Below are 72089 nucleotides of genomic sequence, written 5' to 3'. Positions count from 1 at the left end.
TTCTCAACTATTGAACATCCCTGACCACTCTCTAATCATTAATTTGCATTATTATATAAAGTACTTTTGCAGTATTTAAAACAGATTAGTGGTTTGACTTCAGTCATTGTTTTGGTGGATTTTTTTTGTTTGTTCTGTTTTGGTTTGGGAGGGTGTCACCCTGCAATGCGCAGAGATTATTCCCAGCTCTGCATTCTGGAATTACTCCTAGCAGTTCTCAGGGAACCATATGGGATGTGGGTATGGAATCTGGCCTTTGTCCAGGTTTATGCACTTAAATAATGCTACATTATCATTGCCAATATTATTGTTTTACTGGTCTTCTGTCAGATATATAGTCATATATTATAATGTCATTTTTAATAATTATTTGTTAACCCTTATTATTTGTTCATGTAAACTTGTTATAAAATAATAATTCTTTGTAAAATAATGAACAAACAAAACCATAAACTCTCTGGGTCATTGGAAATGCAAGAAAAATATGTACAAATACGACTGGAATGGAAAGGAATGGGAGTGAAGATAGACGTTGGCAACTACACCAGCTCCGCTTCGCTGATGACATCATTCTGATAACACCAAACATTAGCCAAGCAGCACAAATGCTGGCAAACTTTGACTGTGAGTGTGGAAAGGTTGGGCTACAGCTGAATCTCATGAAGACAATGTTTATGAGAAATGGTCTTGTTTCTGACATTCCATTTGCTCTGAACAGAACGAACATCTTAGAATGCAACAGTTATGTGTACCTAGGTCACATGGCAAATGACCTGGCACCTGAGTTGCACAGGAGGAAGAAAGTGGCTTGGAACACCTTTAAGAGTGTTGAAGAAATAGCTGAGAGGATGAAGATCCTTTGGTTCTGGGCACATTTCTTCGACTCCACAGTTCTTCTTGCACTAACATATGACTCAGAGACCTGGGCCTTATGAAAACAGGATGAGAATGCTATTCGGCCTCCCAAAGAGTAATTGAAAGAGCTATGCTTGGAGTATCACACTTCACTCAAGTGAGAGAAAGAATCCAGTTTGACCTCCGTCGACATTGAGAATCAGGGACACTGTCTCATTTGCCAAGACATCGAAAATCATATGGGCTGGACACGTAATGTGATTTGGAGATGACTGCTGGATTAGAGTTGTTACCGACTGGATTGCACCGGATGTCAAAAGATCATGTGGCCACCCATCTACGAGATGGTCAGACTTCTTTGTCAAGATCCTGAATGATCGATTTGAGGTTCTTTGTGTTCCTGGAGCGAGCAGATGCCATTGAGCTACACTAGCATGCAACAGGGATGAATGGAGATGTTATTGGCACCCTCTCAAGCAAATCATGAGTAACAGGATGTCAAGTGATCAAGTGATCAAGCATTATTCTCTTCTTCAGAGCAAGCAAATCTAGACAAACATCACATGTCCTTTACTTTTCCACTTCTGGCTCTAAATCAGTTTCATAAAGTCTTAATGTTCAAGAAAACATAATTTCTTACAGTGTATTAACTTATTTATTGAAGTACCATGGTGGGGAGTGTCATTTGTATTTAATTTATAAGCCAAAAGTCACTTAAAAATAAGCATTCTCTTAATTCTCAGACACCCAACATCAGTCCTAAAACAAATAATCTAAATATCATTTAAAAGGAACTAAAAATTTTGATCAATTATTCCAGTAAACAAGTAAAAATTACCAGAGAGACCATAGACTTCTCTAATGGTGAAAACATTTATCTTTTTAATGTTCTGCAGTTTATTATTGATTTCATAAATGCAGCATTTTTATCAGAAATATTTATTATTAGTGTCTTGCTTCAAACTTACTTTTCTGTCATACTGATATGAAAAATAGCATTATGCATTAACCTAGGAATTTAAGCTAGGTCTCAAAAGAATGACAGTTTATTATAGAACATTCTCATTTATACAAATGACTGGAAAAATATAAACACATTAAAGATAGAATTGAATATTTAAAGCAGTCAGAACAATCTAAGAGCGTGTGTGAAGCTTTGTAAACACAGCTATATGGTAATAAAAAGTGATTCCGACAGATGTGTAATATGCTATTTGGCCTACAAAAGATATTTGTGGTCATTTCAAAAAACTATTAGCATCAGAGAGAATTGCAGTATTATAAAAGATATGACTCTTAAAGTAACTAATAACCTTTTTTTCCTCCTAAGTATTAAGCAAAATACACTTTTTAATATATTTTTCTTTCTTTTTTTCTTTTTTTGGGTCATACCCAGTGATACTCAAGGTTACTTCTGGCTCTGTACTCAGGAATTACTCCTGGTAGATCTCATAGATCAAATGGGATGTCAGGAATCAAACTCAGGTCAGCCTCGTGTAAGGAAAATGCCCTACCCGTTGTACTATCACTCCAGTCCCATTAAATAAAAATTTTGGTTTTGAGCCACACACGGTGATGCACAGGGTTATTCTGGACTTTGTGCTCAGAGTAACTTTGGGTTTACTTTGTGTTTACTTCTGGCTGTGTCCAGGAGACCATATGTAGTAGAGGGGATCAAACCTGTATCTACCTGTTAAGTGTAAGACAAGCACTTCACCAATAGAAAATCTCTCTAGCCATCCTTAACTTTTAGTTGCAATAATTAATTAGGGCTGGAGCGAGAGCATAGCAGGTAGGGCATTTGCCTTGCATGCAGCCGGCGCAGGTTCTATTCCTCTGCCCCTCTTCGAGAGTCTGGCAAGCTACCGAGAGTATCTCGCTCACACAGCAAAGCCTGACAAGCTACCTGTGACATATTTGATATGCCAAAAACAGTAACAACAAGTCTCAAATTTGTTGTGAGACATTACTGGTCCCCACTAGAGCAAATCTATGAACAACAGGACAGTGAAAGTGCAGTGCAATGATCAATTAACACTGGATTTTACCAGGTATTAGCCGGTTAGAACACATTGATAAAGTGTTAAATAACCGCTATTTTTGTCCTTGGATGGGACAGTGGTAGGTGTGATAGTGAAGTATCTTACAGAGAGAACAGATTTTTCTGAGTCAACATGGAATTATTTAAGTATTATAATTGTGTCAATATGTGACAGCTAAAAATTAGTCCTGTTATTATTATAGGTATCAACAAACTATAATATACATCTACACATCAATATATTTCTTTTTTGTATGCCCCAATATGAATGCTGACAATTTTTACTATATTGAATTGATCTCTTAAAAAACTACTTTCTGAAATATTTTTAATTGAATATAAAGGAGACTAAAGTTCAATTTATTTTGGTCCTTAATTATTATATATGCATGTACACATATAGGTATATTTATAATTATGTGTACTACTAATCCACATAAACACACAAACATACACTTTACGTATAAAATTTATAATTCACACATTTCCTTTACTGGAGCTATCTAACTTTTAGAAATAAAATACTTAGGTCTTCATTTTATTTCCTATTTTCATTTCAATAATTTCTCATCTAAAACCAGTCAGAACTTGTTGGGATAAAAAATAAATAAGAATGCATTTATTAGCATGTTTTATATAGAAGATGTACAGTGAGAACTATTTTTAAAGTATCAAATATAAAACATGCCAATGTAATTTTATCAGTGATAGAATAATACTGTGAAAACATAAGAGAAAAAGATAAGGTTTTGACTAAGCAAGCAAAGGCAAGATAAACCAAAATTGTTATTTGCTTAACAACATTCTTAGTAATTTAGGTACCAAGACAAGAGAAAACTTCTGAGAAAAAAATGTTATTTTCTTATGTAGAACAAAATTATGTATTATCCCAATGTTTTTTTTTTATTTTGGAACAAATACAAATGAAAAAGACTATGTAATGTTCTACAGGGTATTTTATATGGCTCACATTATGTTATGTTTTGGGCTGGAGTGATAGCACAGTGGTAGGGTGTTTGCCTTGCATGGGGTCGACCTGGCCAACCCAGGTTCGATTCCTCCTCCCTCTTGGAGAGCCCAGAAAGCTACCAGGAGTATCTCGCCCACACGGCAAAGCCTGGCAAGCTACCCGTGATGTATTTGATATGCCAAACACAGTAACAAGTCTCACAATGGAGACGTTAGTGGGCCCAATTGAGCAAATTGATGAACAAGGAAAGGACGGTGACAGTGACAGTGAGAGTGACATTATGTTTTAGTCCTAACTCTCATAAACTAAAATTAATTCATCCTACATATCAACAATCTATGGATGTGCAGTAAGTTTTTTTTCCTGTCATGTCTTTTTATTATTTTTAATTAGAGATTTTTAATCATTTGATGCTGGCCTTTTCCCAAAAGTTGATAAAATCAGTGTTTTCATCATCCAACATGTACAATGTGACTAAATGCAATGCAATTATGCCTCTATTTATCCCCTCTTCAAATTTTATCCAGTGGTGATAATCATTCCTCAATCTAAAATAGAAAGTAGAAATAATAAATTTTATACCACTTTCAGTTAATGAAAATGTTAGACAACTTTCATTCCTGTTTATACTAGATACTAATTTATGATTCACCTTTTATTCAAAGTTAAGTTTGCTTGTTTTAAACCCTCTCCCCTTTGCTGTGCAGAGAGCTGTAGCTACAATCATAGTGAGCTTCTGCTATTTTTCCTGTAGTGGTTTTCCCCACAAAGGGAGATATTTGAGATTCCATCACAGTCAAATCAGGGGAAAGAAAAAAGAATATAGATCAACTGTTCCAACTTGGGTAAAGAATATAAATTTTCTAGGATTGAACATAGTTGACTTTGATTCTATGGTGCTGGGTTTGTTTTTTTTTTTTGCTTTTGCTTTTCTTTTTTTAGGATTCCATTCCTGAAGTCTTTCAACAACCATTTCATATCACAGATAAAATGTTGGTTTTTAAACTTGATCATATCCAATTTTGCTTTATACTCGGTTCAGTGGTTGCATCATACAATAATAAAGACCATGCATTCTGTTCTTAAATAAAACTTTAAATCATGATTTTATTACTTGCCAACTAGAACACTTAAATTAATTTACTGAGTTTAGTTTTTACTCCCATCTCTTCTCTATCTGTCTCTCTGTCTCTGTCTCTGTTTCTCCCTCTCCCTCCCTACTTCTCTATCATTCTTATAGTTTTAATACTAATTACATTATTTTTCCCACAAAATTTTAACATCACAATTGTCTCTAACTGGTGTCCTTTTACGACTCTCTATGAGCTTAGACTCTAAGAGCTCAAATGATCACATTTTCTAGTCTTTTCCACCTTGAGACAGAATGGCCACTGCATTTATCATGGTACAGAATATGAAGGATAATGAAAAATGGTTTAGACTGTCATCTAAAAATTCAGATCTGAGTTGTTTTTACCTCTTCTATTTCAATAACATGACTACATGACAACAGTTTAGGTATTAATTTTTATTTTTAATATATGGATCAAATAATTATATCACAGTTTCATATACTAACCAATCACTTTATTTTCCTTGCCTATTAATTTTTAAAAAACTGATATAAGAAACCGTCTATTTTTATTGAGTCCACTAAATGACTTGTAAGACTCTTAACGTTTATTTCATGTATAAAAATATAGACACTATACTGTATTTACAATATCTTTATAGCATCTCAACCACTCAGAACAGTGACATAATTTTTTTAAATCTCAACATTTTCTCTATTTTATGTTTTATCACCCTCCCTCCCTCCCTTCCTCCCTCCCTCCCTCCCTCCCTCTCTTCCTTCCTTCCTTCCTTCCTTCCTTCCTTCCTTCCTTCCTTCCTTCTTTCCTTTCTTCCTTCCACTGTATACTAGTTTTTCCATTTTTTAAAGAAATCCATTCTCTTAGACAGTATGGATCATCAAACTATTCATCTCTCCCCTCTTCATATTCCCAGAGCCTCAGATTACCCTGTAATTCACTCTACTATGTATAAAGCCATAATTTTATCAGTCTAGTTGACCAAAAAATGACCTTGGTTATGTTTACCAAACAGAACATTAAACATGGCTTCAAAAAAGAAAGTATATTATTTCCCTAATGGGTTTAGATGCATTCAATCACACATGAGCAACCAGTATTTTGCTTGGTTAGGGATATTATATCCAGAGCAACCTGAAAGGGCAAAATATTTCTCATGCCAAATTTTATAGGACACAACTGACCAATTAAAAAAACAAAAGAGTCAGCATATGTGTGTCCCTTCAGGAGGCATCATGTCAGCAATTTATTCTTCATTGCAGTTTTAACACACCATTAGGTAGCATTTGTAGCCAAACTGATGTTGCTATGACTTTACTTTGCTGCTTCCTGCACTTTGAACCCTAGATCAACAAAAGAACACCTAATGCCCCTGCAATCATAGAAAGCCACAAAGTTCATTTGGAAGATCAGTGGACAGGGAATTAGATTACATATTTGGTTTTTCAGAATTAGCAATCAAATACCTTATAAAATCTGTTGGGAAAATTCCAATTCAAAAACATGTAAACAACAATAATAACTCAAAAAAAATCGAAGTTACAGACAAGTAACTACAAGTAAATGCCAGAAAGTATTACAAGATAGTTTAAATAAATGTTAGAGGCATTTCTAGACCTCTCTTGACCTGATTCTTACAGAACGTTTTCTGTTAATTTAACTGTATTTTTCTCTAGATCAGAACTGCTACATATCAGTTAAATAAAGAACCTGTTTATGTTTGCACATATTTATTTGGTAGTTGGACCACACTTAGAGGTCATCAGGGCTTGTTCCTAGTTCAGTGCTCTGAGATCATTCCTAATTTTGCGTGGGGCACAAAGTGGTGCCATAGATGAAATTAGGCTTGGCTGCATGCAAAATAAGAACTTTAAGCTTTGAACTGTCTCTCTAGACCTGTGTCAGTTCATATCATCCAACACAAAACTAAACTTTTGCCATTATGTATGGAACATTTATCTTCATATTATAGTACTACTGTGAAAAATTCTGTTATAACAATTCTCAGGGTCCAAATATAAGTTAATGTAATTGTTACCTGGACCTATTTTCTAAGCAGATTATGTATACACACATGTACATAAATCGATGTATTTATATATATGTGTATAGTTATTCTAAATCGATGTATTTATATATATGTGTGTAGTTATTCTAAAGGCAATATTTTGACATGGACTGTGATTAACCACATTTTATATTTATTTCAACTCAAATAACATGTTTTCAAATATTCCATACATGACTCAAAAGACAAGCAAGTTTTTTTAATTACTGATAAACTTACCACATATTAATCACTATGAAGTTAAGTAAAAGTGCAATATAAAAATAGAAGAGTACACAAAAGAAATTACCTATAGTTTCAAAATAAATGAGGAACCAGTGTATGTGTTTTCGGGTATGTTACCACTGATAAAAAGTGTATCATGACACATCTGTGAAATGTAGAAAGTCAAAATAGAACATAGGAAATACTGATAAATGATAAATTTGACATTGAGATATAGAACCAGTTACCAAAAAGATGGACTGGGGGGGGGGGTAGGGGGAAAAGATCATACTAGTAGAAACTTAAGGATAGTGACTGGGAGAACTTTGGTGTTAGTGGAGAAAGAGAGGAGATGGTTTACTTCTATGTTAGTGCCATGCATTTTTACATTATTGTAAACTCCTAAATGACATAAACAAAATAAATATAAAACAAATAAAATGCTAGTATTTACTTTTAATGTTTGTTAATGTCCACAAAATAGTGATCATATATTCCTTTCTTTTTCTTTTTTTTTTTTGTTTTGCTTTTTGGGTCACATTCAGTGATGCACAGGAGTTACTCCTGGTTCTGCAGTCAGGAGTTACTCCTGGAAGTGCTCAGGGGACCATATGGATGCTGGAAATCGAACCCAGGTCAGCCACATGCAAGGCAAACGCCCTAACCACTGTGCTATCTCTCTAGCCCCTATATTTCTAGGGGTATTATCACTATCACTATCATTATCCTCCCGTTGTTCATCAAGTTGCTTGAGCAGGCACAGTAACATTGACAATTGTTACTGTGTTTGGCATATCGAATACATCATGGGTAGCTTGTCAGGCTCTGCCCTGCAGGCAAGATACTCTTGGTAGTTGTCGGGCTCTACGAGAGGGGCAGAGGAATCGAACTTGGGTCGGCCATGTTGGCTGCATGCAAGGCATACGCCCTACCCGTTGTGCTATCGCTTCAGCCCAGGGGTATTAGAACATTTATAAAATTGTAATATTAGGTGAAGTAAGCTAAATTTTTTTAAAAATTTGTTTAAATCATAGATACACAGAACATATATATGCTATACACACACACACACACACACACACACACACAAAACAAAAAATACCTAAGAACTAAGGTTTATAAAGCACTCACAAGACTCAACAGCAGTTAAACAGATCTCATTCAAAAATGAGTAGAAGAGCCAGACAGATCCTCAATTAAAACATGTAGTTAGTAGATATATGAAAAAGTGTTCGGCCTCCTAGGTTAGTAAAAATTGAAACAATGAGATATCACTGCACATCAGTAAGGATAGTCCATATGAAAAAAAATTTAAAAAGTACTGTAAGGATACATTGAAAAAGGAATCCATATTCACTACTAATAGACCAGGTTTTCATCTGTTAAACCTCAGTGGAAAACAAAAAATTAAAAATAGAACTACTACTGGACTCAATGACTCAACTCCTTTTTGTCTATTCAAGAACACTAAAACATAATCCAAAAATGTATAAGAAAATGTATATTCCTTACCACCATAATCTCCCAGATTTGGAACAACAGATATGCCAAACAACTAATAAGTGAATAAAGAAATTGTGACATATATATGTAATGAAATACTACTCAGTTACAAGAAAGGATGGAATCTTGCCTTTGCTACAACTTGTGTGGAACCATAATGTGCTAAGTTAAATAAAATAAGTTACACAAATTTTGAATGACTTCATATATCATTTGTGGCATCACTTAATCACGTAATCACTTCCTGTTAGTCGTCGATTTGCTCCAGCAGGCACCAGTAACGTCTCCATTTGTCCCTGTCGCGTGCTAGTGTAGCCCAATGGCATCTGTTCGCTCCGGGAACATGAAGGGCCTTAAACTGATCGTTCATGATCTTGACGAAGAAGTCTGACCATCTGGTAGGTGGGCAGCCATGCGGTCTTTTGACATCCCATGGAATCCAGTCAGTAACAGCTCTAGTCCAGCGGTAGTCTTTAAATCTCATTACGTGACTAGCCCATCTGATTTTCGACACCTTGGCAAATGAGACAGCGTCCCTGATTCTTGATCGTCGACGGATGTCAGAACTCCGGATTCTTTCTCTCATTTGAGTGAAACGTGATATTCCAAGCATAGCTCTTTCTATTCTTCTTTGGGAGACCTGAATAGCGTTCTCATCTTGTTTGCGTAGGGCCCAGGTCTCTGAGGCATATGTTAATGCAGGAAGAACAGTAGAATCAAAGAGATGTGCCCGGAGCCGGAGGTTCTTCGTCCACTTAGCTATTTCTTCGATGTTCTTGAAGGTGTTCCAAGCCGCTCTCTTCCTCCTACGCAGCTCGGGTGCCAGGTCATTTGTCATGTTGACTTCTCGACCTAGGTACACATAGCTGTTGCATTCGAAGATGGTCGTTCCATTGAGAGCGAATGGGGCATCAGGAACGAGGCTGTTTCTCATGAACATTGTCTTCGTAAGATTCAGCTGTAGTCCTGCCTTTCCACACTCACGGTCAAAGTCGGACAGCATTTGTGCCGCTTGGCTGATGTTTGGTGTTATTAAAACAATGTCATCAGCAAAGTGGAGGTGGTGTAGTTGCCGACCATCTATCTTCACTCCCATTCCTTCCCATTCTAGTCCTCGCATGATGTTCTCGAGGGTGGAACTGAAGAGTTTCAGTGAAATGGTATCATCCTGCCGCACTCCTCTCTTGACATCAACGATCACTTCTTTGTAGAATGGTGAGATCCTGGTAGTGAATCCACAATACAGCTCACGGAGGATCCTGATGTATTGGGCTTGAATGCCCTGATTGGCTAGGGCTTCAATGACCGCTTCCGTCTCAACAGAATCAAAGGCCTTCTTTAAATCAATGAACATTAAACAGAGCAGCATCTTGAACTCCTGAGAAACCTCAATGAGCTTGGTTATCGTGTGGATATGGTGGATGGTGCTGAATCCTTTGCGGAACCTGGCTTGCTCGCATGGTTGTCCTTCATCTAGTGTTCTGCCAATCCTATTTAGGATGACTCGAGTGAACAACTTGTAGATGACAGACAATAGGCAGATTGGGCGATAGTTGCCAGTGTCATGGATGTCTCCCTTCTTGAACAGTAGTACTGTCCTGCTGGTTTTCCATTGGGACGGATCCTTGCATTCAGACAGGTAGGGAGTGAAGTGCCGAGCCAGTGTATTGATGAGTACTGACGGCAGGTTCTTCAGGTATTCAGGTCTGACCTTGTCTGGGCCAGGTGCTGTTTGTTTCTTTACCGACAAAATGGCGTGTCGGGTTTCGGAAGGGAGAACGTTGGGAACGACATATCAATCCTGTGGAATTTGGTATGTCGGCAAGTGGACATGGCTATCAAAGAGATTTGAGTAGAAGTCATGGATAATCTTCTCCATTGCCGTTCTGGAGGATGTGATGGATCCATCAGGACGTCGGAGGGCAGTCATCTTGGTCTTGTAGTTGGCGAAGGACAGGCAGGTGTTACAAATACTTTTCCCGGCTTCTGCCGCATCTACCAGTACTTCTGCTCTTCTCTCTTTGAGGTCTTCCTTGATCGCATCTCTGCACTGCTTTGCGAGCTCGGACATTAGCTTGCAGTTGCCTGAGGCATGCGCCAAACCATGCTGGCGAATTAGCTCAAGAGTTTTCGAAGATAGGCGACTTTTTGTGGCTATCTCTCTCTTGGCGTTCCTCGCACGTTCATGGAGGTGCTGAACCAGTCGATTGTATTCCTCGTCAATGTTGTCAACAATGGCATCTTCCCATGTTGCTGCAATAGTACCAAAGAGTTCCCAGTTGGTGGTCATTCTGGGAGTTCTCGTTTTGAACTTTGCAGCCCTTTCTCCCCGCTCTGTGAAGTAGAATTTTGCACGAAGAAGACGGTGGTCCGATCCCATTTGAAATTTTGGGACAGCAGCGACATTAGTCAGGCAAAACCGTCGATTGAATATGATGTGGTCTATTTCGTTGTGGAATCGTCCACAGGGAAACTCCCATGTTCATCGTTTAGATTCTGCCTTCTGGAACTGTGAGTTACCATGAATGGTCTTGGTCGACATGATGAACTCAGATAGTCTCTCACCCTGTTCGTTCCATTCTAGGCCATGGGTCCCGATGTGAAGTTCTTCAGCTGATCTTCTCGGTCCTGTCTTGGCATTAAAATCACTCACAATGATCTTGTAGAAGGTGTGGTCTTCTTTATAGAAGACCATTTGTGGCATATGAAAAAAAAAATGGCAAAGGAATGGAGTGTCCAAGGCAAACAAATCTTTACACAGTGACAATAAAACTGAGGTTACAAAATGTGTATGACTGAGGGAACCAGACTAGAATCAGTACTGAAGGTTTTTGCTGCTATGGTGGTGGAGCAGTACCTTCTACATTGAATTACATACATGAACAGTTTTTCAAACCAAACATCAACAATACTTTTAAAAACAATCACTGTGACTGTCACTCTCCTCCTGTTGTTCATCATTTGCTCAAGCGAGCCCAGTAACGTCTCTATTGTGATACTTGTCACTGTGTTTGGCATATCGAATACATCACGGGTAGTTTGCCAGACTTTGCTGTTTGGGCGAGATACTCTCAATAGCTTGCTGGGCTTTCTGAGAAGGGTGGAGCAATCGAACCTGTGTGGGCTGGGTCAGCCATGTGCAAGGCAAATGTCCTACCTGCTGTGCTAATGCTCCAGTCCTTAAAAACAATATCAAGCAATAATACAAAAAAAAATCATAAATACAGAAAAAATATCTCTTCAATAATGTTCTTTAAAATACCATTACTTTGGGGCTGGAGAAATAATACAATAGGTGGGGTACTTGCTTTTCACATGGCTGACCTGGGTTTGACCTCCGTCACCCTATAGGGTCCCCTGAGTATGAGGAGTGATCCCTGAGTTTGAAACCAGGGGTAAGTCCTAAGCAGAACTGAATATGGTTCAAAAATAAATAACAAACAAATTAATAAATTAATTAAAATATAATAGGTGACAATTGTTGAAGTTTTCTGCACTATATATATATATATTATTTGAAATAAATATTTCAAATTATATCTTAAAAACTTAGAAACAAGTGTTTTCAACCAAATGTGAGCCTGGAAGGGATGATGCATGTGAAATTTTATAACAATAAAAGTTTAAAAATTTATCTTTTCACTTCACTATTACGAAGTTCCCAATAAAATGCTCCTTACACAAAAATCTTTTATCGATTTAAGTTCTACACAACTAGTGTGATTACTACTGAGATTTAATGACTATTGAGATTTAGATGTCTAAATTTTGTAAAGTCATTCATTCTTCAATGAGCACTTCTATGTCAAGGTAATTTTGCAGGCCTCCAGTGACATAGCTATCCTCCAATTCATGTGAACTTATCTGTATGTTATTTTTCAGAGAATATCTATCTAATTATTTAAAATCATTGATTCCACTCAGCTGTAAGTAGTATGTCCACTTCTTGTGACAACTATTCCTATATTTTCTTGCTGTATTAGACATTTTTTAAATGTAGCACATTGCTTGTAATTAAATTTCAGTTTTATCATTTTTTGTGTCTTTTGGAAATTGCTGGTTCATTGGCTAGGTTTCATTTTGAAATCACTTCTTGATCTGAAAACAATCATTATTTCACTGTGTGTTCACAAGACCTTCTATCATATCATGATTTTCTTTTTGGGTCACACCTGACGATGCACAGCGGTTACTACTGGCTCTGTACTCAGGAATTACTCCTGGCAGTGCTCAGGGGACCATATGGGATGCTGGGAATCGAACCTGGGTCGGCTGTGTCCAAGGAAAATGCCCTACCTGCTGTGTTATCACTACAACCCCCTATCACATCATGATTGTCATGAAATATCCATCTCATCAATGTATCTATCCTTAATTAACTTCAAAAGCCTCAATTTAAAATTCCGTGCACTGAAGGTTGAGGCTTCAACATGAAATTGTTGGGAGTTTGGTAAGGGCGGAGATGCTGTGTGGGAGCTGGGGGGTGGGGACACACACACACACACATACACACACACACAATCATTCAGTCCTTAACACAAAACAATTGAGGAGAAACAGATTTATAAGAACTTAGAGTCGGAAGGGTATTTTCACTTTAACATAATGAATTAATATATTAACAATTAATTTTTTCACAGATCATTGCTGATTAAAGAGAATGTTGCACAACTTTTTCTCAGCCTAACAGTTTTCTTTACTGATTTCTGTCCTGCATTGCTTTTTCAGCCCTGTTGTCTGAGGAAATTGTATTATCTGGGGAAAAGTGAAATGCTTAGTCATTATATTGAGGCTGAAAGACTCGCATTAGAAAATGACACAGCACATAACATATTCTCTTACAAGTCGTCAAGAGATTTTATTTTTCAAGCCTGAGGGCTTTGACAAAAGAGGATTAAATCACTAATGTTTTTCTCATCGTCGGTTGAATAGTAAATCATGTAGCAAAGTCATGAAGACTTCAAGGATAGCCTACATCAAAAGATGTTTGTGACATGTGTAAACATTAATAAAAATATTTTGAGCACCTGTCATATGATGATGTTTAAATTTAATATAGGAATCAGAGCATTGAACAAAGATGGCATTTCTTGACAACACTTTTGCATGACTAATTTTGAAAGTTCTAAACTTTCTGAAACCAAACACAGCTGATCACGGAAAAGGCCCAAAGGCTTTTGAATCAAATGAAATTAAGCCTCAACACTGCTGGGAAGTAGATGCATCTTAATCTTTTAGATTAGAAAAGAGTAAAACGGAGACTGAAACATGCTAAATGAATTGCTCAAGGCCACTCATTAAAAGCATCACTGGCCTTTCTGAAGTATTTTATCAGATGAAAGCCACACTAATTCCATGATTTTATTATACCCATTGTGCTTAGTTGGTTAGTAGATACTTTCCTTTATCTAGAAAAATTACAGATTTATTACTCTTTTGTTTGTAATTTTGAGGGGATGGACAGTGACTAAGAGGCATAAGCTTTTGCCCTAGAGTGTTTAGATTTTCTGGAAAACAGATCTTGTCTGATTCACAACCTCTCCTCCATACCAATATCATGCTTTCCAAATTAAAGTATCTATGTTTATTGAAAATAAAATGTTACTATATAAATAAAAAAATTGTTGTTCATCCCTTCTTTACTTCTAAAAGAAGTTAGCTCTTTTCTATAAGTCAGAGGATCTTGACTATAATATATTAAAGAAAATAAGGTTAAAAATCCACATTTCTACTTAAGAGTAGTATGTCTAAAAATCACACTAGAAGACTTCATTCTAATAGGGCATACTTTATGGTTTAGCAGATATGTAATATTGAACTTCCTTTATTTCTATTTATTGCAAAACAAACTTGAGTGACACACACTACATAGCATCCTAGGATAAAACATTCGTACTTCAGCACAAAGTCATGGAGCAATAGAGCACGTTAGCAAACAATCTCACAGTAAGTCTTAAAATATGTCTCTTTTTGACCAATTTATTGATTATTTCATGCAACAAAATTCCTTTTAATTCTTTTGTGATGGACAGAAAGTTATCTTGCAGGAGTATAATGTTTTGTGTTGTTTCGTTTTTAAAATAGAGCCAACTGCAGCAGAGGTCAGGAGCTCCAAGATCACCGTGAACAATGTGAGCCCATTAGGTGTCAGGCCCTAGTCCAGCAGTGCAAGTCTAAACAGTGCTCAAGGATTGCCAGATGTGATTGACAGATGATACCTGGTAGCCCAGGTGGTGACAGCATTGACTCAGGGTTTCATACAGGGCTCTCTCTTTGAGGCATCCTTCCTTATCTCCTTAAGAACTCTTCATGTTAAAATGTTAGTCCAAGTGCTAAGCCATATTTTAAGAATGATTGATGTCAAATTTATAGATTTGCTGCTTTATAGAATGAAGAGAAATAACTTATCTTTTGCCATTCTCCCATACGTCATATTTAGGTTTTACAATGAAATACCATTACTTGCTACAATTTTGATCTATAAAGTTATAGCACATATTGAATTAACAAATGAGGGAATCATTGTCCATAAAGGACAGAAAGGGATTGGTTCCTGTGAGTCTCTAGTCACAATCTTTCTTCAACTGGAAAACTCACATATGTATATATGTTTAATAACATTTAGCATTTTAATATGACCAAATATTTTTCATGCATGAGGTTTGAATTGTGGCCAATAATATTAAAACTCATATCATATCTTTTTTTTTTTTTGCTTTTTGGGTAACAACTGGCGATGCACAGGAGTTACTCCTGGTTCATGCACTCAGGAATTACTTCTGGCTGTGCTCAGGAGACCATATGGGATGCTGTGGAAAGAAAAAACAGGAAAAAGGTAAAAAAAAAAAAAAGATAAAATGAAGACTATGAGAGAGGCAACTCAAATATTATAGGACTAGGTTAGGAAAAGAAAAACAAAGATCATGGAAACATTTCCACAGACAAGGTAGCTGAACTCTTATAATTAGAAGGACAATGGGAGACAGTAAAATTAGATAAATAAAAGGTGTTCACACCTAGTCTAGACAAAAATTTTTTAAAAAATGAAAATAGAGAAAACTGAAATGCCAGAGATAAAATGGATTAAGATGACAAAGATTTGAGGTTCTTGCATTAGTAAAATTCTTGAATAAAATAATGGAGAGAGAGCTCTATTTTACCATAGTTGAGACACAATGAGTATGGTAGTTCTTAAAAGTGACTGGGGGTGGGGTGGGGGAACTAGAGAGATAGTACGAGTATGGGGCTTTCCTTAATTACGAAAAATGTGTTCAATCCCTGGCACTTCATATGTGCACAGTCCCCCTCCCCTCCCACTACACACACACACACACACACACACACACACACACACACACACACACACACAAAGTGGCTTGAAGACTGGGGATTTAGCTCACTGGTAGAATACATGCTTTGAATGTTTGCAGCTCTGGATTCAATCTGTCACACTCAGCCAAAAGAAAAAATAGTGACCTCAAATTTTTTGACACAAGAAAGAACTATGTTGTTGTGTAAAGGTTCTATGCCTGCAAGATTAATAATAATAATAATAATTCAGCAGAAACAAGGCCATGCCAGTTTATAGGACTGCACTTTTCCTGACAGAAGCTACCTTCTGCTCTGTTTTTCATTTTGCCTTCAGTTCTATTTGTTTGCTTGTTTGTTTAATCGTGATGAACTACTCCTAGGTTGTTGCTCAGGAACCACTCCTGTGATACCTGTGGACCATGCAGTACTGGGGATTGAACCCAGGACTTCTATGTGCAAAGAATAAGTTACAGTCCATTGAGTTGTCTCTCCATCCTGCAATGAATATTTCTTATCTCTGGGGACAGACGCTCTTATAAAAGAGTCACCATATTGAAGAAATTCCAGTCTGCCCAGGAATTTAGGAAAACTGAGATAGAGAGCAACTAAAATCCCTGATCTTAAACTAAAGAATCGGCTTGCCAACATATGACTGAGCCATGTTAGGAATCATTCCATAGCCTTTGAGTCCTCGAACTAAAATTGGTTGGAGCCCAGGTGGAGGTTTCTCTCCAAACCCTGACTGAATTTACTTATTTATAAGTAAATTATTGATTTTAAACCCTACATATCTGAGGTGGCTTGTGATACGGCAATGAACAACTTGAACAATAAGGCTTGTTTTTATAAAGCATCCCATCTGGTTCCTAGAGCACCACCAGGAGTGATGTTCAGTGCAGAGCCAGAAGCAACCCCTATGAATGTCAGATATGCCCCTCCCCACCCCCTACCCCCTCAAAAAATGCAAGCAAAATAGTAATTCATCAGAGTAGAAAGTATACTAATATCTTTTTCTATAGCTAAGAAGACAATTGAGAAGTCTGATATCTTATGGTCTTTTTCAAAAATTAAAAAAAAAGCAGATCTTTTTTTCTCATCTTACCTTTTTTAAGTTCTGGAGGCAACTCCTAACAGTGCTCTGAACTTACTTTTTGCTCTGAGTATAGGAATAACTCCTTTTGGGGCTCTGGGGATAAGATGTGCATTGAGGATATGATCAGCTATGTGCAAAGCACTGATCTTTCCAGCTATACTGCTTTTGTGGACCCCAAGGTTTCTTCTTAAGAAACATTCTACTCCAGAGTATGCTAGGAACTTCTAAATACTACATAGTCGGGGCTGGAGCGATAGCACCGTGGGTAGGGCATTTGCCTTGCATGCGGCCAACCGGGGTTCGATTCCCAGCATCCCATATGGTCTCTTGAGCACCACCAGGAGTAATTCTTGAGTGCATGAGCCAGAAATAACCCCTGTGAATTGCCGGGTGTGACCCAAAGAGCAAAAAATTAAATTAATTAAAAAAATACTACATAGTCTATCTGTTTATAATTAGGGCTTAGTCAAGTTCTTACTGTAAATCATCTACCATTCAAAAGAAGGATTGTGCATGAAGGTTGACCAGTCACTAACTGCTTCATTTAGAGCAGGTGAGGTCAGAACTATGAGGCCTGATGGTTACAGGGTGAAGCTGCATATCCAGTGGAAAACATTCAACATGAAGCCACTACTCTTAACATAAATGATCGACTTTTTAAATAGCAAAACATTTAAGAATGACATGGAGAATCAATTCTTAACTAATTGGGAAATTAATTAGTATCTGTCATTTTCACCCCGAGGTTCAGCTACAACAAGAAACCACGTTGTAAATTCCACAAAATGGTTGCCTGAAATATTCACAAGAGAAGATATCATTATTTATAGTCTTAAAATTATAGTAATAACCTAAAGTCCATCAATTTATTCCTGTCCATCAATGATATGCAGATCAGTAAATCTCATCATGATTAATATATCTTTTTCATTGCAGGATTTATAAATGTCACAAATATAGCAATTTTTATTAGAACATGATAGAACCTCAAAAATGGTACTTTCTTATAGTAGTAAAATGTACTTATGTTTACTCTTTCCCCAAGGCAAAATGTTGACTACTTAAAAATTTGAATATGTGACGAAAATTGTAACACAGGAAAATAAGCACAAAAGGTAATAACAAATTGCATAGTGGTCAATGCATCTGCTTGGTAGTGCTATTCTATTAATAACTATGAAAGTAAGAACTAGAATCAGTTTTATCAGAGAAATATTGTTAACAGTCATGAGCATCTACTAATGGCACCCTGGGCATTAACTTCCTATATGCCTAATCTTAAAAATATCTTTATACAGTGAATATTGTTTTTTAGCAATGTACTCTGGAAATAGAACAAATTAGGTTATACATATATGGAAAAAGTAACGTAAATTTTTTGTTCATCCATTATCTATTAGGTAGACTATTATTGAGACTTTACAATTATTATGAAAATATATTAATATGAGAATAATTTAATATAAAGTAAAATTTGCACTGTCATCATAATCATAAAATTACAGAGAAAGGGGGAAAATATTTTTTAAAATAAACAAAAGTTCCAATGCAGTTTATGTGACCATGTTTCTTTTAACTATGGTATGGTTTATAAAGACAATGCTAAAAGAAAGAATTCCTTAAGTACCCACATTTGTTAGCAAATAAAGGTATGAAATAATCATTAGGTCTAAATATGTTCCTTAAAAATTAATAATACAATATTGATTCTTTTGGAGAGTATGTGTATTTGATATCAGAATTAGTAATTTCCTAATGAACCAGAGAGGTAGTATAGAAGTTAAGAAGCTTACTGTGTGTGGCTGACCCAGTTTGATACCCGCTCTGCCAGGAATAATCACTGAGCACAGAGCCAAAAGTCTACTCTGAGAACCGAACTATGTTTGGCTTCAAAACAAGAAAAAGAGAATCATTTTTTTCTTGTGATAAACTCTAGCATGATTGTTCTAGAAGAAATGTTTCTACCAATTAGATCTTCTTTTATCACAAATTTTCTAGTATATATGGTCATGTATTTTGCATATTATACTATTGTTATTATTCCCAAAATTATAAAATATAAACCTTATGCTTTTTATTTCTAAAGTGAGATCAATGTGAACATTATTTCATAAAATTAAATTGAATATTAATACTGAAGGTTAAATAATAATTCCTTTCTTCTGATTTTTATTTTTTGATAATTTCCTTCAATAAACACATGCCTTTATTATGTTTATGTAAATACAATTTTTATCTGTTGTATATATTGATCAAAACGAAGCATGTAATAAACATGTAACTATAAGTTTGTGAAATTCCAAGAGTGTGTTTAGTGAAGAATGGACAAGAGATTGTATAAGATTAGTGAAATAGTAAATATCCATAATATAAAAAATAGCTAATAATAGTAACTTAGAAACAAAATCAAACTGATTTTCACTTCCAATATTATGGTAACACAATAGTACCAGAGAGATATTGCACAGAACTGATCCTGGTTCAGACCCCAGCACCTTATTTGATTCCCCTCTAGCAAAGGCAGGAGCGACCCTTGAGTACAGATCTAGGAATAATGTATGATTACAGCTGCTGTGCTCTCAAAATCAAAATACACAAAATAAAAAAACATGTAAATAAACAAAATCAAATAACTAGGTAAAGTGTTTCCCACCTTGTTATTATCTGCTATGAACCTCTATGTTGCTTTAGAATGGACATAAGGTAAAATATCTGTTTAAACATAAAAAATCAATGCTTCAAATATTTTTAATGATATTCAAGAAATGGGCAAATGTTAACGACAGAAGGCAACAGCTAGAGTGGCCCTCATGGGCGCCACAAGGCCCAGGCAGCAACTCGTGCTCCGGATCTCACAGGGAAAGTTCACTGAGATCTCTCAGTGCTTCTTAGGCTCCTTTCCTCCCCCACTCTCATGCACGGAGGAAAAAAGAAAGAAAAGAAATTATATCTTCTATCATACTTATTGAAATTTTCAGATGAGTTAATTTTCTTCTTAAAGTCTACAGCAGTTCTCTGATTTAAAAATCCTACCATGTTTCTTCCACCTTAACACCTTTGTATGCTAGGATGAGGAGGATTTCGTAGAGAAATATTGTAGGTAATCTAGGCTTAAACGAGACTGTAGGGGAACTAGGGAAAGATGATATTATTTGGCATGTGTTGGGCTTGAAGCAATTTCACGGTGGAAAGCAGAAGGAAATCTAGCACTTCCTGAGAGAGCGAAGGAGAAATATTTCTGTAGATTTTTATATCTTCACATAACTTTGAATTTTCCTATTTTGTACAATTTACAAGACTCTCAAATTTATACAAGATTGTCTTTTTACGGCTTCTGTGGCAGCCTAAGGTAGTGCTCATTGTTAACTCAGTACATAACATCCTTGATAATTCTTTAAAGAGGCATTGACGCAGTAGGAATCAGTTAGCATTGGACACTAATAAGCACGTAGCAGTCTGAAGCAGAAGAACATTAACACTGCAGCTTAGAAAATGTAAGGCAGTCGTGATTCATAATGTATCTGATTCAAGCTATTGATGCATAATGTGCCTGAAATGAAATCTGTGCCCTTGTCTATTAAGAAAAGACCCTGACAAACCATTTCCAAACAGCCAATAGATGTGGAACAAAAGCAAGCTTTGCTTTTCCTGTGTTTGTGTGTGTGTTTGTATGTATGTGTGTGCATGTGCGTGTTGTGTGTGTGTGGTGTGCATGTGAAGATTCAGAAACGATAACTAAGAGGATAAAGGAAAGTAATTCCTGGAAATTTTAAGTTACTATGGGAGGTGAAGGAGTTGTTTTAGTTGATACAATAAACATTGGCAACATAAATAAACAACACAATGGTGCTATGAAATCATTGCCTCCTTAACCATTATGTTCCATGTTAGGCATTAAGTATTGTTCTTGGCACAAATAGTTAATAAATTATTACTACCATTGTTATTGTTGTTGCTGCTGCTATTGTTATGAGCTCAGTGAACTTTTCACAGGAGAGTATAAAACTTTCTTCAACAGGACAGAACAAGTACAAAAAATTCACCTTGTAACAGAGATTAAGTTAGACTTCTATCTTTATCATTCACTAGTTGTTTTAATCTTAGAAAAATCAAATAACATTTGCAAACTCCTTTTGCTCTCAAAATAAAGTTTTAATGATATTTCACAAAATTACAAGGATACCATCATGCTATAGGTGATATATAAATGTTCCAAGTCATTAACGTTCTGCTTAGAATGACACAGATCTTGCTTTTTTATCTTATACTGGGATTCTTTGATATGATGATTACTAAATTGCATGCTGATTATAAGTCACAAGTGTTTTTGTCTAGTATTATGCAATGCTTACTACACAAAGATTGGAAAAGCATTTCATTGGCAACATAAATTTGTACTGATTATTGCTTAGTCATCATGCAGGGATGCAATAGTAATGTTAGCTCTCCTTAAAAACCTTCTCCTTCCAAAGAATATACTAATTAATTTACATGGAAGTAGACACGATAGGGAACACAGTGTAGCAAACATCATCATTCTCCTATTTGCCAATCTATTCTGTTTGTAAGTCATTTTGCCTTGCACTCTTGAACTGAACAATTCTATCTGGCAGTCTCTAGCTCTCCCTCACCCTCTCTTCCTTCTCTCTCTCTCTCTCTCTCTCTCTCTCTCTCTCTCTCTCTGTAGTGTAGTAGCATTGCAAGTACACCATACACCGTGATAATATAGAGACTCCTGAAACATTTTACCTCTATAAAAGTAGAAAAATTCTAAGTATAAATGCAAAACCTAAAGCGTAACATTGAAAAACCTGAATGTTTCTATTGTGTCAGTATTATATTTGACTACTTTCTTAAAAACTACCACCATCAAAACTTAATTTGATTAAATATATAAAATCAAAATACTTTTCCTACCTCTGAGATAATATACAATCTATAAGAGACCATACAATGATAAGTGGTATTTGCTTTCCTGATGCGACTTCTTCCATGTTTTTATCCTGAGAACAGTTATATCTTCAGTCAGTAAAGTACACAGGTAATATATTCATGGATGTCTAAGTGACTCTCTATAAATACATTTTAAATATGTGACCTTATAACTAGAATCGTCTTACTTTTAAAAGCTATTTATCTATGACTTTTTAAAATGGTTTTTATGTACTATTGCAGTTTTGTTCTTCGTAAAACACTCTAGAGATTTGTCACAATGTTCTAATATTTTGAATGGGATTGATTATCTATTAAATATTATTTACTTACTATTACCCAAAGAGTCAAATCTGCATTCCCCTTCTACTACCCAACTTTATTATTTTTATGTACCAGCATGATTTTTTTATTTCTCCTAGTGAATCTTTATCTTTTAAGTGCAAAACTCATAGCTCACCCTTTCCACAATTCTTTATTATTTACTGACCTTTAGATCACAACTTACATTCAGTGATGCTTTTGTCAATAATCTATATCATTTCTATCACAACTCCTCCTATATAACTTCAAAATCTAAATAGAGTATGCATGCATCCAACAACCTACTCTAGTATTTACTGGACTACTTTTACCTAAATAATTGGATATCATTTCCTCTCCAACTACATCTTTTCCTGATTGTCATCTCCAGAAATGTCATCACTGTCATGTTATTTTTTTGAAGAATATACAAAAGTTTCATGCTGAAAAAAATTCCATTCCATATGTATAATGACTCTCATAAACTTTTCTTTTATTGTACCTCTCCAGAATGCCAATTAGCAATAAATCTCTTCTTTGGCCAGTGAAGATCTCCAGTCCTTTGATCTAGTCCCTCCTAAGACCCTCTGGGATTCAAGTAATACCAACTTAAACTAGCTCAAGGATAAAAGGAAATTTTAATATAATATTCAGTCATATCTTTCAGAATCAAATGAATGGTAGAAATAGATAGACCTAAGCTTCAAAAGGTATTAAAATCAAAAATTCTAAAGGCATTAGAGTCCCAAGCAGTATTTTCTTTGTGTGTTCATCTGTTTTCTCTGTGTGAGTCTTTGCTTTCTGGACAGAAACTTTCTCTGGTTTGCCAAGCAGTAGTAGCAGAATCCTACTACAAAGCCTCCTGTATTTGCATCACTTCCATGCCAACCTGACCCAGTTTTACTGTATGCTCCTGAATTCCAATTTGTGAAAGGAAAAAAGAATTCCCCATCAATTCTGTGCTGACTTAAGAACAGTGAAAATTCTTAAATGCTGACCCCCTAGGCAAAGGAAGTATTTATCTGTCAATACTGTACAAAGATATACAGGCCTCATATATTTTCCAGATTAGTAGCATTCTTGTAGATTACTTTTTCTTATTTTACCCTAAAGTATCCAATCTCTATTCAATGACACTGTAGAATGATCTATTATATCCACGTCCTATATTCACTGATAATATTTAACCCTGGGTCATTTATCTACTTTACTTTTACATTTAGATTTATTAAAAATATAATCCTATTTTCACAAAAGTATGCATTATTATTTGAAGGTATGTTTTTAATTAAATCTTGTTTATTCAATAAACTTCAATAACTTTTCACTGATCAATAATAAATTATCCCTAAAGTTATGTTTCATTATTCTAAATTTATGACAACTCTTAAACTTTTAGAGTCTACTTTATGACCCTTTGCATCCTCCCATTCTTCACATATTTTTGAAATATCTGACATTATCTGCAGATTTTCTTTTTTAAACTTATTTTCATAAAGTTGTTCACAATTTATTACATTTAATATTCCAACACCAATCCCATAACCATTACACCTTCCCAACACCATATTTCAAAAGCTTCCACCCCTACCACCAAACCCTGCCTACAAAGCAGGACATAAATAATTTACTTTGTACTGTTTGTTTTGAATAGTCCCCGAAACATGACCCAAAAAAGTTTCCTTACAGGAAATTGTGTGAAGATTGTTGTTTTTCACCCTGGAGTCATAAAGCCCTTATATAAGAGGATTTCTAACATATTGTTAAAGGTTAAAGATTGAGTATTGTGTGCATATATATATATGTAGATATAGATATATATTTTCTTTTCTTCCTGAGATTTGTAGCCTTGTACTTTACACACCACAAAATGTGGTGTGCTACTCTTGGTACACCAGTGGTGTAGAGGATGAGATGTCACAAGGCCACCAATGCACCCACATGCTACAGGAATTCTAAAATTTTAAATAAAGTTGAGGATAATTTAATTTATTTTAACTGGATGGTGACTTTGAGATCTGGAGGCATCACTGCTGGGTGTCACTTTCCTGTTACTCTTTTTTGAGAGGTTTATTTGTGAGTCTATGGATTTTGGCCATTTACAAGATTCTGTGGTGCCAGAGGCAGTTAGTGGCCCTAACTGCCAGACTACTGGAAGCATAGGGAGTTGGGGGAGGTCGTCCATTCCTGAATCCATGGGAGCCTGGATATTTATTTTAGTCCAAGTCCTGCATACCTGTTTTTTATTTAGCAAATTCACTCATGGATGAGGCTTGTGTGAGCCTGGTGGAGATTGACCATGAGCATGGTGACAATTGAGTTATGGGGGTTTTTGGCTACCAGTGTTCTTTTGGGACAGGGAGAGGATCTCACCCACCCCATTCCAGGTTTCTCTGAATAAGACAGTCTGTCACAGAATCTGGAGGCGTGCTGACTGAAGATTTTTACTGCAAATAAGGGTCATGACACAGCAATGCCCCAGTTTCCCCAGTTTTCCATCTCATCTAAGATTTGATCCACATTCTAGACCTTGATCATTTGATCACATGACTTCTAGTTTATCGTCGATTTGCTCAAGCAGGTGCCAGTAACATCTCCATTTCTCCCTGTCACGTGCTAGTGTAGCCCAATGGCGTCTGTTTTCTCTAGGAAGACGGAGAGCCTCAAACCAATTGTTCATGATCTAGATGAAGAAGTCTGACCATCTGGTAGGTGAGTGGCCACGTGGTCTTTTGACATCCGGTCGAATCCAGTCGGTAATGGCTCTAGTCCAGCGGTAGTCTCTAAATGTAATTATGTGACCAGCCCATCTGATTTTTGACGCCTTGGCAAACAAGACAGCGTCCCTGATTCTTGATCATCAATGGAGGTCAGAACTCCGGATTCTTTCTCTCATTTGAGTGAAACGTGATTCTCCAATCATAGCTCTTTCAATTCCTATTTGGGAGAATCGAATAGCATTCTAATCCTGTAGGGTCCTGGTCTCTGAGGCATATGTTAATGCAGGAAGAACAGTGGAATCAAAGAGATGTGCCTGAAGCCGCAGGTTCTTTGTCATCGTAGCTATTTTTTCGATGCTCTTGAAGGCATTCCAAGCCACTCTCTTCCCCCTGCGCAGCTCGGGTGCCAGGTCATTTGTCATGTTGACTTCTCGACCTAGGTAGACATAACTGTTGCATTCGGAGATGGTCTATCCGTTAAGAGCAAATGGAGCATCAGGGACGAGGCTGTTTCTCATAAATATTGTCTCGTAAGATTCAGCTATAGTCCAACCTTTCCACACTCACGGTCGAAGTTGGCCAGCATTTGTGCCGCTTGGCTGATGTTTGGTGTTATTAGAACAATGTCATCAGCAAAGCGGAGGTGGTGTAGTTGCCAACCATCTATCTTCACTCCCATTCCTTCCCATTCCAGTTGTCGCATGATATTCTTAAGGGTGGCACTGAAGAGTTTTGGTAAAATGGTACACATCTCAATAGGTAAAGTAAACACAGACTCAGAGTCAAAGGCTGGAAATCAATCCTATAGGCAAACAGCTCCCATAAAAAAAAGCTGGGGTAGCCATCCTAATATGAGACCACATCGATTTCAGAGTGAAGAAGGTCATAAGAGACAGTGAAGGCCATTTCTTATTGATCAAAGGATCTGTACAACAGGAAGAACTTACAATAATAAATGTGTATGCACCTAATGAGAGACCAGCAAAGTACTTAAAACAACTACTCATAGAATTGGAAAAAGATATCAATAGCAACATAATACTAGTGGGAGACTTCAACACTGCTTTGTCACCTCTTGATAGATCAACCAGACTTAAACTTAGCAAGAATATACTTCATCTGAGGGAAACAATGGAAGAAAGGGACCTAGTAGATATATACAGGACACTTCATCCTCAAAAAGCTGAATACACATTCTTCTCATGCGTACATGGAACATTCTCCAAGATAGACCACATGCTGAGCCACAAAACATACCTCCATAAAATTAAGAAGATAGAGATTGTATCAACAATCTTCTCAGACCACAATGTGCTTAAATGAGAAGTAAATCACACACAAAAGCAGAAAACCAAATCAAATACCTGGAAATTAAACAGTGTGCTATTGAACAATGAGTGGCTTAGAAAGGAAATCAAAGAGGAAATCAAAAGATTCCTAGAAACGAATGACAATGAGGACACGAGTTACCAAAAGTTATGGGACACAGCAAAAGCTGTCTTAAGAGGAATTTATAGCTCTACAAGCATTCCTCAGAAAGGAGGAGCGAGCACAGATAAATAAACTAACCTCACAGCTTAAGAGCTTGGAGAAGGAACAACAAAAGGTGCACAACCAAACAGGAGGAAGGAAATAATAAAACTCAGAGCAGAGATTAACGAGATGGAAACCCAAAAAACTATCCGAAAGATCAATGAAACCAAGAGCTGGTTCTTCGAGAAAATTAACAAGATTGATAAGCCTCTAGCAAAACTCACAAAGAAAGGCAGAGAGAAAACCCTAATAAACTGAATCAGAAATGAAAAGGGGGTCATTACAACAGAAACTACAGAAATTCAAAGGATCCTCAGGGAGTACTTTGAGAAACTGTATGCCACGGAACATCAAAACCTGGAGGAAATGGATAAATTCCTAGACTCCTACACACTCCCAAAGCTGAACCAAGAAGACCTGGAATACCTGAACAGACCTATCACCACCAAGGAAATCGAAATGGTAATAAAAAGTCTCCCCAAACACAAAAGTCCTGGCCCGGATGGATTCATTAGTGAATTCTTCCAAATCTTTAAAGAGGACTTACAATCCTCTTTAAGCTCTTCTATGAAATTGAAATATCAAAAACACTTCCAAACAGTTTCTACGAAGCAAATATCACACTGATACCAAAAGCAGACAGAGATACCACAAAGAAAGAGAATTACAGGCCGATATCCCTGATGAACACAGATGCAAAGATTCTCAACAAAGTACTAGCAAATAGAATCCAACTACACATCAAAAAGATCATACACCATGACCAAGTAGGATTCATCCCGGGGATGAAAGGATGGTTTAACATTCGGAAATCAATCAACATAACCCATCATATCAACAAAAGAAAAGATAAAAAGCATATGATAATATCAATAGATGCAGAGAAAGCATTTGACAAGATCCAGCACCCCTTTATCATGAAAACCCTAGCCAAAATGGGTATAGAGGGGACTTTCCTCAACATAGTTAAAGCCATCTACCACAAGTCTACAGCAAGCATCATCCTCCATAGGGAAAAATTCAGAGCCTTCCCTCTAAGATCAGGGACGAGACAAGGATGCCCACTCTCTCCACTACTGTTTAATATAGACCTGGAAGTACTTGCAATAGCAATTAGGTAAGAAAAAGATATTAAGGGCATTCAGGTAGGAAAGGAAGAAATCAAGCTCTCACTATTCGCAGATGATATGATTCTATACTTAGAGAACCCAATACCCCCCACCAAAAAACTCCTAGAAACAATAGACTTGTATAGTAAAGTTGCAGGCTATAAAATCAATACCCAAAAGTCCATGGCTTTCCTATACGCAAACAGTGAGAGAGAGGAAAGCAACATGAAAAAAACAATCCCGGTCACAATTGTGCCCCAGAAAATCAAGTACCTTGGAATCAGCTTAACTAAGGAAGTAAAGGACCTGTACAAAGAAAACTACAAAACGCTACTTCAGGAAATAAAAGAGGACATGAAGAAATGGAAAGATATCCCCTGCTCATGGGTCGGGAGAATTAACATTGTCAAAATGGCAATACTCCCGAAAGCATTGTATAAATTCAATGCAATCCCTATAAGGATACCCATGAAATTCTTCAAAGAAATGGAGCAAACACTCCTGAAATTTATATGGAACAATAAGCCCCCACGAATAACTAAAGCAATTCTTGGGAAAACAAAATGGGAGGAATCAACCTCCCTAACTTCAAACTCTAATACAAAGCAGTAATAATTAAATCAGCATTGTACTGGAACAAAGGCAGAACTGTAGACCAATGGAACAGGGTTGAATACACTGACATGTCCCCTCAATCATATGATCATCTAATATTTGATATAGGTTCAAGAAATGTGAAGTGGAGTAAGGAAAGCCTCTTTAACAAATTGTGCTGCCATCACTGGATGGCCACATGCAAAAAAATGGGCTCAGAAATCTGCCTAACACTATGTACAAAAGTAAGATAAAAATGGATTAAAGACCTCCACATCAGACCAGAAACCATAAGCTACATTGAAGACAAAGTTGGCAAAACCCTCCATGACATTGAGGCTAAAGGTATTTTCAAAGATGCCACCCCACTGGCCGAACAAGTGAAAACAGAGATAGATAAATGGGACTATCTTAAACTAAGAAACTTCTGCACCTCTAAAGAAACAGTGAGCAAAATACAAAGACAGCCTACAGAATGGGAAAGGATATTCACCGAATACAAATCTGACAAGGGGTTGATATCGAGGATATACAAAATACTGGTTGAAATTCACAAGAAGAAAAACATCCAATGCCATCAAAAATGGGGCAATGAAATGAACAGAAACTTAATCAAAGAAGAAATTTGAATGGCAAAAAAGCACATTGGAAAATGCTCTACATCATTAATCATCAGGGAGATGCAGATCAAAACCACAATAAGATACCATCTCACACCTCAGAGACTGGCCCACATTCAAAAGAACAAAAGCAACCAATGCTGGTGCGGATGTGGCGAGAAAGGGACACTCCTTCACTGTTGCTGGGAATGTCGACTGGTTCAGCCCTTCTGGAAAACAGTATGGACGATTCTCAAAAAAATAGAAATTGAGCTCCCATTTGACCCAGCAATACCACTCCTGGGAATATATCCAGAGAGGCAAAATGGTATAGTCGAAGTGACATGTGCACTTGTTTGTTCATTGCAGCACTCTTTACAAAAGCCAGAATCTCGATAAAACCTGAGTGCCCTAGAACAGATGACTAGTTAAAGAAACTTTCGTACATCTACACAATGGAGTACTATGTAGCTCTTAGAAGAGATGAAGTCATGAAATTTACATACAAGTGGTACAATATGGAAAGTATCATGCTAAGCGAAATGAGTCAGAAAGAGAGGGATAGACATAGAAAGATTGCATTCATCTGGGGGATATAAAATAACAAAATATGAGATTAATACCCAAGAACAGCTATGATCAACACCAGGAGGATTACTCCATAGCTTAGAGGCCAGCCAGGTATTCTAGGGAAAAGGGCAATTCAGATAGAAAAGGGAGCACCAAATAAAGGGTTTCTGGAGTATACTCCCAGGAGGGGAGATGCATGTTGAAAGCAGACTATGGACTGAACATGTTTTCCACTCAATGACTCTTTTGCAGACCACAACACCCAAAACGAGAGAGAGAACAAAAGGGAATTCCCTGCCACAGAGGCAGGATGGGATGGGGGGATGTGGGGAGAGGGATGTTATCCATGGGGGTGGAAAATGGGCACTGGTGGAGGGATGGGTATTTGATCATTGTATAACCGAAACCCAAGCACAAATATTTGTAAATCTACAACTGTACCTCAGGGTATTTCACTAATAAAAAAAAAAAACTTTGCAGCCCTTTCTCCCCGCTCTATGAAGTAGAATTTTGCACGAAGGAGATGGTGGTCCGATTCCCGTTTGTAATTTTGGTACAACAGTGACATCGGTTATGCAAAACAATCAATTGAATATGAGGTGGTCTATTTCATTGTGGGACCATCCAACGGGAGACTCCCATGTCCAACGTTTAGATTTGGCCTTCTTGAACCTTGAGTTACCATGAATAGTCTTGGTCAACATGATGAACTCAGTCTCTCACCCTGTTTGTTCCATTCTAGGCCATGGGTCACAATGTGGAGTTCATCGGCTGATCTTCTCGGTCCTATCTTGGCATTAAAATCACCCACAATGTTCTTGTAAAAGGTGTGGTCTTCTTTTTAGAACTTCTCCAGCTCCATGTACAACTTCTCAATTTCTCCTTCATCATAATTGGGTGTTGGTGCGTAGACAACGAAGATAGAAACTGCTGGCAGTGAGCCACATCTATTCAAATGTAAACGTCCAATTTGGGTTGTTAGGCAATCGAATGAATCAATGCTCATGGCCAAGTTCTAGTGCTAGTTTAATATTTTTAATTTTTTTTGTTTGGAGGAAAACACCCTGCAGTGCTTCCGGTCGGTTCCAAGGTCCATATGGGGTAACAAGGATCCACCTCAGGTCATCTTCATGAAAAGCAACTTCTCTACAAGCTATACTATTGTTCTGCCTACTTAGGCTAGACTTTAATGAGCACCATCAGGCTAACTTGGATTATTCACACATTCTTGGGGTGGGGAGACCCATCTCATGTGTTCAGTGCTTATTCCTGGCTCTGTTCACAGGCATATTCCTGGCTCTGTTCAATTCCTGGTGTTGTTCAAGGGACAAAATGAGGTTCTGGGGATCAAATTTTGGGCAAGCATATGCAAGGAAAGAACCCACTCCTGTGCTATCTTTTTGGCCCCTTAACCCCATAAGCTTTCTTCTGTATCCTGAATTTAGAACTAGAAATAATTACTTTCCCTTTATCCTTCTATTATAATCTACCCAGGAACTCAAAGCTATCAATCACACCTATATTTTACTTCCCCTGTTTAGCTTATCAATCTTATCAATTATCTCCCATCCTCTTCCATAAAGAGATGTTAATTAATTTTCCCCATCATAAACTGCTTCCATCTAGATTTCATACCACAGTAACATTAAGAAAGAAATTTCTACATCTACCTCACTATGTATTCCCTATCATACTAAATTTGTGCTCCTAATAGCAAATCTCACTAAAATTTCTAGAGTGGAAATCAGCAGTGACCTCCTCCTTAAAAATAATGATCATCACCTAATTTTCCCCTACTTCAATATAAACCACATCATTTTTTCAATTCCTGTCAACACTCATGTCTAAATTTTACTCAACAGTTGTAAGACACCATTGGTTGCTAATTAAACAGTCACTTTTCTATCCCCTTTCCCTCACTTTTAGTGGGATGAAAAACCCTGATACCAACCACAAAGACCAAAAATAAATTTGTATCCATCTCCCAAACTCCATTGAAATTTTCTGCATCCAAATTGTTAGTTCTCTTCAATGTGACATTGCAAATTTCTTCTAAAGATCTCAGAAGACTTGCCTCATCAATTAAGAAAGAGATAAAAGAAAAAAGATCATATCCTTCTTTGTTTTCTTTGATATGTAGACCAGATTTATAAGTGAATGATACTTGCAGATTTTGAATATAATTTTTGATAACAAAGGCTTATATTAAAGATGAATAATGGGAAGATACTTGGTACTTGATGACAATTAAAACAATCTGGAATTGCTGATCTTATTTAGTTTTCTGTGGGAATATACTTTTTCTTGAGCTACATTTCATTGCATACTAGTATTTGCTTTTCACCCATTTAATTGGTAAACATGGTCAGCTTCAGTTACACAGTAATATACTACATATCACATAGCAGTGCATATAGCAATATGTGTTGTACTAGGTAAGCCCTCCCTCTAGGCAATTCTTGGTCAGTGACCCCCTTCTTAAAAATAATGACCATCACCAAATTTTCCCCATATCTCAATAGGAACCTCAACATTTTTTTTTCAATTCCTGTCAACACTCAAGTATAAATTTTACTCAACAGGTGTCAAATACCATTGGTCGCTAATTAAACAGTTACTTTTTTTTAACCCATTTTCTTTCACTTTTAGCAGGATTCACTGAGCAGACCAAAAGTTGTGTTTCTCAGACCCTCCAGTGGCAGGGGATTAGCTGGGCCATCCTGGAGATATTGTGGGGCCTCCAGAACTACATCACAGAGACTTCAATATTGTACACAGCTCTGCTTAGGGAACACTGTGGTACTAGAAATCAAACTAGGATCTGTCACATGCAAAATATGAACCTTGACCTCTGTACTAAATTTCTGAACCCAGAGCTTTATTATAAGCTTTATTATAAGTATTATATTTATTAAATATACAATGGATATTTTCCTTTATTTATTCAGGATAGGCCCTCCCGTTGATCATCGATTTGCTCGAGCGGGCCCAGTAAGTATTCAGGATAAAATTAAGAATCATTGTCATCATGGAAAATGTATTTCTCAAGTGGATTCTGTATTCATCCAAACTTTTTCAAACCTTGATTTACTAATAAATTTAAGTTGTTTATCTGGTTCCTTCATTTTCAGCTTTGTTAAGCCTGTGCTAGCTACACTGATTACCCTTGCTTTCTGCTGGAGGCACTCAGAAACTCCTTTCTTTACGTTCCTGGCATCTGTTCATACCTTTATTATAGCATTTATCAACTTATATGGCAATGATTTGTTTACCTGTCTCTTTCTACACTCTGAGTGCCACGAGAAAAAGAACCGTTCCTTATCTAAGTGAGCCCAGATCCCAGCTCACTGTCTGGCACAGAGTGGAAACCCAATTAATTATTCTGTTATGAGTAATGACTCTTGTTCATTAGCTTCTCAGGAGCAAAAGTCAGATAATGGCCTGATTTTTATTTCCTTTTTAAATTCTAAAAAGATGACAGTCCTAAAAAGCATATGTTGTAAAACAAGAACGCTGGCTAGAAGACTAGAAAACAATCAACTTTGCCAATGTTTCAATATATCTTCCAAATGAATTATAGCACCAGTAATTTTACGATACTACTAAGACACATTCCTCATACCTTACTAAATCACTGCAAATATATGATCAAGGCAAAAATCTATCAAAGGATAATTTTTGTTCTCTTATTAATGCTCTATGTTAATATAGATTTTTCTTTACTAATTCAATTTCGGGCAGAATCACTAACTTTCTCTGATCAAACCAAAGAGTCATCCCTTGAGTCAAATTATTTTTCTTTCAGTTCCTTATAATTTATCACTGGAAAATAGGAATCTGTCATTGATTTATTTATTTTCTCTCTCAAGCCCTAAAGGTAAACCTATCAAATGTGTGCTCCCTGAGTTTTCTCTTCAGATGTCTCCTCTAATGTTAAAGGATAAAGAGAGAAGGATGGAAGGCTGGACGGTTGAAATAAATCTAGCACACTATTCTGTGGGCAAAGAGAAGTTACAGACAAGCCTTAAGTTTCATATTGCAAAGGGTTCTCTTTATTTTCTGATACCTAAAAGAAATTCAACGTTTTCAGGCTTTCATCATCTAGTCCATTTAAAGGTAACTTTTTGCACATTTCCAAAGAAATAAGTTTGTTTTTCATAAAACTAAATAGTAGTCATCATTCTCAATTTGTAAGAACAGTTTTCCCTCTTTTCTACATATGATGAAAAATGTGTTAAACTCTTGGTAATAGATTCCATTTCAATGTTACTGAAAAATTCAGACCTATGAATTGCAGTACAACAATCAGCTCAAGAGAGTCACAAAACAAAACAAAAATGCTCTGCATAAAAATAGACACCTACATGGGAGCAGACATATGACTCAAATGTAAATGAATTTGTCTAGCTGATTGTTTTCTATTCCATGTGATGCATACATGAGGCCCCAACATTGAACCCTGGCTCTGCATGATCACCCCCAGCAGTTCCACAAGTAGTCCTTATAAGGATATTTTTAAAATGTTTACCTATATAAATAAAATTTATAGAATGTTTCAGCCAAAAATATAATCGACAGACGCTACTTAATTAATAAATAAACAAATACATTATATTGGTAACCTTTAGGTGAAATAGAGTTGAATATGCAAAGTAAAATTCAGCTCAAATTTGCTTGTTCTCATGGAATGTTTGAGGTAATGATCAGAAATGTGAAAACTGAGAATGATAATTCCCAATGGCAGCAGGTTAAATGTTTAAGTTTATTTTCATTTTTCTATTTTTATTAATCACATCGAATTAAGAAAATTACAGAGCACAACAATTATTAGTCCCTTTATAAACTTATCAGTTAGGTGTACTTACAAACATCTACATGCAGAAAGTTTATTCCCTGCTCCCAAATGCTGACAGAGATTTTGATACAAAAATCAGTGACTAAGCTTTTATTTTTTATTTGAACGAACATCCACATAGGTATTTTAAAGAGAAGAAATAAAATTTAATATCCATAGCACAGCGGGTAGGGCATTCGCCTTACAAGCAGCCAACATGGCCGACCTGAGTTCGATTCCTCTGCCCCTCTTGGAGAGCCCGGCAAGCTACCGAGAGTATTCGATATGCCAGACACAGTAACAACAAAGTCTCCAATGGAGACGTTACTGGGCCCGCTTGAGCAAATCGACGATCAACGGGAGGGCCTTTACCTTACCTTTACCTTCAAAGTAATGCAAATCAGGAGACCATATGTGGAGTTGGACATTGATCCTGGGTCAGCCATTGCAAGGCAAATGATTTACTGTACTACCTCTCCGGCCAAGACTGTTTTTCGCGATAGCACAGCTGTAGGGCGTTTGCCTTGCACGCAGCCAACATGGCCGACCCGAGTTCGATTCCTCCGCCCCTCTCGGAGAGCCCGGCAAGCTACCGAGAGTATTCGATATGCCAGACACAGTAACAACAAAGTCTCCAATGGAGACGTTACTGGGCCCGCTCGAGCAAATCGATGAACAACAGGAGGACCGTGACCGTGACTTCATTTTTAGTGTATACTAAAGCAATGATTTTTGTATACTTTTTTTAATCTTTGAACTTGACTAGATTTATCTTTTAGTTGTAATATTACTTCAGTTGACATTTTTAGCTTATTTCTATGTGCATATATTCATATCCATCACAAATAGATATTTGCACTTTTTCTTTCTTGATATAATGCTTATTTCTCTTCTGTGCCTGTGCTCTAAGTCTAGGGCTTTCAGTATTATATTGTATAGGGGTGACAAGAATGGGCTTTTTGTCTTGATTCTGACCTTATAGGAATGATGGAAAATTTTCCACTTCTGTATACAATACAAGTTATGTCTTATGATATGTTTGTTATAAGATTAGTCATAGAATGTGTCTTGTTATATACCATAATATATTATGTTGTGGGCTGGAGCGATAGCACAGTGGTAGGGCGTTTGCCTTGCACGCAGCCAACATGGCTGACCCGAGTTCGATTCCTCCGCCCCTCTCGGAGAGCCTGGCAAGCTACCAAGAGTATCTTGCCCGCACAGCAGAGCCTGGCAAGCTCCCCATGACGTATTTGATATGCCAGACACAGTAACAACAAAGTCTCCAACGGAGACATTACTGGGCCCGCTCGAGCAAATCGATGATCAATGGGAGGGCCTTTACTTTTACTTTATATTATGTTGATATAAATTCTCTATGCTTACTTTTTGAGTTTTAATTTTGAATAAATACTGAATATTAAAACTTTTTTATCAAAAAGAAAAGTAATCCAAATCTATTTACAGATAAGATGAATTAAGACTGAGAATTGCAGGGTGGAGTGAGGGCAGAGTGGTAGTACAGAGGGGAGAATGTTTGCCTTGTATTATCCCTGGCAACCCACAGGGTTCACAAAGCTTGCCAGGAATTATTCTTGAATATAAATTCTGGAGTAAGCTCACAGCACTACTGGTGGCCCCAAAGCCAAAACAAATGAATGAACAAAAAAACCCAAGACTGAAGAATATATATAATAACATGATGATATGCATTTGGTAACATAAACACTTCCTTGTCCACTATGAAAATCTGCTGATAAATACACATGTTAGAATGAGACAAAGTTAATGCAAGCTTTTAAAATGATATTACATAGAGAATACCTTTATATTGGTTTTATTTTAATCAATATGATAACTATTATAATAAAGAAGGTCAAATTTATTTATTTTATTTTTTATAATCTATTATAAAATTTTTACATACTATATCAAAATCTAACCATAAAGAAAGGAGATTTTCTCCTACAGGAGTATGAGTTTATGTATGATTTTTTATAAAACTTCTTTTTTTAGAAAAACAAATGTATACATTAGCTTATCAAGAAAGGACCAATAAAAGGAGGATTTCAATTTCATCAGCACTTTTAGCTCTTTATACCTTACTGCTCGTCATCATAGCAACTCAAACAAAACCTGCCTGTTTTCAATTACGAGTTTTTTTGTCCTGAGAAAGTGATGTAAGAGAGCTTTAGCAAATCATGTGGCAATAGCTCTTTATCTGCAGAGATTGGGATGAAGAACCACCATAGCAGCTCATATTTATGAGCATACACGATCTTCTGGGAAATTATATATAATCATTTCTTCACTTTTCAATTTGAATCATTTTACAGCACTCAGAGATCCTTGTGTAAGCCTTCTTCTTGTGCAGAAATTGCTACGACTAATGTCATGAACAGGCCAATATTCTCTGACATCCTACAAAACACACCCCATTCCTAGGAAAAATAATATCCTCCAAGAAACTGGAATGATTTTTAATTATCATTCCTTTTTATTCTTTCATAATTTCAACAAAACTGGTTCTTAAATCACTCCAAATTTGATTTTTGGAAGTGAACTCTCAGCTTTCAATCAATTTATGCATTTTTCCCCACAAAATCATTCTTGTTCCAGGAAGAAATATGATTCTGAAAGCTCTATCTCTTTAGAAAGAAAGAATATACTCCTTACTCTGAGGTAAAAATTATATGAAACGATTTAAGGATCAAGTGGGATCTCTCTGAAGAGCATTGCCTATAAATGATCATTAACATTTTTTTAAATAACTCAAAACTTTAACCTTACTATATTAAGTGCATGCATTAATAAACGCATAGTAATATATGATCATTTTAATATGTTGAATATTAAAAATATTTCCAAAGAATAGTCCTTACCTGATACCCAATTATAGGCACGTGTTATAAAATGACACTGGCCTGTGATAACTATACCACTGTTCTTATATCTCACCAAATTCTTACATATGAGCAGAGCATTTAGATTCCAAAGCCAGTAAACAAGTCATAGGACTTAAAGCAAAACTAGAGGAACAGTTGTCTCTCTGAATCCCCCCAAACACTGCAGGGACAAGTCACTAGAAGCCTAGAAGCTACAAAATATCAGGTGGGGTGATAACCCAACATACAGGAGTATATACCTGTATGCTTGAGGTGCAGAGCTCTACTGCCCTCAGTAACACCCAGGTGTAGCCTTTGAGCAGCCTTGTAACCCCCAGCATAAGAAGTCAGAGCAGCACCACATCATTGAATTCAATTGTTATATTTTTTCCCCTGATGGGCTAATTACTTTGATGAGTAGCCCCAGGCCCTTTGGTCACTGCTTGGAAGGCCCTGCCTTAGAAAATAACCACAAGGGCACTGCATCTCTACATAAGGAAGGTGCGGCAAGCACTGTAATAGGGAGCTGAACAACAGAACTCTGAAACTGGCAACAAATATTTACTGAAAAGCAGGGGCCAGTGTAGGGACAGCAGCTGTAAATAAATTCACAAAAACCTTTGTGAATTTAAAATCTCCCCTCCCCAAATCTGAACTACCAGGAACGGACACCACCTCTTAACCCTCTGAACTGACTCCCCAGGGCCCACTTCCTGAATTAGAAACCACAATGAGGAGAAATTGCTCAAGGAGAATAAAAACTGAACAAGATAGAAACCACACAAAGAAAGGAATAAAAAAATCCAGATCAAATCCCAGAAAACACATTATCACAGTTTTTTTTAACATCTCAAAAACAACAGAAGAGGGAGTTCTGTTAAGTTACATAAGCTTTCCTAAACTCTGCCTTAGGAAAATTTATTTTCACATAAACATGTGCAACATAAAAGTATCAAGGTCATATCCCATAAGCAGTTATCATAATAAAAAGCAGAATAATGTACTATAGACAATAAACACACAAAAATATGACCACAAAACACAATAAACTAGTAACCTATAATATGAAAACATGCTATGAAGCATTTTAGAAAATGCAACCAAGACACAAAGGAACAAATATAAATCAAAACTAAAATACTTCAGAAACAATATCTCTAACACTGAATATAATTGTAGATTAGAAATTAAAACAACCAATCAGGTACAGCTCGCTTCCAGGGCCTGGGACTCTCTGGGCACACGCAGCTAGCTCGATCTCATAGCACAGCCGGTTTTTTCCCCTGATCTGCGCGGGATGGGAATTGAGCCCACGGCTAGGCAACAAAGCTAAAGGGGACCCCTCTCCTCCTTCCAATCAGGTACCAGCGCAGGGACACTTTCCGGAGTGAAATATTCTCTCACTACATATGCCCTAGGAACCATAAGCTACCTTCTTAGATGGAATTTCTCTCTCTTAGCTACGCCACTAGAAACACAGTAGCCAATAACTCATAAGCCTATCTCAACTCACACTACAGATCAAGCAGAATAGTAACAGTAAACGTGAAGGACTAAACCACACTTGTCACAATGATAAAGCAATGCAAAAGCCCACCAAACTTTATTATTGAAGAGGCTAACCCAGAAGACATCAACAGTACTGTAGTGTTACACAACCTCTCTGACAAGGAATTCAGAAGGGAACTACTTAGGATGCTTCGGGATCTAAAAGAAACAATGGAAAGCAGTGCCAATAAAAGACAAGAGGATCTGAAGGCAGAAATGAGGAAAATGCAATCAGAAATGTCAGACCTGAAAAATCTCGTAGGCGAATTGAAAAGCTCAGTGGAAGGCCTCAGCAGCAGAGTAACAGCTGCTGAGAACAGAATCAGTGAGCTCGAAGATCAAGTTCAGAGACTCTCCAGGAAAGAGCAGAAAATGGAAAAGAGACTCACAATTCGGGAACAGATGGCAAGAGAAGATCATGACGAAGCCAAGAGGGGTAACATAAGAATTATTGGAGTCCCAGAGGGAAAGGAAGAAAATCTTGATGAAGAAGAAACTGTCAAAGATATCATTGCTACAACGTTTCCAGAGCTGAAGAAAACTTATGACCACATTCAGGAGGCCCGATGGGTACCAGCTAGAAGAAATCCGAATAAAAATACCCCAAGACACATTCTGATCAAAATGACCAAAACCTTAGACAGAAACAAAACTCTGAAAGCAGCAAGATCGAAGAAAGAAATCTCTTACAAAGGAGCATCCTTAAAATTCACAGCTGATTTTTCTGATGAAACCCTCAGGGCCCGAAAACAGTGGTGGGACATAGTGAAAAAACTCAGTGAAATAAATGCCTCTCCAAAAATACTTTACCCAGTGAGACTCTCATTCATAATAGAAGGAACAACACACAGTTTCACAGACAAACAACAGCTCAGGAACTTCATAGACTCAAAACCATGGTTACAAGAACAACTAAATGGGCTACTTTAAGGCAAGACAGGCCCCTAAAACACACCAAATATCAACAGAACAATGGGACAAGACCACATAACAATAATCTCTCTCAATGTCAATGGGCTAAACGCACCAATTAAAAGACATAGAGTGGCAGGGTGGATTAGAAAATTGAACCCAACATTCCGCTGCCTGCAAGAAACACATCTCAATAGTCAAAGCAAATACAGACTCAGAGTCAAAGGCTGGAAAACAATCCTACAGTCAAACAGCTCCCATAAAAATAGCTGGGGTAGCCATTCTAATATCAGACCACATAGATTTCAGAGTGAAGAATGTCATAAGAGACAGTGAAGGCCATTTCTTATTGATCAAAGGATCAGTGCAACAGGAAGAACTTACAATAATAAATGTATATGCACCAAATGAGAGACCAGCAAAGTACTTAAAACAACTAGTCATAGATTTGGAAAAAGACATCAATAGCAACACAATACTAGTGGGAGACTTCAACACCGCTTTGTCACCTCTGGATAGATCAACCAGACTCAAGCTTAGCAAGGACATACTTCATATGAGGGAAACAATGGAAGAAAGAGACGTAGCAGATATATACAGGACACTTCATCCTCAAAAAGCTGAATACACATTCTTCTCAAGCGTACATGGAAAATTCTCCAAGATAGACCACATGCTGAGCCACAAAACATACCTCCATAAAATTAAGAAGATAGAGATTGTATCAACAATCTTCTCAGGCCATAATGCGCTGAAAATAGAAGTAAATCACACACAAAAGCAGAAAACTAAATCAAACACCTGGGAATTAACAGTGCTCTATTGAACAACGAGTGGCTTAGAAAAGAAATGAAAGAGGAAATCAAAAGATTCCTAGAAACGAATAAAAATGAGAATACGAGTTACCAAAACTTATGGGACACAGCAAAAGCTGTCTTAAGAGGAAAGTTTATAGCTCTACAAGCATTCCTCAGGAAGGAGGAGTGAGAACACATAAGTAACCTAACCTCACAGCTTAAGAGCTTGGAGAAGGATCAAAAAAAAAAAAAAGAGCACAACCCGAACAGGAGAAAGGAAATAATAAAACTGAGAGCAGAGGTTAACGAGATGGAAACCCAAAAAACAATTCGAAAGATCAATGAAACCAAGAACTGGTTCTTCGAGAAAATTAACAAGATTGATAAGCCTCTAGCAAAACTCACAAAGAAAGGGAGAGAGAAAACCCTAATAAACCGAATCAGAAATGAAAAGGGGGTCATTACAACAGAAACTACAGAAATTCAAAGGATCCTCAGGGAGTACTTTGAGAAGCTTTGTGCCACGGAACATCAAAACCTCGAGGAAATGGATAAATTCCTAGACTCCTACAGACTCCCAAGGCTGAACCAAGAAGACCTGGAATACCTGAACAGACCTATCACCATCAAGGAAATTGAAATGATAATAAAAAGTCTCCCCAAGCACAAAAGTCCTGTCCCAGATGGATTCACTAGTGAATTCTTCCAAATCTTTAAAGAGGATTTACTCGCAATCCTCTTTAAGCTTTTCCACGAAACTGAAATATCAAAAACACTTCCAAACAGTTGCTACGAAGCAAATATCACAGTGATACCAAAAGCAGACAGAGATACCACAAACAAAGAGAATTACAGGCCGATATCCCTGATTAAAACAGATGCAAAGATCCTCAACAAACTACTAGCAAATAGAATCCAACTACTCATCAAAAAGATCATACACCATGACCAAGTAGGATTCATCCCAGGGATGCAAGGATGGTTTAATGTTCGGAAATCAATCAACATAATCCATCATATCAACAAAAGAAAAGATAAAAAGCATATGATCATATGAGTAGATGCAGAGAAAGCATTTGCCAAGATCCAGCACCCCTTTATCATGAAAACCCTAGCCAAAATAGGTATAGAGGGGACTTTCCTCAACATAGTTAAAGCCATCTACCACAAGCCTACAGCAAGCATCATCATCAATGGGGAAAAAACTGAGAGCCTTCCCTCTAAGATCAGGGACAAGACAAGGATGCCCACTCTCTCCACTGCTGTTCAATATAGTACTGGAAGTGCTTGCAATAGCGATCAGGCAAGAGAAAGATATTAAATGCATTCAGGTAGGAAAGGAAGAAATCAAGCTCTCACTATTCGCAGATGATATGATACTATACTTAGAGAATGCAATAACCCCACCAAAAAACTCCTAGAAACAATAGATTTGTATAGTAAAGTTGCAGGCTATAAAATCAATACACAAAAGTCCATGGCTTTCCTATATGCAAACAGTGAGAGAGAAGAAAGCTACATGAAAAAAATGATCCCATTCACAATTGTTCCCCAGAAAATCAAGTACCTAGGAATCAGCTTAACTAAGGAAGTAAAGGACCTGTACAAAGAAAACTACAAAACGCTACTTCAGGAAATAAAAGAGGACATGAGGAAATGGAAGGATATCCCCTGCTCATGGGTCGGGAGTCTTAACATTGCCAAAATGGCAACACTCCCGAAAGCATTGTATAAATTCAATGCAATCCCTATAAGGATACCCATGACATTCTTCAAAGAAATAGAGAAAACACTCCTGAAATTTATATGGAACAATAAGCCCCCACGAGTTGCTAAAGAAATTCTTGGAAAAAGAAAATGGGAGGAATCAACCTCCCGAACTTCAAACTGTACTACAAAGCAGTAATAATTAAAACAGCATGGTACTGGAACAAAGGCAGAACTGCAGACCAATGGAACAGGGTTGAATACACTGACATCTCCCCTCAATCATATGATCATCTAATCTTTGATAAAGGTGCAAGTAATGTGAAGTGGAGTAAGGAAAGTCTCTTTAACAAATTGTGCTGGCATCACTGGACGGCCCCATGCAAAAAAGTTGGCTCAGAACTCTGCCTAACACCATGTACAAAAGTAAGATCAAAATGGATTAAAGACCTCAACATCAAACCAGAAACCATAAGGTACATTGAAGACAAAGTTGGCAAAACCCTCCATGACACTGAAGCTAATGGTATCTTCAAAGATGCCACGCCACTGGCCGAGCAAGTGAAAACAGAGATAGATAAATGGAACTATCTTAAACTACGAAGCTTCTGCACCTCAAAAGAAACAGTGACCAAAATACAAAGACAGTCTACAGAATGGGAAAGGATATTCGCCGAACACACCTCTGACAAGGGGTTGATATCAAGGATATACAAAATACTGGTTGAACTCCACAAGTTGAACTCCACAAGAAGAAAACATCCAACCCCATCAACAAATGGCGCAATGAAATGAACAGAAATTTTCTCAAAGAAGAAATCCAAATGGCAAAAAAGCACATGAGAAAGTGTTCTACATCATTAATTATCAGGGAGATGCAGATCAAAACCACAATGAGATACCATCTCACACCTCAGAGACTGGCCCATATCCAAAAGAACAAAAGCAACCAATGCTGGCGCAGATGTGGCGAGAAAGGGACACTCCTTCACTGTTGGTGGGAATGTCGACTGGTTCAGCCCTTCTGGAAAACAGTGTGGACGAATCTCAAAAAATTAGAAATTGAGCTCCCATTTGAGCCTGTAATACCACTCCTGGGAATATATCCCAGAGAGGCAAAAATGTATAGTCGAAGTGACATGTGCACTTGTTTGTTCATTGCAGCACTCTTTACAATAGCCAGAATCTGGAAAAAACCTGTGTGCCCAAGAACAGATGACTGGTTAAAGAAACTTTGGTACATCTACACAATGGAGTACTATGTAGCTGTTAGAAAAGATAAAGTCATGAAAGTTATATACAAGTGGTACAACATGGAAAGTATCATGCTAAGCGAAATGAGTCAGAAAGAGATGGATAGACATAGAAAGATTGTATTCATCTGGGGAATATAAAGAAACAAAATATGAGATTAATACCCAAGAATAGCTGAGATCAACACAAGGAGGATTACTCCATAGTTCAGAGGCCAGCCAGGCATTCTAGGGGATAGGGCAGCTCAGATAGAGAAGGGATTACCAAATGAAGGGTGTTTGGAGGATCCTCCCAGGAGCGGAGATGTGTGTTGAAAGTAGACTATGGACTGAACATGCTTGCCACTCAAAGCCTCTTTTGCAGACCACAACACTCAAAAGGAGAGATAGAACACAAGGGATTGCCCTGCCACAGAGGCAGGGTGAGATGGGAGGGATGGGGGTGGGAGGGATATTATCCATATTGGTGGAAAATGGGCACTGGTGGAGGGATGGGCATTTGATCATTGTATAATCGAAACCCAAGCACAAAAAATTGTAAATCTACAACTGTACCTCATGGTGTTTTACTAAAAATTAAAAAAAAAATAAAAAATAAAAAAAAAGAAATTAAGACAAAAAAAATTCCAGTGGACAGGGAAAAACAATTAATAAAATAATAGGAAATAAACACAACAGGTAATACTTTAATGAAAATCAAAGCTGAAAGATAAAAAATTTAAAAAACCAGAAATAAACGAAAGAAAAGAATTCAAGGGTAAGCTAAAAATTTTTAAAATGGTTATAACATCTTGAATGCATGAAAAGTACAATAAAGGAGACAAAATACAAAGTAAACAAATATGTAATCCAAGATTTTTTTCAAAAATAAAAATTTAAAACTACTTATTAAAAGCTCACTGAAAAAATTATCTATATGAATACCAAGATACCAGTAAAATTTAGTAACTAATGAAAAAATGAAATAAGGAAGAGAAAGGAAGCCAGGTGGGCAGAGAAAGGTAGGAAGATAGGCAGGCAGGGATGAAGAAAAAATGTTTTAGATGCCTGATAAATAAGGTTTACGGGCTGGAGCGATAGCACAGCGGGTAGGGCATTTGCCTTGCACGCAGTCAACATGGCTGACACAGGTTCGATTCCCAGCATCCCATATGGTCCTCCGAGCACCGCCAGGAGTGTTTCCTGAGTGCATGAGCCAGGAGTAACGCCTCAGCATCGCCGGGTGTGACCCCAAAGCAAAAAATTAATTAATTAATTAATTAATAACGTGTAAAGCTCATGCATGACTTTATAAGGGAAAGAATATTATGTTATCAGTCTTCCCAACAGCAGTAATTCATGGCAAATGAAAATAAAGTAACATATCTTAAAATACTTAAGAATAAAAGAATGAACCAGTATTATTTTTATCCCACAAAACAAATTTTCAGATTCTAAGGACAGAGACAAACTTTGATCAGTGTGCACTAGTTCCACAAACCTGGTTCCTTTGAGTTCCTACTTTTACAGAAGCCAAAATTACAGACATGACGTAAGAATTGGTGGTGAATAAATAGATAATTGTCCATAGGAAAAAAATACTAAATGAGAGATCAAAGAGATATTACAGTGGGTAAGGCAACTGTCCTGCAAGAGGTCTACCTGGGTTCGAAACCTGGTCCTCTGAGAACAGTTAGGAGTGATACCCTTGTGCAGAGCCAGGAATTACCCCTGATCAAAGCCATGCTTGGCCCTCAAACAAAAACTAAGCAAAAAATTAAATGAGAAAATATGGGATATAATATACCGTGAAATAACATATTGTCAGATAAGATAGGCAGAGAATAACTTTAACAGTGGGAAATAATAATGGGGTGAGAAAAATCAAATGATATCAATGACTTCAGAAAGTATTATTGCTAATCTAATATTTTTAATATGCAGTGTTAAAGCCTTTGGAAATAGTCCATATACCATGTTCTTTGTTTCTCCTAAGTCCTTGAGAAATACTATTCTCAGTGGTAGGTACAAATATAATGAAGTAGATCTTAAAGCAAAAGTCCTCTAGATTTGCATTTTGGAATTAGAAATATCTCCAAATTTAGGTTAGGTGATCATTGGAGCAACAAGTTGAACAGGTAAAAGGTAAAGGTAAAGGCCCTCCCGTTGATCGTCGATTTGCTCGAGCGGGCCCAGTAACGTCTCCATTGGAGACTTTGTTGTTACTGTGTCTGGCATATCGAATACTCTCGGTAGCTTGCCGGGCTCTCCGAGAGGGGAGGAGGAATCGAACTCGGGTCGGCCATGTTGGCCGCTTGTAAGGCAAACGCCCTACCGCTGTGCTATCGCTCCAGGATTAATTGAAGATCAGGTAAATGTTTTAAACAGGAACTTAAAGGATAGGGGTTTTTGAAAAGACCCTCTGACATAAGGGTGTGATCATGCTGAAGAAAGCAATTTCAGGCAGAAACCTATAGCTAAATCCATTTTGAAAAACAGAGTTGCTTTTGTTAGAGTTTACAGTTCTTATTTACTTCTAACCTACTTGAAACATTTTTAAACGTTGAAGAATTAGGCTGTACTAGTAAGTTAAACCCTAAATCTAAAAGCATGACAGTTTAGAAGTAGATATATTTATACAGAAAAAATTGAGAATTAAAATTTATTTAAAAAAATAAGAAAAATTGGTTGAAATAGTAATGGGCTCATCCCTTCCCATTCTTTCCTTAGCTCTTTTCTACGGCAGAAAGAAAATTCTGACTGAAAGCCAATCTTTTGCTTGTGAAAAGTGGATATTCAGGGTGAAATTGTGAAGCAAGTATGTGATGGCTTCTAGAACCATGTCTCAATGCTGCTATCATTTTTGTGACCTTAGAATGTTTCATCTCACTATACCTCAGTGTCCTTGACTATGACATACTGAAAATAAAAGCATTTATCTCACCGAATTTCCACAAGTTCTGCATCAAATACAACATATAAAGAACTTAGAGTAGCTTTGAGAGACTGTAATAAATAACATCTATTATAATCACAACTGATTGATCATCGTCACCTGACAGAAAACCTTTCCCAGTGTGATGTGAGTCAAGTATGTGAAAATATATTTCACATCCAATAGGTACCTACTCATATAATTCCTTTATAATCTCTCTTGTTAAGTAGGAATGGCAACAACATTCTAAAACTAATATAAAGATTATGTATATTGTATGTATCATCTCAAATGTTATGAAAGCAATGTTAAAATTATTATAAAACACAATATACATTATAAAAATACTGTGGTAACTTTCTCCTGTGTTTCAAAAATATTAAGCTGCAATTTTCTGCCAAAAATTAAAATTCCTAGCGTGCTTGAGTTGGCAGCACATATTTGAGCAAAAATTGGAACAACTTGCTGAAGATTAGCATAGCCAGGCACAAGGATGACATGCAAATTCATCAAGTGTTCTCTGTTTTTAAAACTCATTGAACTGTACACTTACAATGGGGAAATTTTATAGAGTGCAAATTACATCTCAACAAACCTGGTTTAAATTTTTTTAACTTGCTATAATCTAAGAAAAACCTTCCCCCTTTATTGATTTGTGGAGCTGCAGATTTCCTCCGGGTCTATTATAGACATATTTTCTTTAAGTCTCCACTATGGACAGGAAAATGCAAGAAATATCTATCTAATCCAGTAAGCGATCTTGTTTTCTACCCAGGAGAGCACTACAGGTAAGAGCTTTTGTGAATGCTTGACTGACCATGCACTGGGCAGTTAGAAATCTTACTTTACTTTCACATTTCTGAGCTTCACATGAACAGGGAAGTCAGACTTTACCATATTCCTGATGAGGCCAAGAAAGTTAATATAACCCGGTAAATGATGCTAAAATGGTGCCATGCTATTTGATAAACTAAACTTTAAAGTATGCTGAAGGAGTACAAACTTTAAGAGTTCATTGAGCACATATTTCTTACATTTTAAAACTTCTCATTTGAAAAAAACGAATGGGTAACCAACCACATTTTTATAAAGAGATAAATTCAGTACGGCAATCTCAAGCAAGTTTGTTCAGCTTGACAAAGGCAGTTGTCATTTGCATAGTATCTTAAGTATTCTGGATGAATTCAATAATACCAATCCTCTAAAAATACTTTTTATAAGTGTCAGTTCACAGTATATATTAAGTATGAATGATTTGTTACTACATCTTCAATTCACAATCATTACAAAAATAGCATTTGCATTGTGATCAGCAGCAAATCATGTTATTCTTTCAAAGTCTGATAGTGATTGGTCACAAAGTCATTAAGAGTTCAACTTTTTATAAGGGTTACACCCATAGTACTTGAATGATACTGGCAATGGTAGTCTGAAGTTGCAATGCTCTAACTCAATATATATTTAACTTTTAAAATCTATTATCTTGGATGATGTTATGATATACCCCTAAGGTATAGGTGTTACAATTGCAGATTATTCCTTTTTTCATCAGAGTTTTAGAAGAAATATTAAAAATGCATGAAACTAGGGACATTTGAGTCTCATAACAGAAATATAATGTGTGTAGTGGGTATAAAGTTTTACAGAATTTGTGTGTGTGTGAAGGATATGAATTGTGCATAAATTTTTAGTTGAAACAACTACCATGGAAATGTTGACAATGGCCCTTTAACAGAGAAACTCTACCCAATGTAATCAGAGGAGTTTATCAAAGGTGAATCTTCTTAAATAATTGAGAAAAGTAGTTCTGATGAAAATAAGAACTATGTCCCAAAGGAAATGATGCTGGAATAAAAGACAACATACCTTCACAATAAAGAATTTCCCAGTGATATAACACTATTGAAAATGCAAAAATGTTAAATGCTGTTAAATGCTGATATAGCCAACAAAGAATAATATAAATTTTATCAAGTCATAGGAAAAGTAATAGTACTATAAATTGACAAACTGATTCTTTTGGCTATTTTCAAAATATTCTTTCAAGTTATTGTTTTTATATCTTAAATAAATGTCTAGTTGAGCCATTTCTGGATCATATAGCATTTCTATTTCTATCTTTTAATATATTTGTCAGTCTATTTTTCATTGAGGCTACATCAATTCACATTTCCTCTAACTCTCTAGTGGAGCTCCTTTTGTTCCAAATTCTTTCCAACACATCTCTCCAAAGTTTTTGATGTAATTCAATCTTAACTGTGTTAGACAATATCACTTTAAGTTTTGATTTCTAGTTGCTAATAATAAGTGATCCTGAGCATATTTTTTTTTGTCTCTAGACTATCCGTCTTCCTTGGAGAAGTGTCTATAGGGAGGTTTTGCTGATTTTTATTGTACTTCTTACTTTTTTATTTTAGAATTGAGATCTTTATATACTTTGGATATAAAACCTTTGTCTAACATATAATGTATAAATATCTTCTCCCAATTGTTATGTTGCCTTTTTGTTTTCGGTAGTTTCTTTTGCTGTGGAAAACTTTTGAATTTTATGTAACACCATTTTTTAAGGTTGCTTTTATCTCTGAGCTAATTCAAGCTCTAATTTTCTTGATAATTTTAAGAGCTAAATTTCCAAGTACATTTTTGATGTTGAGATTCTGAAATGTGTAACTTTTCTTCTCTATGTTTTATGGTTGACTTATAGTCTAATGTAGAAATCTTTAATCCATTTTTATATATATGATAATATACAAAACCATCTTATTTTTGTGTGTAAAATAAATTGGTCTTCTTTTTCTACTTGGCTACCTAGTGGTTTCCATAACCACTAAATAAGTGTGGTGTTACTTTCCATAACACCACAGTTGTTAGAGCTTGTCTTTCTCCAATCCATAGTCCTTCGCCCTTTCATGAAATCAGGTTTTATATCAAGGTCTTTATTCCCTTTATGAGTTGACTCTGTGCATGGTGTGAGATAGGAGTTGGAGATCATTTTTTTCACATATGACTGAACAGTTTTTCTAAAACCACTTGTTGAAGAGGTTTTCAAGCTCAACTTTTAAATGCTTTACTCTTTTATTTGTTATCATCTCTCCATAAATCTGAGGATTGTCACTGAACTCTCATTCCATTATTCTTAGATTCTATCTTTATTTCAATACCACACTATTTTGATTACTTTGACTTTATACTATAATTTAAAGTTGGGGTAAGAGAAGCCTGCTATCATCATTTTTCCAGATTGCTTTGGCTATTGGGGATTGGGGCAGGTTATTGCTACGTGTAAACTTCAGCATTTACTTAGGTATTTTAAAAATATCCTGGGTATTTTTAGAGACTGAATTAAATCAGTATAGTACTTTAAGTAGAATTCTCACTTTTGATAACATTAAATCTTCCAATATAAGAACACGCAATGATATTCTACATTTTTAAAAAAAGGACACAAATTTAACATTTTTATAATGCTTATTCTTTCCATGGGACTCCGCAATACAGAACTTTGTGACTTTGAAGTCTGGACTCAATGGGACCAGAACAGAGATTCTCTGCCTGTTTTCCCCAGTCTCAGGTGACTCAGGGATCACACCCGTAAGCCACACCCTGCCCACACCAGATAATCTCATCGGTCACCCTCCGGAACTCACAGATGCTCCTCCCAGATGGGAGTATAAAAGGAGGCCCCCAAGAACCATGCCATCGGACTCCATGCCAGGCTGTGGGGCAGGGAAGAGCCCTCCCCACCCCAAGGGACCCAGCCCAGTAGTCGACCTCCACTACCTAACCACTGCCATACTCCAGGCCGCTTTTTGAAGTGGCTGTGTGACACATTATAAACTTTCTACCCATTTTTGCTTCTCAGAGAGCCGGGCAAGCTGCCAAGAGTATCCTGCCTGCACAGGCAGTGCCTGGGCAAGCTCCCCACGTAGTATTCGATATGCCAAATACAATAACAACAATTGGTTTCATTCCCCTGACCCTGAAAGACCCTCCAATTGTTGGGAAAAGACAAGTAAGAAGAGGCTGCTAAAATCTCAGGGCTGGGAGGAATGGAGATGTTACTGGAGCACACTTGAGTAAATCGAAGATCAACAGGATGATAGTGATACAGTGATATTCTTTCCAAACCATGAATACAGACATCTTTTACTTACTTTGTGTCTTATGTAAATTTAAAAATATCTTGCAATATTTAGAAGACAGCACGGGAGTTTTGACCTGCTCCATTTCCGACCTGGGCCAGTTCACTCCTCCTTAGGCAAACTGGTGGTCCTGCACTCCCGGAGGGTCACCATATTGATGCCAAACTGGAATGATAGTACAGTGGTAGGGCATTTGCCTTGTGTGCAGCCAGCCCGGCCAAGCCGGGTTCGATTCCTCTACCCCTCTCGGAGAGCCTGGCAAGCTACCCAGAGTATCTCGCCCGCACAGCAAAGCCTGGCAAGCTACCCGTGACATTATTCAATATGCCAAACATAGTGACAACAAGTCTCATGATGGAGACATTACCAGGCCCACTCGAAGCAAATTGATGAATAACGGGAGGACCATGACCGTGATTTAGTATACATATATTTCACATAGTTTTCTAGGCTTTCTCCATGTATTTGATATTTTTGATGCAATTATACATTGTACTACTATCTCTGAGATCTAGTGCTTTATAGTTTCAGTAGTAAGGCAGTTTTATTTGCTCTCTGTGTGTGTATTTGTACATAAGCATATTTGTAGGGATGTAATAATGAGCTGTATTTGAGCACTGAATCCCAAGTAGCTCTCGGGGAGGTACCTCCTAGCAATTCTTAGCTAAAAGTTCTGATGGTTCAATGCAAGGAGTTGAGGATGCAGTGCTTCTCAGGTCCTGTAGTGCTGGGGAGTAAACTCTGTGGTGCTAAGGGCCTCTATAGGACCATACTGAGAGGTGCTCAGGGGCCTCCAGTGATATACTCATTAATGCATGGGGAACCATGCTATTGCAGTGATCAAACTGGGGTCAGTTCCATGCAAGGTATGTGCCTGAATCTCTATAATAACTCTCTGGTCCCAAATGTGCTGTTGTGATGTTTATAGTCATTCTGTGAGTTTGAAGATGATTTCGGACGACACATGCAAATTGTTCTTTCATAAATATATTCAATTTTATGTATATCATTTTAAAATTAAAATATCTTTAAGTCTGAGTAGGGGCTAATCTTTATGAATGTCAAAGATGTGAAACTTGAAGCAAGTCCCCTCAGTGTCTTCATCTGGAGAACAATTTTCCATGCTGGTTGCCATTCTCTGCCCTGCATGAGTGACTCTGTGTGCACCTAAGGACCATTTTAATGTGTGGCATCTGGATGGACACCTGCAAGCTATGAAGCTTTGAACTAAGGAGTCATTAATGCTAAAAAAAATTAACATTAATGTTGATTATCCTCTTTAACTTGTTTCACCCAGAACTGTTCAATCATTCTGCAACCAGATTATTGCCAGTTCCATATGCTCCTGTGTCACTTAGGCTTGACTAATTAAAATGTTCTGCTATAGGTACCACATCAAAATTTAAAACTCTGAGATGTCTCTTGAGTCAATCAAAGAGATCTTTAATGTTATATGCAAACTAAAGTATAAATTTCCTTTAACCTGCCAAATAAATACCAATACCTAAAATTTTATGTACCATTTGATTTTGGTACAAATTGCAAATATATGTATATAAACTATTTTCTATGCTCTTGAAAAGGAACATCCTTTCAATCTTTACAAATATTTTAATAATGTCCCAGCAATATACTACTGCACATAAATATTTAGCATAATAATCAATATAAAATAGATTAGTGCTTACTAGAAAATATGATTGAAATTTTAAAATTAATAAAATGCTCTCCTTCAAACTGCCAGTGTAATAAAAGATAATAAGTATTGCATTCTCAAGGTTTAATAATGTGCTTACAGAACTGTAGCAATGTCCTTCCATTGTTCATCAATTTGCTTGAGCAGGCACCAGTAACGTCTCCATTGTGAGACTTTTAATGTGAATGTATGTCAGCAAAATAGTGAAGTTTAGAGTCAATCTTATACAGGGATGGAGCAATAGCACAGTAGGTAGCGTGCTTACCTTGCACATGGCTGACCCGAATTCGATTCCTCTGCCCCTCTCAGAGAGCCTGGCAAGCTACCAAGAGCATCTCGCCCACACGGCAGAGTCTGGCAAGCTCCTCGTGCAGTATTCGATATGTCAAAACAGTAACAGGTCTCACAATTTGTTGTGAGATGTTACTGGTGCCCGCTCTAGCAAATTGATGAACAACAGGAGGACAGACAGTATTACAGTGCTTGTACAGGGCAAGGAAAGAAAACTCTAGGCAGGAACTGAGCTTGAGTAACACAGAACTACGGTCCCCAAGACACAGCCACTATGGCCAGGCAAGAGGACAATACAGAGATTATTGGCTTTGTCAGCTGTCTGCCCATGTTGGTTTTTCAACTCCACACCTTCATATCTGATCATTTTCATTAGAGATTTTACTCTAGTGGTGTGGAGACTGTACAAATGGTGATGCGGGGGCCCGGGGGCTAGCGCCTCCTGTGCTAGCCAAGGGCGTGGGCATTTCAGTGTTAGGGCCTATGAACATGACACTGCTCGAGCCCTAAAGCACTACAGACTACCAATAAGTTATACATATCTGATAACTGAAGTTTTGTAAAATTTTACATAGACAAACATATATCTGAAAATTCATCAACTATATCTAAAAATGTATTATATCTATCACCTCAAAATCTTTTCATTCTTCCTTGTAATCTTTCCTCCTGACATTTCTGATCCTCTCCCCATTTCTGCCTAAACATTGACCTGCCTAATATCATTATGAACATCATTTTATAAGACATAGCACTGTAGCACTGTCCTCCCATTGTTTATCGATGCTCGAGTGGGCACCAGTAACATTTCCATTGTGAGACTTGTTGTTACTGTTTTTGGCATATTGAATATGCCATGAGGAGCTTGCCAGGCTCTGCCATACAGGAGGCATACTCTCAGTAGCTTGCTAGGCTCTCTGAGAGGGACAGAGAAATCAAACCAGGGTCAGCCGTGTGCAAAGCAAATGCCCTACCCACTGTGCTATCACTCCAGCCCATGTAGAGTTGTGTATGTCAATGATTTATTTTTTTATGCTACATAGTATTTCAACATTTTATGAATAGAGAAATATCATAATTTGCTTAAGTGTTTGTTTATTGATAGCTAAGTTGTTTCTAAAACATTTGGTGATTGTTCAAAAGTCCCTGTTATCATAAGTTATATATCCATTCATATATATGTATTTGGATGGAAATATACCTTTACAAAATCACTCTGATCAAAAGTTTATAGATTTGTTCATGCACATCTACTTGGATGAACATATACCTTCATATATCTTGGATAACTCTCTAGGAATGGAATAGCTAAATAGTCTGATAGGTGCATGTTAAAGCCTTATTATTAAATCACTGCCAGAAGCAGCCCTGCTGGCCCCAAGCACCACATGGGTGACCTGATTCTCCCTAGATATTTTGCAGTGTCGCATTTTCAGGCCCCAGAATTGAGTCTTCCAGTACAACTGGCTAAATGGTACCAGGAAAAACACTTTTGGGAGGCTCCCCAACAAGAAAGGATTGAATTCATTTACTGATGTCTGAACTAATACTTCCCCAAGCAGTGCACAAGAGTTATCGCTCTAAATCTTCATAAGCATTTGATTTTTAATTTTAGTCTTTCTAATATATATATTTTAACTGTATGACATTGTGTTTTAAGTTGTTTTTATTTATGGCTGATGATGTTAAATGTCATTTCAGGTTTATCATCTGTATGTTCTTGTTTTTTTGTTTGTTTGTTTGTTTGAGGGCCACATCCAGCAGTGCTAAGGGATTAGTGTTGCAGTCTAGAATCACTTCTGTTGGTGTCTCAGGGCATCATGTGGGATGCCAGAGACCAAATACAGGTTGGATGCATGCACCCTTCCCACTGCATGCACCCTTCCCACTGCATTAACACTTGGACCCTGGGACATCTCTATACTTTCATTTGTAAAGTGTCTTCAAAATTTTGACTTGTATTTTATTGGATAGAGTTTACTTATTATTGAATTTGAGATTCTGGGTGAATTAACAAGGAATTTATTAGGTACATGATTTGCAAATATTTCCTCTCTGAATTTATGATTTGCCTTTATTTCAACTAGATCTTTTAAAAATCAGGCATTTCAACTTTTAATTAGTTCAACTTTCAAATCTTACTATTCTATATATTGTGACACAGTATCTAAGAAATGAATTAACATTCACAACAAAACTCATTTTTAGTGTACAGTTCAATAAACTACATATATACATTTACATTTTATATACATATTATGTGAAATATGGTGTACATAGCTCAGAAAAGTTCTTAGTATTGTGTGAAGTATGAAGTGTGGTTCATATGTTTTTGGTTGCTTTACATATAGATATTTATGTTCCAGAATCATATGTTAGAAACCAACACTTTATCTTTGTCAATCATGAGTTTTATGTTTAGGTTTAAACATAGATTTATCTATTTGTGGCTTATATCTCTGTTCTATTTATCTGTTTGGCTGCATTTATGGCCACAGTACACTGCCTTGATGAATATAATTTTATAATGAGTTGTAAAATGAACAAGTGTTAGTCCACTAGTTTTGAAATGTTTTCAGAGTGTTTGGACATTATGCATCCTGTCGTTTTTTTTTCTTTCTTTCTTTCTTGGGAAGTGGAGGGAGCAAACCGAATTGTGCTCATGTCTTCCTTCTAGCTAAGAGGACATAGGGGACCAAAGATAATGTCATGGATCAAACACAGATCGTCAGTTTACAAGCCAACTGCCTAACCATTGCATCATTTCTCTATCCATTTCTTTAAAGAATTATGATTTTAGAATCAATTTACTAATGACTTCTGGTACTGTTGTTGGAGATTATATCAAATCAGAATATCCATATAAACTATAAAAGAGGTATACCTTACCTTTGACTTAGGACTTTAAAAATTTTTTTCATAATTACTTATAGTTTTTGTATGCATATAGTTTTACACCTATTTTGGTTTCATTTAATGGATTTCTTATTGCTCAGTTTTTTAAATTCTTGAAAAATTCTCAATTTAAATTTTATATTTTAAATTTATTATAATTTAAAACAATTATATTAGTTTAAATTTCTGGTTGTTCGTTGTTGGAATGAGCTGAAACAATATCACAGCAGGTAAGGCATTTGCCTTGCACAAAGCCAACATGGCTGACCCAGGTTCGATTCTTCTGCCCCTCTCAGAGAGCCCAGCAAGCTACGGAGAGTCTCACCCGCATAGCAAAGCCTGATAAGCTACCCATGATGTATTCGATATGCCGAACACAGTAACAAGTTTCACAATGAAGACATTACTGGGCCTGCTCTAGCAAAATCGATGAACAGGAGGACAGTGCTACAATGCTACAGTGCTACATTGTTGGAATATAGAAAAACAGTTGATATTTGTATGCTGATTTTATATCTTTAATCTTGCTAAACTCAATAATCAATTCCAGCTTCTCTATACATTTCACTAGTCATATTGTATTCAAAGAGACAATATTTTTCTTTCTTTCAAATTCTATTAGTTTTTAGCCTTCTATTTGAATTGCTGTACTGACTAAAGCTTCAAGTGCAATGTTAATAGAAGCTGGAAGATAATAAATACTTTTTAATATTGGGAGAAAAAGACTCAATATTTATTATTAAATGCAATAATATTTGGCAGTTTTTCCATTTTTACTCTGTTTCTGTCATAGGAATGTTTCTCCTATTGGCAATTTACTGTATGGTTTTGCCACACATAGATGAATAATTTGTCAACACTTATTTCATCTATTAGAGTAATCATATTGTTTGTATCCTATAATTATATTATTGTTGATTGGTATTTCAAATACTAATCTAATCTGCATTTCAGGATATTTTTCAGTATAATATTTTTCACATACTATTGTTTTCTGTTTCCTATAATTTGTTAGTATAGCTACATCTGTGGGCTGGAGCGATAGCACAGCAGTAGGGCGTTTGCCTTGCACGTAGCCAACATGGCCAACCTGAGTTCGATTCCTCCGCCCCTCTTGGAGAACCAGGCAAGCTACCGACAGTATCTCACCCGCACAGCAGAGCTTGGCAAGCTCCCCGTGATGTATTCGATATGCCAAACACAGTAACAACAAAAATCTCCAATGGAGACGTTACTGGGCCCGCTCGAGCAAATCAATGAACAATGGGAGGACAGTGACAACAGCTAAATCTGTATTCTGAGTATACTGATCCATAGTTAATATTGTTTTGTATTGTCTTTTTATGGATTTGGTGTCAGAAACTCAGGAATGCCATAGTAGCTATATCTAAGTCAGTGGGTATGAAATCACATTTTTAGTAGTGGTCAAAATTGTGTGTAGGCCATTATAAATATATGTTAACTTTCACATTGAGGTATTTTCAGTAGAAAATGCATGATCTGTCTAATATTTTAAATTAATTCTCAAGTCTCCAAGAATATGCTATGAATATAATTATGTATAAAGACATATATGCATGAAAATAAGTCTATAATCATTTGAGAGATTAAGAAACTTGAACTAATACACAGTGAGACAGATTCTATTTACAGAATAAAGAAAAGCATCTAATAGTTGTTGTGAAGATAATGAGGAGTATAAAAAAATATGGCCTTCAAAGAGGGAATCATTATAAAGGATATTTAAATAAAGTAGCTGCCATTACGTGTGTATAAAATGACATTTATGACTGAAGTATCTACTTACTCTTAATTGATAGCACTGAGAAGAGAGATAATTTTAAGAGGCTAAAGTTTAGGACTTAGGTCTGATCCAAGTGTTACATAAGAAGTTAGCCTGATGACAGAATTTGAAGCAATAAATGTATATGAAACCACCAGGGATTTTTAAAAGGAGGAGAGGTCCTGAGGGTCTGTCTTAATATTTTCAAGAGTTCAAATACATTGTTAGGTTTTTCTGTAATTTTTTGGACATTAATAGTATTTTATTATGTGCTCTGAAATTAAAATGGAAATATAACAAACAGACTTAAATACACTTAAACAACGTAATGCCCAACATCTTAGATGTATATTCTTTCATCAGAATTTATTCTTGTTTGCAGCTGCAGTGTGTATGTGTCATGCACTACATTTATAATTTACCCCTATTCTGTGTTGTTGGCTGAATAACAAGAGAGAAGGTCTTTGTTAACTATGACTCATCAAGATATTTCTGATTAGAAGTGTTCTTTTAAAGAGGAGATCTTTCCTCTCAGCTACTCATGATGACAATTGTGTTTTCCAGACTCTCATTACCAGTGACATGCTCGGTCACTGAACAGGATAAATAAATTTAGCAGATAAAATGAAAATGAAAGTATCATTCAATTTAAATAACTATTCTCTAAATCATTTGTAAACACACTAAAAATACATGCCCCCATGAACAAGTTTCTTTACATCATAATGAAATACATAAAATAGAGTTTGTTTACAAATATCAGGAAATTGCTTGGTTAGTTTAAAAGACAAAACAAATTTTCTTTGCCAAACTGATGAAAGCCTTACTGCTTTCCTAGTGAGGTTATATTCATTAATTTGATTACTAAAAGTTTAGTATAGATCTTAACCATTATAATAGGAAGATAGAAACATTAAACCCCATATCCTTCTACTTTACCCATCACTTTCTTTTGACTACAAATTTTTGACTAATTTTTTTTATATTTTTATTCGTGAAATACCATGAAGTACAATACCATGAGGTAAAGTTGTAGACTTACAAATATTTGTGCTTGGGTTTTGATTATACAATGATCAAATACCCATGCCTCCACCAGTGCCCATTTTCCACCACCATGGATCCCAGTATCTCTCCGACCCCCATCCCACCCTGCCTCTGTGGCAGGGCATTCCCTTTTGTTTTCTCTCTCCTTTTGGGTGTTGTGGTCTGCAAAAGAGGCATTGAGTGGCAATCATGTTCGATCCATAGTCTACTTTCGACATGCATCTCCCATCCTGGGAGGATGCTCCAAACACCTTTTATTTGGTGCTCCCTTCTCTATCTGAGCGCCCCTTTCCCCTAGAATGCCTGGCTGGCCTCTAAGCCATGGAGTAATCCTCCTGATACTGATCTCGGCTATTCTTGGGTATTAATCTCATATTTTGTTACTTAATGTCCCCCAGATGAATGCGATCTTTTTATGTCTATCCCTCTCTTTCTGACTCATTTCACTTAGCATGATACTTTCCATGTTGTACCACTTGTATGTAAATTTTATGACTTCATCTTTTCTAACAGCTACATAGTACTCCATTGTGTAGATGTACCAAAGTTTCTTTAACCAGTCATCTGTTCTTGGGCACACAGGTTTTTTTCCAGATTCTGGCTATTGTAAAGAGTGCTGCAATGAACAAACAAGTGCACATGTCACTTCGACTATACATTTTTGCCTCTCTGGAATATATTCCCAGGAGTGTTATTACAGGCTCAAATGGGAGCTCAATTTCTAATTTTTTGAGAATCGTCCATACTGTTTTCCAAAAGGGCTGAACCAGTCGGCATTCCCACCAACAGTGAAGGAGTGTCCCTTTCTCGCCACATCCGCGCCAGCATTGGTTGCTTTTGTTCTTTTGGATATAGGCCAGGCTCTGAGGTGTGAGATGGTATCTCATTGTGGTTTTGATCTGCATCTCCCTGATGATTAATGATGTAGAGCATTTTCTATGTGCTTTTTTGCCATTTGAATTTCTTCTTTGAGAAAGTTTCTGTTCATTTTGTTGCCCCATTTTCTGATAGGGTTGGATGTTTTCTTCTTGTGGAGTTCAACCAGTACTTTATATATCCTTGATATCAACCCCTTGTCAGATGTGTATTCGGCGAATATCCTTTCCCATTCTGTAGACTGTCTTTGTATTTTGATCACTGTTTCTTTGGAGGTGCAGAAGCTTCTTAGTTTAAGATAGTCCCATTTATCTATCTCTGTTTTCACTTGCTCGGCCAGTGGCGTGGCATCTTTGAAGATACCATTAGCTTCAATGTCATAGAGGGTTTTGCAAACTTTGTCTTCAATATACCTTATGTTTTCCGGTCTGATGTTGAGCTCTTTAATCCATTTTGATCTTACTTTTGTACCTGGTGTTAGGAAGAGTTGTGAGTCCATTATTTTGCATGTAGCCGTTTGATAAATTTTTAACATAAAGAGCCAACATAGTGCAATAATATTCAACTATAGAGTATATGATTGAAAGGTAAGCATATTAAGTAAAATATTAGAAGCCAATAGCAATATTATTTGCTTTATATTACCATGTTAAATATGATTGAAAAGAACAAAAAGAAAAGGAGAAAATACATAAATCTATTGGTACAAGAAAAATCATAGACTTATTAAAGCTTAACTATTACCGTTAATTTTAGATAATAGTAGTAGGTATAGATTAACTTTTCCTTAGAAAGTATATACCACTGTCCTCCCATTGTTCATCGATTTGCTCTAGTGGGCATCAGTAACATCTCCTTTGTGAGACTTGTTGTTACTGTTTTTGGCATATTGAATATGCCAAGGGGAGCTTGCCAGGCTCTGCCATGCAGGCAGGATACTCTCAGTAGCTTGCCGGGCTCTCCAAGAGGGACAAAGGAATTGAACCTGGGTCGGCTGCTTGCAAGGCAAAGTCCCTACCCACTGTGGTATTGTTCCAGGCCAGGAAGTATATATCCTTTCTAAATAAAAATATAAGATTACTTATGAAATAACACCTAGAATAGAAGCAGAGAAAAGACACAGAATATACATTGAATCTAAAAATGTTACAAACATTTGAAAATGAATTTTGCTCTAATTTATCTATTATTATTTGACTTGACACCCAATAAATGAAGGAAATAATAATTTTCAAAAACAATATTGTTTTAATATTTCTGCTCGTGATAGATATATTTCCTAATATTCTACAGTTAATTCACTTGGATGGAATACATTTCTAAGTGTGCTAATATAACAACATTGACCAACTAATGCTTAGAAAAATAATTCATTTGCATTCTGGCATAAATTTTCTCTTTTGGATTACTTCCTAAATAGTAATAGCAACACATCATTTGGGATTTCATATTCATTAATCACTATAGAGCAAATCACATAGAAATCTGCCTTGAAAATACAGGTCATGACTTGAAGTTGAATCCAGATATAAAATCTTAGGTTAACTGATGCATATGAACATCTAAAGAAAATAAATATTTTGTCAGAAATCTTATAGTTAATTTTCCAAGGATTTGGAAACAAATGAATTATGTATCAATTATAATTAATATAAAATGTATGCAAATATTTGGAAACATAAAATATGCATATAGATTTGAGAAATAACCTTAATATAAAGTGTTTCAAAATGGGCTGAAACCAACACCTCATTCCAGACTAAACCTATGTTTTTATTCTTACATCTTAATTTTGGTGATTTCAACTTTGGACATATGGCCAAGATAATGGAATAATTTGTGGAGGATGAAGAGTAAATGAATCCTTGTAAGTCTCTGTTCATCAATTTCTGTCTTCTGAAAAGTACTTGAATGGGGCAGGAAGTAATGAACATGTAAAGAGGATTCTTAGGGCAGCATAACTTTTCTATATGTATTATAGTGATTATATGTCAATAAACATTTGTTAAAGTTCCTAGAATGTGAAGTTTGGAGTAATTTTTAATATAAACTATGCAATTTTGAAGCAATGATGTGTTAAGTCAGTTGAATCAACAAGCAAATACACCAGGGTGATGCAGACTATCCATCGAGGTAAGGATTTTGTATGAATGGACACAAAAGGATATGGCAATTCTATGTGTTTACATCCACTTTTGCCATATGTCTAAAACTGTGCTAAAAATATTAAGCTTACTCTTTCAATTCTATCCCAAGGAAGTTTTTTAGGCCAAAGGGAAAGTAATATTTTCAGAACTCATCCCTTTTCATAAATCTCTGTCAGGCATCAAAATAGCCTAACAGAGTCAGTTATTAAAATTTCTAATTAAGTATAAACACTTTCTTTAATTGCTTCTAATAATTCCAGTGAGAAAAGGTCACAATATGGCACTAAGAAAAGTAGTCTACTAATCAGCAAACTGAAAATCTTCAGAGAGTTTTACAAACACTTAAACAGAGATTTAAAACAAAAAGGAGATAGAGAGAGAGAGAGAGAGAGAGAGAGAGAGAGAGAGAGAAAGTACTAAAGGGCAATCTAAGGTAATGCTCAGGGGCTCTAGGATCCAAGACTACAATTCTAGCCAACCTGTGCAGTGGTTCAATCAATGGCCCAGAGATGTGGTACTGTTCTTGCTCTATGGTATCAGGGATACCTGAGCCATTTCAGTGGTACTGAGAACCTCCAGGGATTCACCCAACATCTATACATATATAATACCACATACCCTTCCTGAACACCACCAATATTGGTCATGAGCACAGAGCAAGGGGTAAACCCTATGTTGTATGCACCTTGCAAATTAATAAAATATTCAGATGGTCTTTAATTCATTCAGTTTATTATAACTAGTATGTTTCTATGTCAGATAGATCTCTAATAGCACAGCTTATTAAAATATAAACATACAAATATACTTCATTTTCATTACTTTATAAAAATATAAATAATATGGTACTATAAGGGCTGGAGTGATAGCACAGCGGGTAGGGCGTTTGCCCTGCATGCAGCCAACATGGCCAACCCGAGTTCGATTCCTCCGCCCCTCTTGGAGAACCTGGCAAGCTACCGAGAGTATCTCGCCCGCACGGCAGAGCCTGGCAAGCTACCCGTGATGTATTCGATATGCCAAACACAGTAACAACAAAAATCTCCAATGGATACATTACTGGGCCCGCTTGAGCAAATCTATGAATAACAGGAGGACAGTGACAATGACAATGCAATAAATGTTTCTTAAATCTACTTATTAAGAAGATACTCAGTTTTATATTTTTCCTATGTTATCCTTTAAATTCCAGTGTTTTCTATCACATCTTAAACTCTCTGAATGGTCTCATTATACTGTCTTAACTTTGTTAATACTTTTTCAGTGTTAGTGCTTTCAGAAATATCTTTACAGACAAAATAAACCATATATTATGAAAAATTTGTTGGTGCTCCGAGCACCTATACACTTGACATCGCTTCTTACTGCCAGATCTATGTGACTCTCAGCTTGTGGGCATTCTTTGATGGAAGGATTATGTTAGAATCTTGTGTACAATATAATCTGCAAGAGTGAAAAGCTAGCTCCCAGGAAAAAGCTTCAACAAATTTCAGGCCAGAGTTGGTTGACATAGTCCCCTCTAGCCTTAAGTGGAAAAGCCCTGAGATGTGTCCTACAGAGTAGATCACAGAACTCCAATGGGACAAAACTCGAGTTTCTCACTCACGTATCTTGCTAGTAGCATGTTACTATACTTCCCATGCTTTTTCTACCAGAGCTTTCTGTGATTAACTCTCAAACTATTTTCACTTAAATTCAATTCTCAAGTATCTACTCTGACTCTCTATACTGGACTGCTATATAGACAACAACTAAAACCCAAAATGTACAAAAGAAAACTCATCTCCTGATATCTAGCTCTAACAATATTCCTGACAACAATAAACTGTGCCGACATTCACACTGAGAAACAAAATATTAATAATTATTATTTTTAATATTTTCAGCGGGTTGAGTTTTCTTCCCTGCCCCGACCAGGGCTCCGGCAGTCGAAGACATCTTATCATCTCATTCCTACTTTAGACAAACTGGCAGGCTACCGAATGTAACCTGCCCACACGGCAGAGTCTGGCAAACTCCCCGTGGCTTACCCAATATGCCAAATACCAGTAACAATGAAGGGTCTCATTCTCCTAACTCTGAAAGAGTCTTGAATATGGCACTTTAAAAAAAAAATCTCAGGGCTAGGACGAAGAGACGTTACTGGGGCCTGCTCGAGGCAATCGACGAATAACAGGATGGTTGTGATTGTTATGATTATTTTTTTATTATCTAGGTTTTGTCACCAAAATCTCTCAACCCAAGTTTCGAGTTTGATATCCCAGCCTGTACATTTTAAGCCTGTTATTTTTTACTTTAGATTCCAGTGCTGTTTTGTGTGGATTGCAATAATTTATTTGTAGAATGATATCCTATAATCTTCTACGAACTACTATACACAGACCACTGAGAAAGGGAATGGAGCTAGGAACAGAGGGCAGTAACGAATGAAGGAATGAAGGAGAAAGTCTCTCACAAACTGCTTAAAACAAAACAATGAGTTGTTGTTAATTTTAGGATAAAATTCAAGTTTCATGACCATGTCATGCATATTGTCTACAATCTCTCCTCAACAAATTATTCAAACACATTTACACACTTGACACCGTAATTAAATTGAGGACTATTCAATCTGCAAAATACTCCATGCTTTTGTTCACCTCAAATCTTTTAAATAGTTTGTCTAAATATCTCAAATATCCCATACTCTCTTTCTTTGAGTGAACTTATTAAGATTCAATTTTCTACTTGCAATTTTTTTCTCTTCTACTCCAAATTAGAAGTCTGTCTTAGATGCACTTTCTATGTGTTTCCATATTGTACTCTGTGCCAGACACTGAGCAAAATGCTGAAGAAGTTATGAAGCTTAAAATACAGTGTCTGCTTTCATAGAACTCACAGTCTCACATATAGTCTAGCACACAAGTTCAAGAAATATATTTAAAACTAGTAAAAAAAATACAAAAAAATTGACAAAAAATACCATGATTTCTCATAACAGAAATCCAGAAATTTCACAGCTGATTAAAAGGTTATTTTGGACTTACAACTTAACATTAAGGTATACTGAGTAATAATTTATATAAACTATAAGCTATGAATTTACATTATCCTCTCTAGAAACAAAAATGTAGACATTAAAAACACACCTTTCAAAAGTCCTAAAGTACAGGGTTGAGACTTGTTGAGTTATAGATAATAGACAGGAACTGTAACAGGGATTATTGTACACAGAAGCATTAATTAAATATTTATTATTCATTTAAAAATTTGCTTTGGGGTTTCTGCTGGTTCTGCTCTCAGATTAACTCTCAGAGGCATTCAGGGAACCATGTGGTGTCAGGAATCAAACTTTACCATGCAAAACATGTACCAGCTTATTGAGCTATCACTCCCACCTCTATTTAACATTTTAAAATACAGAAAATAAACCTTAAACAAATGCATAAATTTTAAGAGAAAAATTTAGACAATATCTCAAAACTTTAGTAGAAATAATAACTAGCAAAGGAAAAAGTGTGAAAGAGGTACTTTAAACAAATCTATTAATAGAACTGAACATATTCTTTTTCATGTTTCCATGCATGGGGAAGTACTTGACTTGGGTGTCCTTGATAATCTCTGTCTGTCCATTTGAGTTCATAAAAATATGTATAAATTTGCCAAAATAATCCAACACAAAGCACTGATATAATTAGGTTATGTATTAATTTGCCTGCTAGATATGAATTGAGCATAACTATAGTGGATTAGCATACCAAACCCAAACAACAAAAGCCCTAACAGATAGAGAAAATAGGTTATATCCAGTCTCTAACTACTCAATGAAAATTTTCCACAGTTAACAAATAATTTTTTATAAGACAAGTCAAGCTTCTGTTATCAATAGCATAGATAAATATACTTGAAAAATTAGAAGTCAGAAACACCATTGCTATTACATAAAGAGAAAAGCTACTAATAAAATTATCCAACAATTTAACTCAAATATTCAATGTGTTGCTAACTGATGTATTATTAAAATTCCATTTAGTCAAATGTTAAATCTACTAAGGGAGACTATGTGATCTGCTGCATTTGATTTATGTTTTTTTCTTAATGTTTGTATCCTCCTGTAATGCAAGTATTATTTTATGTAGATCAGAAAAAATAAATGTAGCCATTAATATTAAAAACCATCATTTAGTTAGACAAATTCAAGTCATCAATAATCTCACAACAAATGAAAAATTGAATTAACAGGTATAAACACAATTTGAAAAATACCTTTAGGAGTCAACTCCATGAAAAACAGATGAGAAATTCATTAATTAATTCTTTTTTTCTCCTATTCTCTTTTTACTGAACATCTTCAGCACTTTAATTTTAAATTATGATTGGCATGAATATAATAGTGTTTCAGACCCAGTAAACAATAAATATTTGCAGAGAAAGTATTTGAACAAATGGGTACAGAAACTAGCTTCTTCATCAGAAACTAATATAATAATACAATTAAATAACAAACACAGATAGGTGATCCATGAATGTGTTGTCTGAACACATTGCCAAGAAAATAATTAACATTTTATTTCAAGGCATGTAAATTGATGCAAGCATTTGGAAAGCACAAAACGAAAGATTGGACTGGCAAACTCAACAGAAAAACATCCTTCCCAACCCATCAAATCGAAGAACAAAAAATCATAAGACAGAATGTTTTCTAGTCAAACTTTGACCAAATGAATTTAAAATCTACTAATATTGACAGAAAATATCCATAATAATCATAATCAACAAGATTGTTCCTTTTTTTCACTTTGCATAACCTCATTTCTCATTAAGAACATGGGTTGGCTTAGATCCCTGGCACCACATGGTCCCTAGAGCACCACCAGGAACAATTGCATAGAACGGTGCTGGGAATTGTCTTTAAGCACTGCCAGAAGTGGCCCCCAAAACAAAACAAAATAGAATATGGCATGGGGAACCTCTTTATCTTCTAATTTTCAATGGACTCATATCTATTAAAAATAATAAAATATGGTTTATAAATGCTGCCTCAGTTTATATAATAATAGAGAAATAGAAAAGGTCATATATCTTAATCTAGAATCATGATAAGTAAATAAAATTCTAAATTATGATTAGGCAACATATGAGATTTTAGAACCCAGGTCATTATTTTGATTAATTTCCTGCAACTTAATTTGTGATTCTATCTCTGTCAGCAGTGACATATACAAATTGGTTCTTCCAAATAACAATCTTGATGCTAGAGGCAATCAGGTCATAGAGAAATAATCCAATAGCACCAAACATTTCTATTTCTTCATATTGCATCGTGTTTTGAGGAGATATGGTAAAAGTTCAAATAGGAATTGCATAACCTTTTTGTTATTACATTTGTTTATTCTTTTATCCTTTTCAACCAATTTTCCAAATATTCTCAACCAGCAAATTATGTTTTATTTCAAGCACGGCTTATATTGATTTTCTTTTAATCTTTCCTCTAAGTAATGAAGTCAAAAAGCAGAATAGAGTTTTGCTGATTTTTCCCAGGGAGAGATATGGGTTTTTTGTATGAATATTCAATTAATTTTGATTGGCTGTTGTATGATCTCAAATTCTATTTTAAAACACGTTTTCAGTTATTTTCTATTCTTTCCCTATTATCCTCATTTTGCTAATTTCATCTTTATCATTTGTCTCATAGCTCTTGAATAAACTTTTCTACTTCCTTCAGTTTTAATTTCTCTTTGCTTTTTAGTTTTGGAGATTTACATTTATATATTCTTATGTTTAGAGATATTTTTCCCCCTCAGAATGTAAATCTACTGTTAGCCCATCAAGATATCATACATTTTTGTGACAGTGTATTTGATCATTGCCATTTATTTAAGATTATGTCTTCATGTCCATCTGATTGCATTGCCCAATTGATAGTGCATGTTATCTACTTTTCCCACTAAAGTTCTCAGCACACTGATCATAATAGCTTATGCATTTGCAGGTGGCTCTAAGGGTCTTAGGGATCTCTCCCAACTGTCTATACCCGACCTAGTGGTACAGGCCTGAGAACTGATACTAGAGCACAGTGACACACCTTTTCTCAGGCACAGCAGTGCTGGGGGCACCATGAGACTCCAGCAAGTTGTGCAGGAGGTAAGAGACATACAATGGGAGAACGTCCTCATGACCTCATGAATATAACAAATGCACTCAAATCCTCCAAGTGCCACATTTATTTTAAAATTTGGCTTTAAAAATTTTCTTCCATACAGAGTCTGATGCTAGCTCTGTCTTAAAAGTATATGTTTTTTTCCACCTCCAGCTACAGATTAAGCTGCTTAACGGTCATGCTCCCAGAGACACACAAATGAATCTTGAAAAACCAAGCTGTTTTTGGCAGAAATGCCTCTGAACTTTGCCTTAGGTTACAAGTGACGGGCCACCCCAGGTGGGAAAAGGTGTTGTCCCTCCGCCTATTCCCCCTGGCAACTGGTGACTGGCATATTCCAGAGGCCATTAGATAGTCAGGTATGGGCCAGCAGTGATGAGACACATGGGGCCTCATGGGATTGGGGTGGACCTGGCCCTTGTCTTCCCCCGCCTCAATGAAACTCAATGAGTCACCGAGTCACCACCCATGAATGGTCCCTTTGGCTATGGATTAAGCTGCTTAAAAGTCATGATCCCAGAAACACACAAACCAGTGGCCTTTGGCAGAAATCCCTCCAGATTTAATAATTAAAATTTCAGAATTCTAAAATCCAACATCATATGCTATTCATAATCAGCAATAGAAAAGAAATTGTCTAATGTTGCCTTTTTCGCAGGTCTGAGTCTTGGGGGAAAATCCCAAATGATAATGGTGGTTCTGTTGTTGAAATAGTGACTTTAATCAAAATAGTGGGAGAATAATGTGGAAATCATCTGCCACACAGGTAGGGGGAGAGTGTGAGATGGTGGGTATTCTGGGGTTTTTGGTGGTGGAAAACGTGCATCAGTGAAGGGATGGATGTTTCATTGTTGTATGACTGAGACTTAAACCTGAAAGCTTTGTAACTGTTCTCACGATGATTCAATAAATAAATTTATTTTATTAAAAAAAGTATATGTTTTTGCCTTTTAGTACACCCTGTAGTTTATTGATGAATATAGAACATGATGGTCTTGGTAAGATGAACTTCACTAAACAGACCTCTGGAAATATGGTGATAAAGTGTAAAGGGAGAGGAATAGTCCATAGTCCTTTAAATTGGGTTTTACTTGGTTGACCGGGCTGGTCATTCAACTCAAGTATCCAGGGATGTTCTGTTGCTATGGTCCTTCAATGCCAAGATTCCCAGGGTGACCCTCTTGGATCTTTGGTGCCCGCTGCATGCAAGGTAAGTGCCTTATACACTGTACTATCTCTCTGTCTTAGGTTTCACTCTTTAAATAAGCCTTTGGATATTATACAAGGACTTCTCCTTTTCCACCTCTACTCCTCTCCTCATGGTGAGAAAGATGGTTAGAGATGTGGAGATGAGTTATTTCCCTTCTTCCCTGTGAAAGAGAAGAGAATAGAGTTGAGTATTGTTCTTCCCTTGGATCAATTAAGCTATGCTAATATCCCAGTAAATTGGTGAAACACTGGTAAAATTGCTTCTCTGGAAGGCACACTTTGTTAAGAACAATAATCTGATGTATTTCAAATGGTTAACTTTTCCCTTGTTCTCCTGGAAACCTAAGAGAATTTCCTTCTCAATCTGCAGAGTTATAAACTGAAAAACTTTCTGAAAGTGAAACCAACAAAAATACAGGATACTCTTACTACTCAGAGTTTCTTAAAGTGCTAACTCTGACTTGTCTATGTTGAGCCTCAAGTAATTTGTCAATAGTAGCATATGTTTTCATTCCATGGTAGTGGTTCCCACAAGATAGCTTAGCACGGGATTTTTGCTCTGATACGTTGTTATGCATTTTTTTTTATCACTATTGCTCTTTCCAATTTTTGATTCAGTAGCCTGCCCTGCAAACTCAATTCTCTAACCTAAAAAAGTGCTAACTTTCAGTTCGTTCAGCATAGTGTTTGTTGCATGGGATACACAGATACGGGCAGAATAATGACTTCCGATGACCTAAAATACTAGTTAGGAAGCTAGAAAACTTTTTTTACCTCTATTTTTTTCTTGTTGGATTCTGAGTTCTTGGAATCTGACTATATCACCATAGTACTTGCTGGCTTGCCTTTACTTTGGTTTGGTTAATAAGATGTGTTGATAGGAACTGGAGGATAAAATGAGGACAAAACAGATACTTCTTGCTTAACTACTGATTGTTTTCACCGACTTGTTCCTGGAAAAATTCAGGAATCCAAGACTGTCATATCTGTGGAGCAGCCACACAGTACTATTTACTCTAGTAGTAGTTGTCTTTCCTGTTATTCTACCATGAATTCTAAAGGTAGCGGTAGTTCCCCATAATGGTCAATCTCTGTGTTTCTCACTATTAATATATGTTTCACATAATCAGTTCACTAATATTCTTCATTTGAATGTTTGGGGATACATTGTACTTCTAATTGCAACTCGGTAAATAAAAATAGTACCCAAATTAATCAATAGTTATTTCTTGACTCTTTGCATCTCCCTCCGATCTGATAGAGCAACATTATTGAAATAATATGAAATATTGGAGCTAATAAGTGGCCAAAACATATGAGTTATTTGAAATTGAGATAATGTATCTTATATTGTTTCCATTGAGCTTTCAGGACTCAAATTGCATGTGTTTAAACAAAATTTATTTCTCTTTCACATGAAACTGTGGTTTTCCATAGCAATTTTATATTTACACCTAAAGCTATTATTTGCTGTTATTTTCATGGGAAAGATGACAAGGTGTGACTGGATGGTATGTTGGGAACATTTGTCACTGAAACAGCTTTTTTTTTTCTTTTTGAGTCATATCCGGCGATGCAAAGGGGTTACTCCTGGCACAGCACTCTGCACTCAGGAGTTACTCCTGGCGGAGCTCAGGGGAACCATATGGGATGCTGGGAATCAAACCTGGGTCAGCCACGTGCAAGGCAGATGCCCTATTCACTGTGCTATCTCTCCAGCCCCTGAAACAGCTCTTGCTAAAGTTACTTTCATGCTGTCAAAAGTTCCTTGTCTTCAGCTTTCATCAAGTCTCTCACTTCCTTTGAGAGATTGCCTCTTGTCTTGGCTCTTGGACTTTAGGACATCCTTCTTTCCAGTTTTTTCTCCTCTGCATTATCTTTTGTAGATTTGCCTCATTAACTTTCTTGTGAGTTTTCTGTTTGTTTTGTTTTGTTGGGTGTTTTTGGATTGTTTTGTTTGTTTGGAGAAGACATCAGCTGTCTCATGGCTTGTTCCTGACTATTTGCCCAGGGATCATTCCTGGAAGGGGCTGGGGAACTAGATGTTGTGCTAGGGATCAAACATGGGGTGACTGTGTGTAAGGCAAGTACCTAACCTGCTTTACTATCTCTGGTTGCTCTCTGATTCTTTTCATACTTGTAAATAATAAGTCCTTGATTTTTTTAGATTTTCTTACTCCTATTAGTTCTTCTTGTGTGATTACATTCATTCCTGTGAATTTAAAATGAACCCACTGATTGAGAAACAAACATATATAATCACCTTTTTTCCAAGACTTTCTATTTAAATTGTCTCATATAATTCAAAGTTACAGGAACCCCCAGAACCTTTTATATCCTTTTCTTAAAATTTTTCCCTTAACATGCTTCAATTTACAAATTTATGCTCAACTTTAATGTGACAGTTCTCAAATTTGAATAACCTTACTTCCCCTCCCCCCTTTTTTGTCATATGTGAGGGATAAATTGAAGTTTTTCTTTGCTCTTTCTGTACCCTGTGAATTAAGAAGTACATTATCATGATGTATTTCTGTCATGATGGGAAAGTTAGAAACATGAGCAAGTAGTTAAGCACAGGTGACTGGGGAGGCAGCCGAAAGTGGGAGCTTTTAGTGGTCGCTGCAGAAAACCAGGAAGAGATGACTATGTCATAAATCATAAAGCTGACTAGAATAGAACAGGAGGACTCAAAGTTATGTGTTACATTGGGCAGAAAGGGAATGACACCACTGAAACAATTAATGTCTCCACAGGACCTAAAATAGAGTGTCCAGTACAGATTCCCAGCAACAAAGACCCAGTTTTATGTCTGGTGTTGTGCCCCTCCTGAGTCAAAGGCCCTCATTGTCTTATAGTGAAGCAATCAATCAATAATCTCCATTTGTGTGCCCTTCTCTTTGTTTACCATTGCTATGTTTATCATAAAAACTCCTATAAAAAGTGCTCTGTACCCCTGCTCAGGACAACAATTTCAGGTGATTGCTAATTGTGGTCCATCAGGACATTAAATAAACAAATCTCCTTGCTTTCTTGCCTACAGATGCTTTTTTTGTGATTGGTTAATTACAACACTTTTACTTCAACACATCTGTCACACCTTAGATACCAACAGTTATATTTATAATTCTAATTTGCGTCTAGTTATGATTTTAATTCTAAGACATAGCTTTATTTTTCTCTTTCCTGTCTATCTCCAGTATCATCAGCCTACTTAAACATCTTTGTTCCAGGTTTAAGAATTAAATCAATTGAATTGTGTACTTTCATTCTTGTTCTCAAATTTGTTTCTCAGTAAGCAGTAATAATCAGCTCAAAATTCAATGTGAGTCAAATATATAGCTCAAAAAAATGGAATACAAGAATGACAAGTGTGAGGTCCCTAATTTCATCCCCAGCACTGCATGACCCTGTAAGCAAGTTTGAGTGTAGCCCTTGTGGCTCCCAGAACAGGTGCCTACACACTACTTCATCATGTGACCCAGAACGAAATCATCCGGCCCACACTGCCAGCCACATAC

General features: G+C 36.5%; 1 non-coding gene across 1 annotated transcript; it reads left to right on the top strand.

Moving 5' to 3' along the window:
- Positions 1–46764: 46764 nt before the first annotated feature.
- Positions 46765–46874, top strand: LOC130020817 (U6 spliceosomal RNA). The gene has a single exon (XR_008792024.1). It is a non-coding gene; the product is annotated as a U6 spliceosomal RNA (small nuclear RNA).
- The last annotated feature ends 25215 nt before the right edge of the window (positions 46875–72089 follow it).

This window comes from Sorex fumeus, unplaced genomic scaffold (assembly GCF_029834395.1).
Source record: "Sorex fumeus unplaced genomic scaffold, SorFum_2.1 ptg000013l, whole genome shotgun sequence".
Taxonomy (NCBI): domain Eukaryota; kingdom Metazoa; phylum Chordata; class Mammalia; order Eulipotyphla; family Soricidae; genus Sorex; species Sorex fumeus.
Note: the sequence above shows the minus strand (reverse complement) of the source record. Positions and strands in the feature narration are given on the sequence as shown.